We start from the raw sequence: 72089 nt of genomic DNA on the forward strand, positions 1-72089 counted from the left end.
CGACTCATTAAATAATATATATGTTATATTTCAAGATTCTTACTTTGTATTTCTATTTTTTTAAAAAAAAAGTTTAGCACATTTAAGGATATTTCAGTTATCTTACTGCCTAAAGAACATCTTAAAAAACGTACTATTACTACTATTTTGGTTAATGAAAATTCCAGCAGCGTGTTACTGTAGCTCTGCCAAGTGTAAATTTCTCTGTCGCGTACTATTAAATATAATTTTCGTCAGAAATTAATTATTATTGTAGGCTATTATATAAATATGATAATTTGCTGACGTTTCCTTGATGACTGTGTATCGATTTACATTGATATTTCAAACTTAAAGAACGATCTCATTCAAATCTCGCCCAGGACCTCGCGATATGTTGCTAAGCCACTGCACCTAAGATTTTGTAACTTCTCAAATTAGTGTCATTATTATGTCAAACCAACTACCACATATTTTCTAAATTTGTTTCGATGGTCTTGAAATAGGTTTGTGTGTCTTGTTCATTTTATGTCACCTTTCTGGTCTTGAAATCGTAAATCTTCTCTCGGTTTCATTTTTACGTTGTTTGTTTGTTGAAATGTGTAAATAGCATTGCCTGTTATTTTCACCCGTGTGAAAATACAAGCTAACAATTATATTTTGTATCGTATTACTATCAATGCGGTCTGAGAACAAGATAACTAGCAACAACATGAGCAAACGACGATTTGTTGAAAGAAATGACAATATTCAAAAACCTTTTATAATGCAAATTCTGATTTCATGTTCCATTTTATGGACCATCGTGCCTTAGTGTTCAGGGGGGGGGGGATCTTGAGCAACTAATTCGGATATTGAATTGGCAAAATTACACCAGAGAGAAAATCTGTTTGATTGATTGATTCATTTATTTGGTCAATTTATGCACAATAAGGCTAATCGGGACTGGACCTATAGTTTAAAGTGGGATCCGAACCATCATGTGCTTCCACCGGGTATCGAACCTGGTACCCTTTGATTACAAGGCGACGACACTACCACTGCGCCATAGGGGAGCACCCCCAAAAAAGTATAATGTAGAACAACCACCAGTCACCCAAAGTTCCAAAGTATTTACGATGGCACTTTTTGCGAAACTTGGTTCGTACTCCTGTACAGGTGTCAGCAGTGGCAGCAATTAGGGGCGGGGCCGAGAGAATGAAGTTCCCCTCCACTTTTTGCTACTTTTGCACCACGCTAACCTCATGTACCAAGGGAAATTAAATTATCCTTGCCCCCCCCCCCCCCCGGTACATTTCAACTTTGGCCCTCTAGTTTTGGAACCCAATCGCCGCCACTGGGTGTGAGCGATACAAATGTTTTCTAGCAGGGAATAAATGTCTGCAATTTCAAATTGATAAAAGTGATGAACATTTTAAGTGCTCCTAGAACAGTTTAGAATTTAAAAGTTGGCAACGGTGACTGCTTGACTCATGTATCTGGAGACGGTGCAAAACCGGAATGAGCGTTCGCTGAAGATAAGCAAGCTTCGTCTTGCAAGGCCTTCCAGTTACCTGTGGGCTTTCGATGCTTGACGGGTCAAAACCCAGGTATATAGTTTTACTCGACCGCCCGACCAGCCAGGCGGGCCTAGTAAGCGATTCTGGCCGTTTTGCAGCCCTCTGATTATGAATGTAAGAATTCCATGGATTATGCTAGCCTGGTCAAATTTATGGTTTGAAATGTGGAGACAACAGGCCCTCCATAGGCACAGAGGCATTGCCTTGCTACCATGCTGCTACCATCCAGTGTATTTATTTTAAATTGAAGCCCAAGGGCCACATCACCTTGTCATTCTAGTTAATGTAGGAACAACCTGAAATGTTGTCAACATGAGAAAATCGTTTTTTTGAAAAGAGTACAATAAATCATTTGTAAATTGCAAACTGTGTAAGAATGTTGTATTTTTTTCCAGAAAAAAGGGTAATGAACAGAGAACTAGATTTATTCCAGTGAAGCCGAAGAGCAGATGGAAGAACTATGTAACTTCTGCACAGTGCTGGATCTACAAGCCACAAAATCCCGCAGTGCGAGGATGACAAGTAAGCCTTTAGGGGGCCCTCAGCCATAGTAGAAGGTTTGTTTATGCATATGTAAAAGAAGAAGAAGAAAAATGTAGTAACTCAGCAGTACAGAAACGAATACAGTATGTACAAGTAAAGGTAAAATCAGTGACAGATCTACAAGGTGCAAAACCCTGCACTGTGGAGACAAGTAAGCCTTTAGCGGATCCTCAGCCATTGACATAGTTCATCTACGCATATGGAAAAACAAAACTTAGTTCCTCATGGGTACAGAATCAAATACATATTTACAGGTAAAGTTAAAGTTCCCTTTGCATATAGCATGAAGGCACATTTAGGGTATGTGCGGGTAGGGCCCCACACATTTTTGATGTTGGCCATCTTGGAGGTGATGCAATCAGCACCATGCTGCAGCTACCTTTACCCTTCCGAGTACCATTTGGTTTGAGGCTGGGTGGCCCTAGAGCCACATTATGCAAGCACAAAGCAGGAAAAATTCCAACCTTAGATAGCCCCCCCCCCCCCCGGCAGTCAGACTAAAATCAATCAAATCAGGCTAGAAATTCACGAGAAATGCAGTGGTGAAGGTTTCTTCTACCTCTCTTTAATCAGGGAAAAGGTTATGACTGCATGATTGTGACAAATGTATCATTTTCCAGGTGTGAGAAAACAGCATCATATATATGTATGTATGTATGTATGTATGTATGTATGTATGTATGTATGTGTGGGTGTGTATGTGTGTGTGTGTGTGTCAAGGTAGGTAGGTAGGTAATATCTTGGTAATATTTTGCGGGGAGGCCCACTGCTTCTGCAAATGTCATACAATAGTAAAAAGAGTCATTGTTATGAATGTAGGTTGTGGTATCACAAATGTTTTAATGTCTTTGGATGCAAATAGTTTGTGTGTGGAATATGTGAGTGCAAACAAAAAAAATAACTTTGTGATTTTAGACTTTATTTGCTCCAGTACTGATCAAATTTACCCCATATCTCTTGGGAAAATTGGATTACAACAGACTTTTGTTCAACATGTGTTATAATCATTAGAAACTAATTCAAGTTGTGTACTACATGTTGTTTGGATGCTTGAAAGTCTGCTTTTTGTATTGACTATGTAGTTTCTACAAGAAAATATATGTGACTTTTGTTGTGTACCATCCACATGTGTTTGTGATCGTCCCTTCATCTACTTTATCTCATCACCTTTCATCTTCATCTTTGCAATTAGCCCAAACTGGCAGAAACAGGAAGGAGAATAAATCAAAAGAATCAATGTATAAAGAAAATAATTGAATTAGTAACCTTTTTAAGAGTCACACTGCATGCCATTTACCAGGCTTTAGGAAGTTGAAAGCATTGTACAAGGAGAGCAGCTGGTCAGTCCTGTCCTCCCACTGTGCGCTATTTCAGGAGGACCAACACTGATGGGCTAGTGCTGGTCAGTTCAGTCCTTAGTGTTGGTTAACGAATGCTTGCAAATAGTTAATTAAAAATTTGAATTTAAATACACAAAATTAATCATTCTAAATTTTAGTTGGAGTTAGCACTGGTCAGTGTGACTCTACATAAATCCTGAAAGTTTGTTGTTAATCTTTAATACACTTTGAAAACAAAGTAATTGGAGTTTCTGAATTCTATATTTGTCTTATCATGTCTGAATTACATTTTGGATTTTACTATCTTTAAAGATTATTTTTTTTTTAAATATAGGATTGAACTCTTGTATAACACCAGCTACATTATCCTGGAACACTCCTAGTCAGGGGGTTCTGTAAATAATGCATGTCTTACAAGCTTAAAACCTCAATGCACACTTGTGGTTAGGAGATGCATTTTAAAAGAAAACATTACACTTTCTAAAATAAAATAAGGAAATTCATATTTATTAGAGCAATGCACTTATACTGTGAAAGAGAGTGTTCCTAAAGTATGGCTGTCATACAATAGATGAGTACGTGATCTGTACAGAACGTAGACAATTAGCATTTATAGAACATTGCATTCAACTAATTTTTCAGCAATACAAGGAGGAAGAAAAAGAATATCCCCACCCAATATATGTCATACATGAAAAGATGATTAGGATAAATTACATCATTTATGATTAATACTTACACAGAATCTGGGCTCATACCAAATTGAGAAAGGTTTCCAGTCTAGAGCAGTTATTGTCAGTTGTCTAACAAGCAGTACATGCAATTCAGTCTGATAGAAAGGAAGAAAAAAAATTACATTTATTAATAAGTATACACAATATTATTATCTAATAATTGCATATCAGTACACTACTTCTATTATCAAAATCACTGAAAAGTTAGCAAAACAATATATTTTCTCTAAATATTCTGGAATTTGCATCAACGATTTAGTCACAATACAGCTTTATTTTGTAAAATGCAAAACAACAGTTGCATGAACAGATTGAACAGCTGAATTTTGTCAGACTATAAGTGATATCAGTGAATTTTATGACATGTAGAATAACAATGAGCTCCTGCTGAACATAATGGTTAGCACTGTTGTACTTTGTGCAAGCAGTTCCAGGTTCGATTCCTGGGGGAAACTCCAAGATTTGGTGTTAGCCCAGAATATTGAAGACAATAGGAAGCTACTTGAAAGCAATGGTAATGGACACTGGTCTCGTAAGCTCAAAAATAGTGGTAATGGGACACAATATGCTGATCAGGCATCACCCAATGTAAAACTACTTATGTAACTTGGCCCTCAATGGACTACTTGCACAATTGACTTCAGAGTTGAGTAACGGCACATTGAAAATAAGGATCACTGCACTTTGCCTGGTTATGAAATGCATAAGTGCACATGTACCTTTATGAACAGTACATGTGTGGCATCACATAACAGCAATTCTTGAAAACAGTATCAAATGTATCCTGTGTGTATCAATATTGTTTGGAGGAAGCAAGCCAATGTCCTGTGGAAAGTGTGTTTCATGGTCAACAGCTGTCTTCAACCTTTCAATAGTACACAATGGATGAGCAAAATTTCTGTCCCTAATGTAGTAGTCTGGAGCTGTTAAATTTGGGGAGCACGAAGGCCAGGTCAAATCAATGAAGTTGGGGGAGCTGCCATTTGGGAAACCAATCAATCAATTCCAGTCACACTAGTGTGTGACTGAAACAAGCTGCTAGGTCCACATTTTTGGAACTACAAAGTTTTCAAATTTCTCAATGTAGCTCCCACAGTCGGTGGAGAACCAAGAAGTACAATCTAATAATTCCACATCACCACAACATTCTCATCTGTGTGTGGCTCTTAATGTACCATAGAATACAACGACTGTCATAGGATCAGTACAGAAACTTCTGTCTTCATAATAGACTATATTAAACAGCCCTCAAAGGGCCAGGGCATGTCTAACGATCACCAGCCTTACTCCCACATGCCTCAGCAGAGGAATGCAATCATCCAACCATTTATGTCAACATGATGAACCCCCCAGTCATTCTTGTAGGTTTTCATGACTGGATTATGCAACTAATTCGTAGCGCCCCAAATTCCTGACAATAGTGGGTGGCTACTGGCCCCACATGCTGGCTGAAATCTCAGGAATAAAGTTATTATGCTTTCCCCAGGAGCAGCAGCGTATACTCTGGGTCATCTAGGTAATTGGAGATGACACAACTATTTAAAAGATAGAAGTCCTTAATTTCTTCTCGATATTATTTGGAACCAATTTTCGATTCACATATTTATTTGCTTCCAGCATGCGGGAGGGGAGAGGGAGAGGAAACACTGCTTCTTAGGTCCGGTGATCCCATGGCCAGGGTAACCTCCTTCTCGTGAGAATCCACCAGTCGCACTCTCCGCCCCAGAGCCCTTGTGATTCCTTCGGCTGGCGACCATTCTTCCATTCTTCCCCGAAGGTCTTTGTATTGTAGGAGCTCTGTTGTTTACAGCAGGGAAATTTAACAGGAATGGGAATTATGGGAGAGGAAATTTTTTAGCATCCACAGAGAATTTCATTCTCAGCAAGGCAGGAACACAATAAAAGATTTTAGCGAGGAATTGAATGTGTGTGGTAGGTGGTGTTCCTATATTAGCGATTCGAAAATTCATTATTTGTTTAGTGGTTTAGTAGTCACGCAAGTGCTGTGTTTACTGAATTTACAGACAATGGATATAATAGAAGATTTGTATGTGAAACAATTTGGAATGAGATTTTTTCCAGAGGAATTGCAACAGGTCTTGAACTTATATTTCCGTGTCTAAAAACAAAAATTGGCCTTCCCGATGGTGCAGTGGTAGCGTCATCACCTTGTAATCAAAGGGTCCCAGGTTCAATATCCGGTGGAGGCACATAGTGGTTCAGATCCCACTGTAAACTGTAGGACTAGTCCCGATTAGCCTTACTGTGCATAAAGTGGACTTAAAACACCAAATCAATCAATTAAAAGAAAAATCGGCAATGCTCAACTCACTGGGTACTTGGGTAACTTAATGAGGGATTTTATTTCAGTTTTAATTTAAATTTTATATTTTCATAGCTTTGTCATACTTTCTTGTTTTCTTATATGAAATTCTACACAGAGATTAACTGCAATCAGAAGAGTTAATTGATAGTGGTCACAACAATAAGAAAACATTTTCCATACAATATTCATAAATCCTGTACGGATGCTGAGAAAAAATTGCAGGGAGACTTTGGGAGTGGGTGGATGAATCAAGGGTCAGAGATTACCCACTAGTTAAAACCAGCATATGCCACTTCCCAGGAGACTTGAACCAGTGTATGTCTCATAGTCCGAGCCCAATACCAAACTCTTTAGACTGCATGGCCACAGTGCAGGACAATTCTGTCTTCATGGTCTTCCTGGTCAGGTATACTAATCTTTTGCAAAGTAAATTTACCAATCAGAACATCATGACTTATGCATAGTATTAATATGAAAAATACTGAACACTAGATACTGCATAGCAAATATTGAACATAGTGAATACTCATTTAGTAAATTGTTTGCACTTTACGAAATTGCAAAATGTGTAATCTCAGAAATGCAATAAGTTAATGAAATAATGTATGAACACATACAGATGATGTCACTCATATAACATGAATTAACAGCTTTGAAAATGCATATATAAATGAAAAACTAATGTTATGTTACATGTACAGTTATGTTCTTGGTATTATACAAGGGTCGTTCAAGGTTGACCGGGACTTTTATTTCTGCAGAGGAAATAGGTAGCAGAAGAAACACCAAACTATGTCAGTTTTTCAAAGTATTCTCCGTGCGCTGCGAGGCACCGTTGCCATCGTTCTGGCAGCTCCTGAATTCCTTTGGTGTAGAAAGAACTTGGTTGTTGTCGTAGCCACTGGAGGACATCGCTCTGCAGTGCTTTGTCTGTCGTGAATTTCTTCCCTCCAGATGGTCTTTAAGGGGTGCAAACAAATGATAATCACTGGGGACTAAATCCGGACTGTAGGGGGGGATGGGGCAGAACTTCCCAGCGCATGTCGGCCAGAGTTGTTGTTGTCACATTGGCCGTGTGAGGGCGGGCATTGTCATGGAGAAGAATGACATTTCCAGACAACATCCCAGGTCTTTTCTTACGAATGGACTTTCGTACAGCACCACTCAACAATGTGGAGTAATACTGGGCATTAATTGTGCTCCCTTTGTCCAGAAAATCCACATGGATAACGCCCTTCATGTCCCAGAAGACACTTGCCATGATCTTTCCAGCAGACGGCTGCGTTTTGCTTTTCTTGGGGGGGGGGAACCTTTATGCCGCCACTCCATGCTCCGTCTTTTGATCTCTGGGGTTGAATTGTGCAACCATGTTTCATCACACGTAATGATGGATTGCAACAATTCATCACCTTCTGCTCGAAACTGATTCAGAAGCTGTTCACAGACCGTCCTGCGTGTCCACTTCTGATCGAATGTCAGCTGGCGGGGAACCCACCTTGCACAGATTTTGCGGAAGCGTAAGTGGTCGTGAATGATTGTCTCAACACTCCCGACACTGATATTCACCTCGGCAGCAATATCCCGCACTGTTACTCGCCGGTTCTCAAGAATCATTTGCTCAACACGTGCGATATTCACTGGTGTGACTGCAGTCGGGCGAATGTGTCCATACGCTTCATTTGTCACCAGCTCCCGTCCTTCGCGAAACTGCTCACACCATTCATACTCTCTTGTCCGCGATATCGTTTGTTCACCATACTGTGCTTGCAATCGTTTGAAAATCTCAGCTGGTTTCACTTTCTCCTTCACGAGAAATTTGATTACACACTGCTGCTCCACAGTCACAGACACACTGCTTGCCGCCATGTTCGCTGCAACTGCTGCACATGCGCGAAGCCCGACCCTGTGGCCGAGTGGTTAGCACATCGCGCTGCGACGCCAAGGGTCCCGGGTTCGAATCCCGGTCGGGCTTGGTTGTTTGTGAATGTCCATTCATCAATTTCATCATTTCATTACTCATCCCCATCTTCGCAAATTAGCCAAGAGGCACAAAACGCGAAGTAAAATAAACTAAATCAAATCAAATCAAATCAAAGCACATGCGCGAAATACGTCATGCCGGGCGCTAGTTACTCGCGAAGGAATACATTACGTCACCCGCAGGTTTCATCATGATCCGGCTATTTATTGATTTTTTATGTACGAAAATCCCGGTCAACCTTGAACGACCCTTGTAAATTAGAAAGCAGAATAACGTCATCTATTTGAATGTCTTCATTACTTCTAAAATATCCTCTATTATTGACAAATACTGGAGGAATGATATTTTTGCCATATAAGACTATAAAAAAATCTGCTTCCTTAGCACAGACTATTGAAAGGATGGGTCATTCATGCAAATACATATTAAAGACTTTTATTTTGTTCTGCACTCCCAAGTAACCACCACCGTTGGGCCAACATCAGTTTTTACGTGGAAAAGGTTGGCTTTACGTTGGTTGGCAAATTGACGTTCGTCTTACGTTGGGCCAATGGGGGTTGCCAACATTTCTCCAACCACAGAAACATGAGTCAAAATCAGTTTTAGAAACAACATTTTAATGCTAAGACAACTTTCAGGAGAACGCTGAAAATTCCAGAGTGTAAAATAAGTGACGTGGAACAGTGTTTCTTTTCGAATATTACAATCACAGCACATACTGGATATATAATATATTTTTAATGAAAGTTGAAGCTATTTGTAACTTGCAGTCACTCACCAGTCCATTGTAGCTGCCATGGATGAAGTATGTGTTGGGAATTGCTTATTGTTTGTCTCTTTTGCTGTAGTAGAACAAGAACATTCTTACAGGTATTATTGTGAAGGTGGTTAAGAAATGTTATGTACAGACTAAATTCCATGAAAGATGAAAGGTCAAAACGAAGTGAACTCTAGAAGGTTTTTGTGCTACCACTTGAAGGTATAGTGCCTTGAAAACAATGATACATTTGCAAGTGTATGTCCAAGAAATGATGAAGTAACATTAATATTAGTGTACAAAGCCTGCATCAGGTGACCAAGCAAATCAGCAAACACAGCATGTAGGGTGATTATATTTCCAAAGTCGACAATTTGGTGTATTCTCAGAAGCGACTCTCACTTGGACAGTACACATGGCAGATGGTGCAAACAAGCACTCTGACTCAATGTAATGTTGCAGGTTTGCAAAGTGCAAGAGGTGAAAGTTTTTCTCAGTGGGAATGTTCCATGTTGTTGGATCGACCATATTTCAGCCAAGATCTCCAGACTTCATATCAATCATTTCTTGCCTTTGTGAATGACTTGATGTTTGTACCACCCTTCAGTGCTACCTTAGAGGATGTAGAGCTGAAGCTGTCATACAAGTAGATAATGGAGAACGAACAATCTGAATTTGACTATCATGGCATGTGTAGTAATGCAATAGAATCAGCAGCTAAAGAAAGTATAGGATACCATAAACCGAGAAAAAGTAAGCCATGGTTTGATAATGAATGTCATAATCTGATAGAAATAAGAAATCAGGCTAGACTTAGGTGGTTAAATAACTCTGATTATACAAATCTAAACAATTATAATAGAATAAAGCGAGAAGTTAACAGCACGTTTAGAAGTAAAAAAAGAGATTACTTGAAAAGCAAAATTAACGAAATTGAAACAAACAGCAAAAATAAAAATATCAGAGATTCATATAAAGGTGTAAATGAGTTTAGAAAGGGATGGCAACCTAAAGTAAACTTGATAAAAGATAAAGACGGTGATTTTCTAGCTGACCCAAGCGATATTCTAAATAGATGGAAGAACTACTTTAATGACCTTTTAAATGTCCATGTAGGAGATAAATCAGAAGTAAATGAAGTCCACACAGCAGAACCTTTAGTTCCAGAACCTAACTTGACTGAAGTTAAAGATGCTATTAAAAGGCTAAAGAATAACAAAGCACCTGGCATTGATTTAATACCAGCTGAGTTAATTAAATATGGTGGAAATTCATTAATATGTCAAATTCATAAATTAATTTGTTTAATATGGAATAAAGATGAAATCCCTCAACAGTGGAAAGAATCCATAATTGTTCCCATGTTTAAAAAAGGTGATAAAATGAACTGCAATAATTACCGTGGAATTTCTCTACTCTCAACAACATATAAAATATTATCTAACATTCTTTTAACAAGACTAACCCCATATGCTAATGAAATTATATGTGATTATCAATGTGGATTTAAACGTAACAGATCAACTACAGATCAAATTTTTCACATCAGACAGACACTTGAAAAAAAATGGGAATATAATCAAAATGTCCATCAGCTATTCATTGATTTCAAAAAAGCATATGATTCGGTCAAAAGAGATAAATTATATAATATATTAGTAGAGTTTGGAATACCTAAGAAGCTTGTTAGTATGATAAAAATATGCACCAGTGAAACAGAAAGTAAAATTCGTGTGGGTATTAATATGTCTGACAAATTTACAATTCATGATGGGTTAAAACAAGGAGATGCATTATCTCCATTGCTCTTTAATTTTGCCTTAGAATATGCTGTTAGGAAGGTAAAAGAAACTAAAGAAGGACTAAAATTAAATGGTGTGACTCAGTTGTTAGCATATGCAGATGATGTAGACTTACTGGGGGATGATGTGAATACAATTAAAAATAATGCTAAAATATTTTTCAAAACTGCTAAAGAGATAAGTTTGGAAGTTAACAAAGAGAAAACTAAATATATGCTTACAGGCCGAAACCAAGTGTTAGGTAATAATCAAAATCTAATTATTGATAACAACTCGTTTGAACCAGTTTCCAAATTCAAATACTTAGGAGTAATATTAACAAATGAAAATTATATTAAAGAGGAAATAAAAAGTAGGCTTAATTCAGGCAATGCATGTTACTTCTCTCTTCATAAACTTTTGTCTTCTCGTTTAATATCTAAGAAACTAAAAGTTAAAATATACAAAACCGTAATTTTGCCTGTAGTATTATATGGGTGTGAAACTTGGTTCCTTTCATTGAAAGAGGAACATAAATTGAGAGTATTTGAAAATAGGATCCTTAGGAAAATATTTGGACCTAAAAGGGATGAGGAGACAGGCGAGTGGAAAAGGTTACATAATTTAGAACTACATAATTTGTATTCATGTCCAGATATTATTAGAATAATTAAATCAAGAAGACTTAGGTGGGCAGGCCATGTGGCACGAATGGGAGAGGAAAGAGGAGTTTACAGGATTCTTGTTGGGAAACCTGATGGTAAGAGACCAGTAGGAAGGCCAAGACAAAGATGGAGGCACAACGTTGAGATGGACCTAAGGGAAATCGGTAGGGATGGAAAAGAGTATATAGATCTTGCTCAAGATAGGGACAGATGGAAGGCCTGTGTTGCTGCAGCCATGAACCTTCGGGTTTAACAAGGCTAGAGAGTTAGTTAGTTAGTTAGTTGGCATGTGTAGTATTTTACCTGTGGAAACTTGTGATTGTCATGCAGAGTTTCATTTTGTACCTCTTTTCACTAAAATAATTACAAACTTCTAATAAGAAATGTTTAGAGTAACCCTACACTTAATGGAGTGCACATCGCTGCAAGTGTCAGATTTACAATTTCATTATAGGTTTCTACAATCACTACTTACGTCAGTGATGTCAGTTGGTTTATAGAGACCAACAAAAGGGTTATTTTCAACATTAGCTGGTAGGGGATCTTTGAAGAAATAGATGTCATCGAGTCTTCTCTTCATATATCCTGGACATGGATGAAACAATATGATCCGCATCTTGCTGAGCCGATTCCAGTCAGCTTTAGGATTTACATTCTGAAAGGAATGTCAAACTCAATATAAGACTATTCAACTTCTTGAATATTTTATATAACTAGCAAAGTGTTATTCAAATCAAGGGATCAAGTTAGAATTATTATTACAGCCTGGATTTTTAGGATAGGTACAAAAAAATAGAAAAAGAGCATATAATAGAAATGAACACTAAATACTGTGAATAATCAAATGTCGAAAATTCAAAATCTCTCATCCAAATTGAAAAGAAAATATAAAGAAAGGGGTACAATTTAACACTCTGTTAGTATACGTAGGAGCACAGCGCTCACCGTGGGATATAATTATAAGTTTCTTAGGACCAACTAATGATATCACTTTCTGGTCTTGTGTAGATGTGATTTGGAATGTCTGTGGCCAGATGATACCAGTTATATGTTGTGGCATTACTCTCAGTCTGCGCAGACACATCATTTTGATGACCTGCGCTCACACGTATACCAATCTCATAACAATTTTCTGAAACATATTTTATTTCTGTGCACACTAAATTTGTGTTGTGTCACTGGTTTCTGTTTTTATTCTTCAATAGTTATGTTATTTGACTCCAATCACTTATTACAGCTACTAATTCGTGCTCAATCAACTTTGGAATATGATATTCGTCATGAATGAAGAGCAGCATTTCCGAGCATGTTATTATAATAGGTAATTAGTAACTTTGCAATATAAAAATATAATTTTCTTAGCTATTATAGAATAAATAAGACAAATTTTATTTATAAGTGACATACAGGGTGTTATAAAGTCCCGGTACCATTACAAAGAAACAGCTAAGAAAATACATGCAATAGAGCACAATGCGCGCTCTGGTATGCTGAGTACAAATCACCTGTAACTGTTCAGCGAGAATTTTGCTGTCGATATGGAAGAGATCCTCCTTCTGAATGAAGCATTATGAGATGGCTGCAGAACTTAAGAGAGACTGGTAGTATTAAGGACTTTCCTCAAAGTGGACGACCAAGTGTATCTGATCAAACTGTTCACAAAATCCAAACTGCATTTCAACGCAACCCCCAGAAGTCAATTCAACGAGCCTCACAGGAATTACTGGTGCCACCAACATTCTCTGGGACAGCACTAAATCTATACTTGAGCATAGCAATGTGTAAGTAATGCCTTCGGGTACCCATCCTGGGCCTTCTTTTGGACTGTCGACCCATCATAGGTTTGAGCAATAATAAATTTATCCTCCAGTTTCTACTTATTGACAATTTTTAAATGAACAAATAACCCGTCAGATATACTATCGATACTCACATCAGTAAAACCAATAAACCCTCCTCCCAAGGTCCATTGACCTGTGTTTGCCACTTGCTTTGGAAGGTCCATTCATAACGCACCTTTTGAGCAAGCCGAGGTGGTTGTAAAACTATGATGTCATACACATGACAGATCGCTGGTGAAAGTTTAGTATCCACTAGTTTTAGCAGGGAAAACGTGTTTCTGTGTTCTTTCCTTGCTCTTGTATTTGTGTATTTGCATGTATTTTTAGTCATTTTGTTGTGTTTTTCATATTGTAGTGTGAGTGATAATAATAATGTCTAACTGTGCTGTGAGCACATGTCGAAACTATCTCAGGAAAACTAAAAATTTTGATATTGTTTACCATAAATTTCCTCCAAACGAGAAGTTCCGAAAAATCTGGGAGAGCAAATGTTATCGAAAATACAAATTTCAGGTTGGTAACTCTAGTATTTGTTCTTCACATTTTTCACCAGAATGTTACGAATGCGATTTAAAATCGAAATTATTAGGAATTACACCAAAGAAGAGACTGAAGAAAGATGCCATTCCTACATTGTTACTTCCAGTCACACATGTGCAGGTCAGTGACGACAACAGCGTTCGTGCAAGACGTGCAAAGGCAAGATGTGCTAGGAAAAGGGTTCTCTCTAAGGTAAGTGAACAATTATTTGTGAACAGCAGCGTGCTACCTCAAGAACAAAAGCCTTTATCTGTGTTGTCATTCATTTGTTCAATAGAAAGTGAAAAAATCGAAAACACAAAACAACTGGAAGTGCTTAGTGGGGAAAATGAAAATCTAAAGACAGATATAAATAATTGTCATGAGGAAATCAAAAACCTTAAAATCAATTTGCAAATATGGCAAGCAAGGTATAAGAAGGTTTTGCAGTCAAAAGTGGCTTTAAAAACAAGGGAGCGGAAGAAAGTGAAAACTATCGTGAACAAAAATTGAGACAAATTTTGAGCGAAACTTTTACTCCAGGGCAAATCAGCATGTTAATTAAGGGGAAAAGAAAGCAGAGGTGGAAACAGGAAGATATACAGTAATTCCTACATTAACACAAAGGGCAATCAGTGAATGATTGTATATCTACCCACATGAGATCAGAGGTCGGAATTCCATTACCCAGCATTGCAACACTTCGTCGCTGGGCATAGAAACTGAGACTCCCACCGGGAATTCTTGCACCAGTTTTGAATATTATGAAACAGCAGGGACAGTGTTTGACTGAAGTGGAAAAACTGAGTGTCCTGTTGTTTGATGAAATGAATGTTAACAGACGAGTGTGCTACGACAGTGAAAATGACAGAGTGTTGGGTCCCCATAGAAATGTTCAGGTTGCAATGCTTCGAGGATTGACAGGTGAGTGGAAACAGACAGTATACTATAACTTTGATACAGCTATGACCAAGGCTTTGTTGTTTGATATTATATCAATGGTTGGGGTAGCTGGGTATAAAATAGTTGCTATAGTTTCGGATCTAGGTGGAAGTAATAGAAAGCAAATGAAACAAAAACAATGGACCCAGAGCTGCTCTTCTTCCAGTTCTTTCCAGCACTAGCCGTGGGTAAGTTTATGCTTTTACATACTTATAATTCTTCTATACAAGATTACTTTAATGTATTCTGTGTAAGTTGTTTTGCTATGTTCTTCAGTATGTGTTTTTCCTCTTAAAAACAAGAGCGTTGCATGCTTTACAATGCTGAAAATAGCAGACACGCAGAGAGTATCATGCTGATGACGTCACAGAAACCTGCCGAGGTTGTAAACACGAGGATTGACAAAAAGGCTTGTTATGACCAGACCTTCTAGAGTGGGGAAAAGTGGGCTTCGACAGACCTTGCCCTCCTCCTTATGCACAGATCTCAAGACAGTTTACAATTGAGACATACTGTTAACATTAGATGGTTTGTCTAACATAATTAAAAGAAAGTCTGATTTTTCAGTTTATTTAAACATTTTTTCACTCACGACATCATTCATTGCATGTATTAGATCATTGCATTGCATGCTTTACAATGATGGAAGTAGCACTTTGAAAAATGTTAATCCTGATGATGTCAAAGAAACCCTGCCATAAATATGGCAGCTGAAAAAGAAAAAGCCTTTTATGACCAGACCTTCAAGCGGCCGTCGGGTGTCTTCCAAACAGGTAGAGAGATTTGCACATTTTCTGCAATGACCTGGATCAGCGAACACCGTTGCCTTCAATAGAAAATGTAGTGCGAGTGGGGAAGAGTACTGGGCTCTCATTCCGATGTGCTAAACTTAGCAAATTCCTTGCACATTTCTAGCCATTTCATGGTGTTGCTTGGCTTATTTCGCACAAATATGAGAATATTCTGACTTATTTTTTACTTCTTCTCTAAAATATTTAAAATGCAGTATTTATATTGCTAAGTCATTGCTGCATCTGCCGATGATTGGACGCATCGCCTCTGACATATTTATAAACTATCTTCAATGTGATTAACGTAAAAAGATATTCGACAAAATGACAATACACAATAAAATTCATGTGTAGCACCATGCTCGCCATATACCAACTGCGTTACTCTGGAACACATATACCAATGTAGGATTAAAGGGCAGCAGAATGTACTCTTCTATGGCAAAGATTCTTATGAGGAAAGGAGACTGGGACTACAATACCATACTTCTAATTTGATTACTCACCACTTCATTGACATTTAGTATAGTAAAAGGAATATTCTGTTTTAGTATAACTGCACAGCCTTTCAACCCTGAAAGAGGTTGCTCCCACCATATCATTTGGAGTCTGTGTTGGAAGTCTGTCTTCCATGAGAGAGGATATATTTATAATATACATTTTGGGGTCAGACTCATGGAGTTCCATATCAGAATAAACAGCACCACATGCAATTTCAGACATGGCTGCATATTATTATTACATTGTAAAAGAAAAAAACAAAACATTATGCTGTTATCAAGCTTAGATTTTATTCTAATAAGAATGGTTTATGATTAATGGAGTTCTATCATATTATTTTCTAATAATCATAGTGACGTGGATGAATCTTATTCTTCATTCTCAAAAGCATAATCAAAATGAGACCACAGACTCCACAGATCTAAAACTTGCAGGACATAAAGAATTCTTCACCATTGAAATAACAAAATTTCTGTTCACAGACTGTCATAATAGGTGGCATTGAGATTGGGGTTAAATGAAATCAAATCCTACTTAATGACATTCTGCAAACTACTTTGATTTCAACTCACATGCTACCTCATGTGCGAACTACTAAACGGTAGTGCATAATTTACTACTCTGTGGATTTCATAAGGAGGTAAAGATACAGGGTGTTCCATTTACAACGCAACCCGGAGTTGGGGATAGTACAAATTTTGAACCGGAAGTGGTACACATATAATCCATATACCAAATTGAAGCCTTGTTCATGCATATATTTTTAAATTGGGAACAATGATTGGATTTCATTAGTGTCCATGCAGTGTTGCCAGATGTAACGGGAAGTGTAAATTAAATTGTTTACAAAGCATGAAAAATGGCATATAACACACATGTACGGACATGCTGTCGGTGATTTTCAGTTTGGTTAGGTGGATTAGCTTGGCATCTATGGCAGTAAAAAAATAAATGTTCAATTCTACTGATAGCCAATCAGATCTTTAAATCTTTAAAGGGGAACTACGAAAATCGTTGTTTTTAGAAATTAAGACTGTGCATTGGCAACACTGCTGGTGTTTCAGTGCCACAAAAGGAGTGTTTCGAAACTGTATACATCATGCAATTACTGGAAACAATAAAAAAGAAACTTGGAAAAAAAACTGAAAATTACAAACGGCATGTCCATACATGTGTGTTATGTGCCATTTTTCATGCTTTGTAAAAAATTTAATTTACACTTCCCATTACATCTGGCAACACTATGTGAACATTAATGAAATCCAATCATTGTTCCCAGTTTAAAAATATATGCATGAACAAGGCTTCAATTTGTTATAAGGATTATATGTGTACCGCTTCCCGTTCAAAATTTGTACTATCCCCAACTCCGGGTTGCGTTGTAAATGGAACACCCAGTACTACAGTTTTCATTTGGTCTGTCAGTTCTTAATAGTTCAATCCCTTCAAGTATTCAATGCTCCTTCTTCTCTATTTTTTAAATAAAATTTTAGTGATTTTTCCTCATTTCCTCCAGGCATGTGGCAGCTTGGGCCTACTCTGCGAGACACCTATACTTCCTCTAATTTTATGAAAGTCAATTTACATGTCAATATTCATCATTAGGGCCTAGACTTTATGTCCTATAAAACTGTAAAATTTGTATGTAATTATGTCACAAAAATTGAAAATATGTCAGAAACATATATGAAACATATTGTGTTTGTAATATTTCAGTATTTTCCAGAGTTGATTCTCTGTACCCGCTAGGACACTGGCGATGCTGGTCAAGGTCTGTATCCAGGATTTATTGTTCAAGAAGTCTCTGAGTTTGTTTCTCACCAGTTCGGCAGTTTGCCCTTTGCTCTTGATAACTTAGTTTTCACTTCTCCGATGATTTCAAGAGAATCATGTACACTGAGACTATTTGTCTCCAATCGCTCAATACACAACACCAGGAACCCAAAATTTACAGATTGATGGATTGATATATTTTACTTCGCTTTTCTGTTACTTTTGGCTAATTGCAAAGATGAAGATGAGTGATGATATGGTGAAATTGATGAAGGGACACTCACAAACACCCATGCCCAGGCTGGGATTTGAACCTGGGACCCTTGGTGTCGTAGCATGCTGTGCTAAACATTCCACCACGGGGGCAGGCCAGAAATTTAGAGAAATGTAAAGTATATCTTCTTTAACTTTTTTATCTTGAACTAATAGCTGAACAACACTAACAGATATGGTACCCTCTGTTTCAAAACTACCAACTACATCAGCAAGAATGTGAAGATTGGAGGAGTATTACTGAATTGCTTGAAGCCATGTCCCCCCACTGTGCCACCGCCGGCTTTGGTGGCAATGGAATATCCAGTGCAGCCTTCTTTTTGGGCCTCACTTAGTGATGGACACTTCAAAAACACTTTTTTCATATTTGACATAAGGCAATCTATATACTTTGGGATATCTTGCTCAAATTTCTCACATAGCCTATGAAGTTCATGTGCCATATAGATGATATGAACAATTTTCGAATAGAGAACCTTTAAGGCTTTTACTGCCTTCAGCATAGACCTAGCCAGCATCTGTAACAAGTAGAAGAATTCTGTCATGCAGAACACCTTCTGGTAAATAGTAGCTGCATTGAGTTTTCAATATAGCCAGCGATTGTCGAGTGGTTTACATTCTAAATCTGTTCAACATGCACAAGGATTATTTATCCTGACTGTTCCACTTCCAGAATACCCAGCACGTCATTAACTATGTAATGCCCACAACAGTCTGTCATATCGTCAACTGATAACCACACGTTTTTGTCTTCATTTTATCTCGAATGTTATATGTAGTTTCTCTGTATGTATTTCTCACATAGACCTTGCTAACAGTTGGGCTGAAAAGTTCGTAGGCTAACATAGTAAAAAATATTTTTTTGACAAAATTCGATTTTATTATTCAATATAGTTGCCTTCGAGGGCGATACAACGATTATAGCGGTCATACAATTTTTCGATGCCATTTTTATAGTACGATTTCTCTTTAGCCTCAAAATAGGCCTCAGTTTCGGCAATTACCTCTTCATCAGTGCTAAATTTCTTTCCAGCGAGCATTCTTTTAAGGTCTGTAAACAGGAAAAAGTCACTGGGGGCCAGATCTGGAGAATATGGTGGATGGGGAAGCAATTTTATTACGGTTGAATATCGCTAAACATTGCTCCGAATCATCAAAACGTTGTTGCTTTTGATCGATTGTGAGCATGCGCGGCACCCATTTTGCACTCAGCTTTCGCATGTTCAAATATTCATGCACAATATGTCCAACACGTTCCTTTGATATTTTTAAAGTCTCAGCTATCTCGATCAACTTCACTTTACGATCATTTAAAATTATTTTGTGGACTTTTTTTATGTTTTCGTCGGTAACAGCCTCTTTGGGGCATCCACTGCGTGCATCGTCTTCGATGCTCATTTCGCCTCATTTAAATTTAGCAAACGGTTGATTTTCCTGGTGCAGAGTCCGAATAATGTTTATCAAGCCAAGCCTTGGCTTCAACAGTATTTTTTTTCGCCAAAAAGCAATGCTTTATTAACACACGAAATTCTTTTTTATCCATTTTTTCACAATAACAAAAGCTGCTTCACCCACAATGCTATATCTCACGAACTAATTATCCGGCAGATGTGAAATTTATACACGTATCTTTTGAAGGTTAGTACTAAGTAAAAATCACATGGATTTAATTCTAGTAATGCCATCTATGAGTCAGCCTACGAACTTTTCAGCCCAACTGTTAAGTATGCCCTTATGAGGGATTTCCTTGTCGCAGTACTTGTGTAAGAACTCATGAAGAGTATATTCTTCCAGCATCCACAGAGGGATACCAGACACGATAAATGCTTTACACAGATCCTTGGAGGAAGAGGACAGTCGATCACTCTGGCCCAGCTCCACATTTTAATGTAGTGCCTGAACTTTCTTTATTTCTGTTGACAAGTTTCTTTGTTGTTTTGCCATGTCCAAATGTTGCAATACTGAAAATCTCTTCGAATATCCTACCCTGGTTTCACACAACTTACAAAACAGAATCTTGTTGTCAGTGCAGATCATATCACTCCCAAACATAGGTGTGCGCACAGGGGGGGGGGACAATTGCCCCCCTAATCATGGAGAGTTCGCAGATTTTTTCCATGGAGGGACATCAAGGTAGTTTCCATGGGGCATATTACCCTGATGATAGTATTGCCCCTTCAAAAAATACCACTTGAATTTCAAATTATCGCATTAATGTAAATTACTATGATTGAAATCAAATTATACGTGTGAAATATATACTTTTAAGTTAACATTCGATTTCTAAGGGGGAGTTGTGGACATCCTTGCAAACCCCACCCCCTTTGCACATATCTATGACCTGACAATATTATACTTTCACCTAGAAATTTAGTGTAGAGGAATCTTATCCCCGTTATTAAACGATATTATACTCTAAAAGAAAATGAAGTATTTTCAACCAAGTAAAGGTCAAAGCAACTGTGGCGGAAGGGGGTGCAGTGGTGCAACCACAGGGGGAAAATGGGCTTTGCCCTTCCCCAACCTTGGAAGGAAATCAATTCTAGGAGGCGAGGGGGTGGGGCAAATATTGAGGTAAAAGAAAGCAAGAATAGCAGGACAAAAATATACTCAAGATGGAATTTGTTTTCACATCTTTCTTGCATTATTTCTTCCAGAAGGCCAAGAGCACCTGCAGGGGGCACATAAGGGCAATTGCCCACTCGATATAAAATTTTCTAAAAATAAAAAATAAATTTCATAAAATGTTGTTGCTTGCTTCGCTCGCAATAACTGCTTTACTTACAGTCTTGTGAACTTCAGAGCCATAGCTAGGGGGCAGTGGGAGTTGGCCCTGGCCACCAGAATGAAAAAAATTGGAAAACATGAAATTTTTTGTGTCATATTAAATTAATATTTCTTTCAGTTTGCAAAAATTTGGATCTAAAAATGTTCTTGCTCGCTTCGTTTGCAATTTTCATGTTTTCTGTAATACATTTTAAAATACTAGAGAGAGAGAGAGAGAGAAGTTATAACTACTAAATACTGCAGACTCTTGCTGCTAAACAGTTTTGTCTTAAATGCATGAACACAATTGTTTGGAGGAAGAGGAGCGCAGCACATTTCAGAGACAATTTTGGTAGTGTCGTTGCCTTGTAATCAAGGGGTCCCGGGTTTGATTCCCGGTGGAGGCACATAGTGATTCAGATCCCACTTTAAACTGCAGGTCAAGTCCCGATTAGCCTTAATGTGCATAATGTGGACTTAAAACACCAAATCAAACAATCAAACAAACAGAAACAATTTATTTATTCGTTATGGTGTCTCTATGTTGCTGCATTACACCCATCAATGCAATGAAACTAAAACAGTAAAATAAAGTGAGGTTTATCTTTCCTGACTGAACTTTCATCAAGCCCCCCCCCCCTAATCAGAGGGTCTGCGCATGCCTATGCTCCCAAACTCTGTAACATAGCACCTCAGTCTCACTGCAACAGATTCCTCTACAGGGGGCATTCTATTCACACTGTTACACACTGATACTTGTCTGGCTCAAACGACAAGTGATATTGAAATTCTCATACTCGATTGTCGATAGAGTAAGGGCTGTAATGTACCAAATGTTATCTGTACATTTCACTGATTGTTGGGAGAAGCAAAAAAAAAAAAGATGTAAACACATTAGAAGAATTGAAACTTGTTTATTTCCTACCTGGTGATTCTTGTTCCTGCACAACAGTGATTGAATACATTTTTTCATGATGTTCGCATGGCTATCAGTTGTCGGTGGGATAAAAAAAGGGGTATTCTTTGTTTTCACGTCTTTCTTGCATTATTTCTTCCAGACAGCCAAGAGCACCTGCAGGGGGCACATAGGAGCAATTGAACCCTCGATATACAATTTTGTACAAATAAAAATAAATTTTGTAAAATTTACTTTCTGTACTAGTTGGTAAGAAAATACTGCATCTGCTCTTATATTTTTTGTCCATAATTTCCTTATCCTGCTAGTGATAATATAAATTAGCCATTGCATTAAAGGTACAAGGAATAAATTAAAATATAATCGGTTATATGCAAGACAATTACCAAATTATACAGAAATATGTCTTATTGTGAGAAAGTTGAAGAAATATGATGTAAAAATGCGAAATTGGTAATATATGTCAAAATATGCCTTGTCGTTCATCTATTTCGGCTAATTTTCATTGGATATATAAAGATCTCACCCCAGTATTCGATCTGATGGCAAATAAAAAACATGTTACAACATCAAGTCCCAGCCCATCATTTCTCTGAAACACTTGTCCAATTGGGAGACTTTTACTATATGAGTCAAGTGACTCATATTCACACTAAGATCCTTGCTTGCAAGATTATTTTTCTTTCTGATAGTTAAAATTTAATTATGAAATGTACCTTTGCCACATAATACTGGTAAAGAATTTAATAAAGTTATTGGCATCATTTACATGTTTGTTAATCAAACTTTGCAAAAGTGTAATGCAAATTCTTGCAAACTCAAGATACCCAGTCTCCGAAAAAGTAATAGCTGGTAAGGGTGATTAAAATTGAATCAATACTTTGATAGTGATGACACTGATATCATCCAATTCCATTTAATCAGCATCGGTATTGGGTCAGCTTTAATGAGAATGTAGATAACTGTTAGAGGCTTTTAAAATCCAAACTCAGCTAGAAGATTCTCCCCACAATGTAAACATGTGTTGTTAAGTCTGCAGAATGCACTTCAAGTCATTTTAAATTTTTTGTGTAGTATGCCATGAAATAAAAAGAAGTGAAGCTGTGTATACATAAACTCACCTCAGATGCACTAACTTTGATACATTGACAACCATCCTGTTCATAAAATGGTGATTCCATGAGGACTTTCTTTGGAATGCTCAGTCTCCATCTGGATGGTCGAAATACATACATAGAGCTCACACCAGGATAGAGCTCATGATCCACATACACCTTCTGTGGCTCGTACACTTTCACAAACACCTTTATCCAATGTGTGAATCTGTTCCTGAAGACAAATTCTGAAATACGCTGTAAGAGTAATATGTACACAGTTTTTTTAAATCCAATATTATTTTATATGTATCTTCAAGTGTGTCAGATGACAAATATGTGTTGTTGTTACAATCATATATCATGTCAGGGATACAGGATGAAGGTATTAAAATATGCACAAACATAAAATGTGAGCGGAAAAGAAATGTCTTTCTTGTCAATATTCTACTCTTATAAGAAGCAAAGCTATTTTACATTCAAGTGTTGCTTACTTACAAATTGGTAAATTCACAACACTACAAACAAAAGAGAACTTGCACTTCAACCATGCATTCTTCTCATAACTATGAATGGAAGATCATTCCAGAAAGCTTCGAACTAACAGGAAAGTAATACCAACCTCATTGCACATATTATTGCTCATGTGGAAGTAAAGAAGTTTAAAATTAAATTTATAAATCTAGCTGGCATCACAGGTCATTACAATGGGAATAAAATGCACCTGTTCATTTACTAATAATGTATCATATTAATAAAAAATAGTATTTCCAGTTTGAAAGCTTTTAGGACTTAACCTTTATGCTTTTTGCAGATTTCAGAAGAGGGTTCCATTGCTTTCTTCACCTCCAAGTTCTATCCAAAAACCATCAGTTTATTGGATTTGTTTGTACGGCAAGTCTCAATAAATATCATGTAATAAATTATATATGTCAACATTGTGTTTTGAGATGGATAACAACCAGCTTTTCTTCAAATTTCAACACTCTCTGATGCCAACGATGTGATTCAAACAATTGTTCTTGGGTTACCAGCCAGCATAAATCACCATTAGCTTCCAATATTTCAAGCACATACTTTGCCCTCATCTCAGGGAAAATCAAATCGAGACCAAGGATGAGGTTAAATATGCATGTATTAAGATGGTAGCTTAGGCCCTGTCTTGTGATTGGTTTGCTCTGAATCCTGGTGTTCTATTGGCTGATGTCTAGCTTTTATGGAGAAATGGATTCCAGGCCAGGCTGAGTTGGAGTCCCATGTCCCCGTTCACATTCAGGTTTTCCCATGCAATGGCTATGAGTTCCTTTCCTCTTATGTTAGTACATTTGGTTATGATTTTGGTGTCTGAAAAAGTAATTCTGTGGCCTTCAGTAATGCTGTGTTCTGCTAGTTCTGACATTTCTGTTTGGAATAGTCTGATGGTGCATTGATGTTCATTGCATCACTACTTAATGGTGCATCCTCTTTCTAATATGGTGTACCACATTCACAGGATATGTGATATACCCCTGGAGTACAGAGTTCCAAGTCATCTTTCTTGCCTAGTAAGAAATCTTCTTAATTTCATGGTGCCATGCCAAATAAATGATAACAGTTGTAATGGGGTGTTCCTCTCCTGTGTTGTGCACTGAAGGATCCTTACTTGTAACTGGCACATTCCCACTTTTGGCTGTTCCAGGTTGTGACAAATCGGCTCTTCAAAGGGCCACATTGCCCATGGCTGGTCCCTGCTGGAATGCAACTGCCTTGGTAAGTAACCTGTTGATATCTATGATGTTGTATCCATTCTGTTATAGTGTGGGTGAATTCGGATTGTACATTTTCTTGGTCTGATATGGTTACTGCCCTGTGGGTCAGAGTGTTCAGGATGGCAAGACTTTGTGCCTTGTGATGAAAACTCTGGGCATTTAGGTACAGGTTGGCATGTGTGGGTTTTCTATACACACTATTTCCAAGTGTGCCATCTGGTATGTGGCAAAGTAGGATGTCCAGGAATGGACGGCAGCCATCTTCTTCTATCTCCATGGTAATTTTGATGATGGAGTGGTGGTTGTTGATGAAATCCAGAAGCTTTGTAGTGCCAGTATTCCATGTCGCCAAATAACAAAAGTGTCATCCACATTTCTGTAGAAGCAGGTTGGTGAGTGTGGGGCATCTGTCAGGGTTTGTTGTTAAAAAGTCCCATGTAGAAGTTAGCAACTGCCGGCGAGAGTGATAAGGTCATTGGTTTGTTCATAATATTTGCAATTGTAGAGAGAAATATATGTAATAGAGCATGTGGTGGAAGAGATCTACTATGGCTAGTGGAAAGTGGCTTCCCAGAAGTTCAAATGTGTCTTTCACCAGGACTCTGGTGAACATACACAAATACACAAAATGGGGGTCTCATTAACACCCATTGTCAGTGCTATAGCCAGACAGTCCAACCTACTACCCTGCCGAATGTTTCACATACCTGCTCCAACCTCTAGTTGGACAATGTGAGCACCATGTCAAGAACTCAGCTGTCAACTCAGAAACATCTTCAGTGTTCCCAAATGAACTCTAAATGTATTTTCCCTGAGATTTCCATGAGTTTTCCAGAATCCTCACATTTTTTCCATTTTGCTCAATACACAATGTTATTTTAAATACAGTTTACAGTGATCCTCCATTTTTCCTCATAGCCATACCATCCTCCCCTTCTTTATTATGATTAAACTGTGTTTTGCATAAGCTATCACTGTTCCCACGCTTGCTCAACATTAGCCTTCCTAGCAGAAGCCACATGATGTTGTCACTGTTTAATGTCAACGACTTCTGTTGAAGAAAGCGAATAAGCTATACAGGAATGCATTAACCACTACCACAATAATTGTGAGGGATAAACTAAGAACTGGCAACATCACATGCATAGGCACTGCTTCTCTGCTTACCATTCACTCCTTATCTATTGTCGTTTTCACATCGTGAAGGCACAATGGCTCTTATGGAGAAACCGCGCGGTGTTGCCATTTAAGGTGCCCTAGCTCTTATCGCCGGCCGGGATTACCGCTCTTGCTTCCTTTCACAATAAACATGTTGTATGTATTGTATATTGTTACAGTTGTTGTTACATTTGTTATAGTTGTTAATTGTCCATGATTATTATTATTGTTATTATGAACCGGAGTTGACAAAGTATGGGGAGAGACTTATGAAATGCAAGCATAATTAATCTATTTGTTAAAAATACTTGTTTCGCTCCCTGTACAAACCCCATCTTACCACCGGCATGCAACAAAACAAACCGTGGTCCCCGAGCGGTAGGGTCCTTCAGACCTGTAGACAACCCGGCCAGAAAAGCATCCTTGGGTGTTGCTATTGTTTTGTCCATCCAAACTTTAGACAAAGTATGCCCTACATTTACCCAACTTTCATCTAAGTAAACAATGTTCCGTCCCTCATTCCTAAATTGTCTCATTTTTCGTAAATATGAATGTCGCCAAAGTATAATATCGTTTCTTTCAATCAATAAAGCCTTATTTCCTCGCTTTTCGAATTCAAACCCCATTTCTTGCAGCAAACGGTAGAAAGTCGAATATGTCAAATTTGGCAAATCTTCATCGTCGTTAACTTCCTTCATCACAGACTGAATTGTTGCGGGAACATTTCTAAACAGAAATGCATGAAATTTGCGTCTTATAGCACTACGAATGAAATCATTATATTTCACTTCCCTGCTCGATTTGTATTTTAGTCCAGTTACTCTTTCTTTCCGGGGTGTAACGATTGAGCCTTTCTTACTTTCATTTCTTAATCTAAAGAATGTACGTCTACTGACACAAGCCACCTCACAAAGTTCACTAACAATGAACGATTGACTACGTCCAGGATTCTTTTCCTTTAAATATTCGAACATTCTTAAAATAGTTTTTCTGCGATCCATTGTGATGACTGAAGACTTACAGATTAGGACGCTATTAATCACTTCATGAACCACTTGTAAAAATCACCGAAATGTCTACACACACCACTTCACCAGACCAGCAAGAGTGTTAAAACGTCACTGAACTGTTGAGCACGTACGAACTCATAACACCTGAGTATGACTAAGACTCACGCCAGCGTGTCGCCTTACTTCGCGCCGACTTGAAAACAAACTGCATTTACATGAAGTAATGCCTCTGGGGACCTTTGAGTGAAGACAAAAAATAATTTCATTATTATCTTTACAACTTTGTCGCTGAGAGTTTTTACGTAGACTTATAAAACGAAATTTGGCCAGAGACGACATTTTCCACTGCGCCAATAAAAAATCCGCACATTTTATTCGACAATTTATTTTTTTAAGGACATATTTTTAAAAACATTGCCAAATTTTCAGCACCACAATCACCAGTGACAACTGCATAGTAGTGTCGATTTTTTTTTGTAACAAATCTTTCGATTTTACGGCATGATTTAACGTTTTGAATAGAAAAGATGTTCAAAATTTGGTTTCAATGAAAACTTGCATTTTAATTATTTTAAAATAATATGAAATAAAGTTAATAATTTTCATCTTCGCCATTATGTTCTACATAAAATTTTCTACCTTACTGTAATTTTTTTTTTGTACTTCACGTAAATTTCAAAATCGACATATTTGGCAATAGCGCGCTTTATTTTCCCATAAGAAAAGCATTGTCCATAAGAGCCCATTGTGCCTTCACGATGTGAAAACCACTTTAGCTCAAGACATTTTCCCTGGTTTCCGATTGGCACAGGGATTGTCGAGTGATCCTTAGCACAGGCAAGGTGAAAGGTTGGAACAAACATGGTTTAGTGATGGGACATATTATTTGATACTAGGTATTGGCCAACATAGTCATAGGCAAATGGTGTAACTGTTGTATCAGTAATATTACCGATATATTTATAAATAGTCTGTCCAATAGTAGTAGCAGTAGTGCAATATTCCTTCATGTTGTTATTATTTTTATGTATAAAAACGAATTCATGCCATGGTTTTGTAAAGTAAATGCCTAAATATGCAGTTCCTTTTCAATGGCAAAACCCATTCCAATTACTTGGCTATATACATTAATTAAGGAGGTGAATGAATTCATTCATGGAACATTCAAGGAAGACTTGCAATTTTATGTTGGATCAGTAGAATATTGATTATCAATAGGCCAATAAATAAATTTTCTACAGTAGTTTATCAAAAAGAATAAAACAACATCTTTAGGCACATAATTATGGACTAAGGTTTTTCTGGGTGTTTCACACTGTATTACAAGGAACAAAATGAATTTGAAACACATCATATCAGCAGTCTTACTATCAATACTGGTACAACTTTGGAATGTGATATGCAAAGTCATCAATTTAGCCCAGCAAGAATGAACACATAAGTCTTAAGTCATTGCTAGTTGCATTACAGAAGTGAAAGAATGTGCAGGTTTAGCTTCCATGATGGAACGGGGCAATTATGAAAATCATATGGCTGTTACAGCACTCCATGAAATGGAGAAGCCAGTGGGTGAAATTTTCAAGACCCCCCCAGAAGCTTTGAATCTTCAAAAGTTTCTTCTATCATAACACACAGTGTTCCATTGATACTGGAACAGTGACTTACAGGCCCAGGCTGGAACAGCCATGCATCTTAAGGACTGTGCCATTGGTGAAAACAGTGAAGAAATCCTGTACAGAATCAATCAGTGATGGCTCGTGACCTGAACATCTCCAAAATGTCAATGTCTCATGTGATATGAAGGGATCTAGGACTGAAAGCTTACAAACAATGTATAGGTCACTTTCTCCCAGCTGAGTTGAAGTGTCAGAGGGCAATAAAAGCAAAGCGCTTACTCAAGCTTTATGCAAACAGTGGTCACGTAAGTTCAAATATGAAAACATGTTTACTGTTGAGAAGAACTTGCAGAATGACAAGGTGTAGCCTATGCCACAAGTTCACAATAAGCTAGTGTGAGGGGCCACCATAGTGCTTCTATTTGATTTTATTTTTTTGTTATTTAGTGTCGCTTTTCTGCTACTTTTGGCTAATCGTGATGAGCCAGCCTGCTTTAATCATGATGTGGTTATGGTTAGTTATGATGACATCACTGAGCTGCATTTCTGCATGAGTTGCTGAGTTGCTGTTTTAAGTCCACTTTATGCACAGTAAGGCTAATCGGGACTGGACCTACAGTTTAAAGTGGGATCCGAACCACTTGTGCCTCCACCGGGTATCGAACCTGGGACCCCTTGATAACAAGGCAAAGACGCCACCACTGCGCCATGGGGGAGGCCCGCATTTCTGCATGAAACGGGGCGGGAGGGGGGGGGACATCAGCCAGAGTGTACCAGGAGACAGTCCTGGAGACAATGGTTAAGGATCTCTTTCATGATCATGATTGAATCTTTCAGTAGTATTCTTTCTACATCAGCTTATAGGGCTTGAGCTACCCAGGAGTGGCTTGAGACAAATGTGCCCAATTTAATTTCCTACTCACATTGGCCACCTGACAGTCCAAACCTGAAATATATGGACTTAAAGTTGTGTGGTCCATGGTTCAAGACATGGCTTGCAAAATGAGACACCCCAGTATTGCCCATTTGAAGCACTATCTCGTGAAGGTGATGGGAGATTTCCTTGTGGATTCAGTGAGTAATTCAATCGATGAGTAGCAACAGAGTTTTATAGCATGTGTGCAGGTCAATAGTGGTGTTTTTGAACAATGATTAGTGTTTTGTGTACACAATATATCAATGTAACACATATGCATGGTATATTACAATATCTTAAAGTACCTGCTGTTTTTTCATTCAAAACATTGTGACAGTAATTATGGTAAGACTGGATATATGTGGAACACTTTCAACAGAAGTTTATAATATCAAATATCAATTGATTGATTAATTTTGTTTATTTTACTTCAATTTCCTCACAATTTTGGATAATCATGAACATATAATATTAATTAATCTGTGATGCAAAGCAAGAAGCGAAGATAAAAACTTGAATTTCCTGCCCCTCCTTCCTACCACACACACCTTCCAATTGGTAAGGATATATTAAAACACCATTTACTATTCATGTCTACTGAGGTAAAAAAAATAACAATTTATAATTAATTAGTAATAAGCGCAATAATACTGCTAATTATATAATATTTCATTGCTCAATTAAAAATGTGTGAGAAAACAACTGAAAAATTGCTTAATCCACCTCCAAGTTACTTGTTTCCATATCTGCAACAATGTAATGAATTTCTTTCATTTACATTATTATTATTATTATTAGTAGTAGTAGTAGTAGTATTAAAAGTAGAAAAAGCACATACCTGGCATTGGCTGTCAAATTCAATATCAATGTACCTCAAAGGCCTGTCATTCTTGCGTTTTGATTTCAAACCAAAATTGAAGGGGCCTTTCATGCTGTACTTCACATGCTCCACTGAAGGTTGCTGTAGGTCTTCCTGAACATCTGCATACAGAGTATGTCTATTTTCAAAACCTTCAACAAATCTATTTTTGGCCCTGAAACAGAAAGCAACTATTTGTATTAAAACATGCACACACTTTTCTATCTTCTCCACATTCACTCTATTGCTCCACCATGCTACCCATAGAATACAACATGCTATAAAACATTAAAACACACATGTTAAATGATTATTATTACTTCATATTGAATGGCACTCACAAGACTGCACTGCAGTGATGGAAAATGCATTACATCAAATTTTCTGAATATCACCTTGTGAAAGTGATAGTTTCCTTATCAACAAAGAGTCCCAAATTCAATGCACAATAGAGGCATATCTCACTTTAAACTGCAGGTCTAATCCCAATTAGCCTACTTCATGGACGTCTGCAGGATTTTTGCTAGGGTGGGGCAAGCAAGGTAATTTTTTTCTGGGGGGTGGCAAAGGAGGTATATGGTGAATGGTTTGGTTTGAGTTGGTGTTTTAAGTCCACTTTGTGCACAGTAAGGCTAATCGGGACTGGATATACAGTTTAAAGTGGGATCCGAACCACTTGAGGCTCCACCGGGTATCAAACCCAGAACAACCCGATTACAAGGCAATGACGGCATATGGTGATGCCCCTAAAAATACAACACTATTTCTGTCTGAAATTATCATGTTCCTTCAATGTATTTATAATAATTAACATAAATTAGTGTGGCTGAAATTAAATTATGTGTGAATTATATAATTTTGAGGTGGACATTCATTTCCCACGGGGATGGGGCATGGCCTCCCCTTGCCCCTTTCCTGACGTCCATGGCCTACCTGTGCATAAAGTGGACATAAAAAAAATTCAAACCTGACTTGTGAAGTGTTCTATTAAGGTAAATTTCTGTAAATTGGCTGATGCCAATACATCAAAATGGAGATATATCAGGCTGCATGAAAAAAAAATGCCAAAAAAACAGGGTGAAGGTTAAAAGTCAATTTAATGATACAGATGACAGCTTTACTATTATGCCATTGGAAAGGGCCAAATTTAAGGGTAAAGGGTGGCTCATAAATAAATCAGTGCAAAAGCTGTGTAATGGTACCAAAACATATAGAATAACAACAGACAAACTAGAGAAGCCTCACCATAGGACTTTTTCGTGTGTCTGACCACTGTACATAAATATGTTATATTGAATGTTTGTGTTTGGGAGGATATGATATATTCAGTTTTCAGTAAAAATTGAATATTTGCATGGTTTCTACGCACACACACACACACACACACACACACACACACACATACATTACTAGCATCATATGTGTAATGAATGACCATCCATGCTAATGCACTTTTACTTTGGAAGCAAATTCAGGGTGCCAGCAATGTACTATGGTGCAACAGGCAGACATTGACATGGAACCCCTGCTGATCAACATCTATTTGCACGGCACACAGTAAAGGCTGAATCTCGCTCTGTAGTAAATAAACAGACTTTTCAATTCAATTCAATTCAAATTTACAGCAATGTAAACAAATATTTGGTACTGTCACTCATAACACTTTATTATCCTTTTCACATCCTACATCTTGACCAAAATGTTCAACATCACCTAAAACCCACCCTCTGGACAGGGGTAACATTCACAACCCCTGAGAATATGGCATGTTCACCACTGATAATACTCACAGCTCTGTCAAAATGTATCTTTTGTGAAATTGACATTTATTTCAATGTTATGACTTGTAACAATCTATCCTTAAAATATAAGGCATTGCTTCATTTCTACCACACATGTGTGTGTGTGGGGGTGGGGGGGGGTTGTGTGTGTATGCATGTGAATACATCCTATTTAGAAATGAGATATTTTCATCCTAACACAGAAGATGAAATTATATAAATGTCTATATCCACTTTGATTTATGAAAGAACCAATATTGGTTCCACTACAAAACCATCAATAATCCAAACACACATACTGTTAATGAATAACTGAAAATACAATTTTATGGTTTCCACATGAAAACATTCTAGAGAGAATTTTATGTTTCTAATAGACTCCAATGTACTCTCAGACATTCTTGGCTGACATATAATGAAAAAAAACTGAATACACATTTGATATCCACACACATATAAATACACACCAAATTACATCACGTCTTATTCATGTTAATCATGCTACTAAATTTCACAATTTCATTTCAACTTTTAATATGCTACTAAAGTAAAATATTTTTATACGGTTTTACCACTTGCTGTATCACCTCCAAAATAGCACAAGCAGCGACATGCACTGAGGAGTAGCAAGTTTAGCAGTGATAGATCAATCAATTTCATATGTCTAATTATTTTCAAATCACAATACGTATTGTCTTCTCGAAGCCACAGTTCATATGCAACACTATTTTTCAAGTGCTTTTTAGGGCCTCCCCGATGGCCTAGTGGTTGCGCCGTCACCTTGTAATCAAGGGGTCCTGGGTTTGATACCCAGTAGAGGCACATAGTGGTTCGGATCCCACTTTAAACTGTAGGTCCAGTCCCAATTAGCCTTACTGTGCATAAAGTGGACTTAAAACACTAACTTAACTCAACTCAACCTCAAGTGCTTTTTAACCCTCAGTACAGATAAAACCAGAAGAGAGGCCTCTCCTATTACAGAAGGGAGTTAGAAATACTTCATTACTCCAGTATTGTGATTAGAGCATGAAGGAAGGAAGGTTGTTTCAGACAAGGCCATCACTATCCTGAAGCATGGAGCCTTAGGTGTAGGCAGGCATTACATGCATACTTGCTTCCGTGAGTTTTCTCTTGGAATCTTGTCAGACATTAACTGGGTAATTACGGAAGAATTTTATGTGTTACTCCCTATGTGTCTGTGTGTGTACATGGGCTGTTTTTAAATTGGATGTATTTTTATTGCTCCCATCAATTAAATGCTGTCATTGGAATGAACCAGGTTAACAATGAATAAATGGAAGAATCATCAAAATTCCAGACATGACTAGCTTCTCTACTCTTGTCACTGCACATATATTCTTTGGATATTGCATCTCTTTAAAAATGTATCAATAGTTTCTTTCCTAAACAAACAAACTTAAGATTTATTGTGTTTCCTTGTTTGACTTGTTGATTTAAGTACACTTTATGCACAGATATTCTGATCAGGATTGGACCTACAGTTTAAAGTGGGATCCAAACCACTGTGCAATGTGCCTCCACCGGGTATAGAACCTAGACCCCTTGATTACAAGATGATGAAGTTACCACTATGACATCGGGAGGAAAGATTTTTTGTGTAAAAAAATATAAAATAAATATGTAAGAAATATGGTAGTTGCATCTCAATTGTATTTGAATTTTTTGTTATTTACAAAACTTTTGGCTAGTCACAACAATGAGGGTGAGTGAAGAATGAATGAAACTGATGAAAGGATGCTCATATGGAACACCCATGCCTAGGCCATGAATCAAACTCTGGAACTTTAGTGGCAATATTAAAAATCGACTGCACAACGAGCGTCACATTACACATGGCTATGTGCAACTATGATGACAAGATATATTAATGAGGCCAGGAACACATTCAATTGTCAGGTCAGAACCATGTGTCATACAATACAGGTGGAATTGTTGTTGATTGACATGGATTGTTAATCTACCTAAACTCTTAAAATGTTCTAATCTCAGGTTATCTGTTGAAATCATTATTTCACTATTGCTGGCCTCCATGACGGAGTGATTGACATACTGCTCGATGGACACACAGGGACCCTATGTTCGAACCTTGGGTAATACTTGAAGATCTTATTGTGTTATTCATCTATTTCATCATTCTATCATTCATATTCATCATTGAAATTAACCAAGAAAAGTAGAGAATGGTCATAAAAATAACAAAGATAATACATCACTATCACTTGCCGAATACAATGACATTCTTTGCTGTTTCTATACTTGTTTTAGAGCTAATGACAACCACAATAACAAAATAACGAAGAAACAAACAGCCAATATGCATCAACGGAGTACGTAAATACCTAGGTATATATCTTTGGAATAAATCGTCAGCTCAGAAGCTGGTTTCTTTTGAGCTCAAAATGACAAAAAAGAAAAAAATAATTTTCCTAAGACCAAATGTCCTCAGAACGAAACACTGTGTTACTTCCTTGAAGACTCGTGGCTAACATTGCTTGTTCTCTATGGTTGCTGATGACCTTGAGGGCTGTGCAGCTCTCTCCCCCAGTCTTGCATGCACTTTGGGTATTTACAGTGCAGTGTTTCCAATTAAATATTCTGTTCCTTTCTTCTTTGGGTGTAATAAGAGGTGAGGCCTTTCATTTGATTTTGAATATACAATCAGCAGCCAGGCTGGAAGGAGGTTTTTTGACTGCCTGACCAGTTTCAGGGCAGTGGAAAGGAAAGGGGAAGATTTCTGTTTTAATTCCCCCTCTCCCTTGCCTTCAACCGGCCAGCCAGTTCAATGGTTGAAAGCTCATGGTTTGAGCTAAACCAATCTATCACCATCTATTGCTTCCCCCCAATTCCCTTTCATTTCATCCGATAAACTCAGGGGAGTACTTCCAATATTTACACCACAAATTTTACACATTGTGTATATGCATAATAGCACGTGGTTTCAAGTGTTATTTTCATGAAATGAGATATTAAGAAATTTTTGTGCAAACAAATTACTGAAAACAGTTCCTTTATCTCCAAATAGGAATGTAATTATAAAAAGTAACAAGTGACAAAAAACCTCTATTGTTCATTTTAGTTGTATTATCTTTAAATACACAAATTTCTTGCTCACAAGTACGAGAGCTGATCAATACATTTTGATAAGCCTAAGAATCTGAAATATGGGTATGTGTAGTGGTGAGGGGATGGTGTATTGTACATGGTCTGTGATAAATAATGGAATAACTTTCCAGTGAAAAACTGCAAAAGGAGCAAATTTCACAAAACCTCCTCTGTTTTCTTGCTGTGCTAATTTACATTTTTGCCATTTCACATCAGATTTCTGGTTTTCGAATTTCAAATGCAATGCGAGAATAAAAATGGCTAACAAACTCATGGTAGTGATGAGGGCAGTCATTAACATGCATACTCAACTTGGAATTTGAACTCAAGGTCTTTCTTCAATGTGCACGTTGTTTTCAAAGAGCACTTTCTCAAAATAACTTTCTTGTCTCTTTCTGTCTGTGGGCTTCCATGCATAGGCTCAACCAGAAAGTTTTTAAAGAATGTCAGGCTGCTGAATAAGTATTTTGAATGTCAACATTAGTAGAAAATGGGGCAAAATAATTACAATTAGTTTTCTTTTGTAAGAAAATTAAGTCCAAAGGAGGATTTATAACCACCATAACACCCGTTTCCAGTTTGTTTGTTTATTTAGCATCTCTGTTACATATACACTGCTCGCCATTAGAATTGCAACACCCAGAAGGAAATGAGATAGAAACACGAAACTTGGCAAATATGTAGTGCATAATAAGATAAGAAAATGATTACAGTTAGAGCTTGGTGGTGTGACATGTGACATTTAGAACATGGTTGCATAACCCCAAGGAGCTAGTAGCGTGTACAGCCTCCACGGGCGGCAATAACTGCTGCAACATGGCGAGGCATGGCAGAATGAGTCTATTGATGTCTGCTTGCGGTATGGCGTCCCAAGCGGCTTCCACATGGTGCCAGAGGTCTTCAACATTACGTGCCGGAAACCTGAGTTGGGCCAGCCGGCGACCCACCATGGACCAGACATGTTCAATTGGCGACATATCCGGTGAACATGCTGGCCAAGGAAGCAGGGGCACGTGGTTAGCTTCCATAAATGCGAGGACATTCCTTGCAACATGGGGGCACGTGTTATCTTGTTGAAAAGTGGCATTATGCAGTGCATGGATTAATGGGACAGCAACAGGGGTGAGAACCTGTGTGACGTACCGTTGGCTGTTCAATGTCCCTTGAATGCATACGAGACACGAACAAACACCTATGGCGATGGCACCCCATACCATGATACCCAATGAAGGCCCTGTGTTGCATGATGCAGGCGTCATGAAGCCTAGTGCCACGGTGCCGCCACACGCGTGTACGTCCATCATGATGTTGTATACAGAAGCGGGATTCATCAGAGAACACTACAGCATTCCACTCCGCCATCCATGCACGACGGTCTTGGCACCATCTCAGATGAAAACGCCTATGCTCTAGCGTCAGAGGAATCCGCAACAGTGGGCGCCAGGAAAAAAATTCCCTGGTTCGCCAAACGACGAAGCACGGTTCGTGGGGACACTGGATGTTGTAAAACATCCCGTACTCCACGCGCAATCCTCGTTGACGTGGCCGTTCTGTCTGTAAGGGCCATGCATATCAGACGTCTGTCCTCTCGTTCCATCGTCCGATGCGGACGTTGTGAACCTCTACGTCGCTCTACAGTGCCTTCCTGGACCCAGTGGTTCCATACGCGGATCACTGTGGATGCATTTCGTCCTACACGGGCACCGATCTCACGGTAGGATAATCCGCATTCACGGTATGCAACAATTCGGCCGTGATCAAACTGGGAAACCTGCTGGAATTGCTGCCGTATTCGACGACGTGGCATTGCTGACCGATTTTAACACACTACACTCACGACCATGCACTTTCACTGCTCTTCTGCACCTATCTGACCTGCTACAGGTACCACTTACCAGATGGCGTGGCAGGCGCACATGACGCATGACGGCCTTGAACACCTAATCATTTCCTTCTGCACCTCTCCTCTACACACTGTGCACATTTTGTCCGATTCCGATTACTCCTTCTGGGTGTTGCATTTTTAATGGCGAGCAGTTTATTTAATTGTGACAGTAAGGTCTTATCTGCTACAACATTAGATGCAAAGCATGTTTAACTCTCATAATTAATTAATACGTGAAACTTCATAGGGGATTCACATATTTGCAGATACATCAAATTCAGATTTCGTGCTAAATTATCACTTCCTCAAAGTAGCTAAATTCTTTCTTTTGTATCTAAGCAACACTGCAATCTATGCATTTGGGTGTGTGGGCAGAGGGGAAGGGTGTGTGTGATGATTTAAAGATTACCCCTAATCAGTTGCTACCTCAAGTACCTATGTCACCGCACATCACAAAGCACAAGTGTTCAAGATAGAATATGCATGTCATTCCTTAGCCAGTCATTCTTTTAGTTCATTCTTTTGAACAAGAATGTAAGTATAGCAATAATATATCTCAAATAGAGGGGCTCAGGGGAAGAGTAGAGGACACTGCAGTATGAGAAATCCCATGATAGCAGTACATAATTTAAGCATAAGGAACATATGTGAAAAATGAGACAGCATTACCTCCTACTCAATTGCAACAGAAATATACAGCTCCTTCTACTGCTACACCGATGCATTTAGCGACTACAATAGTGAGCCAAATTACAAAAGGATTAGAATTACTAACCATGAATCATAATCCTCGTAGTACTCTGTAAGGTAAGTGATCTTTGGTTCTTTGGGCTTCAACTCTTTAAAGACGTATCCTCCTACCCATTCTTCACCATAGCTGAAAATAAAAGTATCACTGTTCACAAATTCTTCTAGCAGAATTCAATTGATACACAAACATGAAATATATATATATAGAAAATAGAACATGTCCATAAACATGAAAAAGAGTACTTGTAGGTGGTAGAATTATAGATTTTCCTTCCAATGTTTCCAGTTCCTTCTTCAGAAATGTACAGGAATTAAGACATCAAAATATTAAAATTGTTCAAAATGGGTAAAAAGAGAAAACAGAATCATTCTGGCCCCACAATAAAAGTCAGACTGATAAGACAAGTCAAAGGTCCTATCAGCAGTGTCCAGATTTCCTGCTTCAAATGGGAAGTAAAATTACCTGAGCAACATAGAACCAGAACTTCTGCTTTCCCCTCTCCTCTGCTCTTCTCTCATTTCCTCTACCTCAAGGGAGTGTGGAAAGGTTGGGAAATTGTATTGCTGCATGGAGGATTATTACTTTTTTTTACATCAAACCATATCTGTCCTAAAACACCACAATTGCAATACATTTTTCAATTTTCTTTGGTTCCATGCCCATCCAGGATCTGGGATCTGCCTTTTAATTAATTTCTCCTATAAAGCCTTTAATGCCATATTGAATGCTCAAAGCCATATACTTCCAGAGTCTCAGTCCTTGAATTGCCTTCCAAAGTGCATATCCACAAAATATTCCTTCAAAACTCCTGCATCTGATACAGATTTTTCAAATAAAACAATGTTTCAGACCAAAGTGACAAGTAATAAGTATTTATGGCAAACAAAATGTCAAAAATTTGGTACAAAAACTGGGCACATTTCTGGAGTAAAAGCATTATAAATAATGGCATTTTGGTGTTAAAATTATGAATAAACTCCAAAATTTGATTTAAAAACTACACTTATTACACAAAACAAACATTTCCCTTCTAATAGTATATTTATGTAGTAATCACATAATTAAGTTCATTCCAGTGCAAAGGATTCCATTTCGGCTTCTCAAATATTTACAGCAGAATTAATTAATTTTCTGGGATTCCCATAACTCAAAGGATAACTCAGACTTCGGAAAGCATCATGTTAGTAAATAAACTGTAAATTTGATGTTTAAGAGTTTATTTCTCATTTTGCAGCTCATTTTGCATCATTTAATGACAATACATGGTAGGAAAATGCACCTCACATATTTCAAAAACATGAAAAAGGAATATTACAATGTGTCATTTCACATTTTCATCAGAAACTATATATTCATGCCTCTGGTAATAAGCGATACAAGACGTGGCTGTTATAAATAAAGTGACAAGTGACAAAACCACCAATTGCATGCTCAGTAATTGGCACTATCCTTCCAGTCTATAAAAAAGCATTCACTGGATATGTGTGACTGACATAAATAGATGACTCAAATCCCACTATTAAGGAAGCTGGCCAGTTTAAGTGACAGGTGCAGCTTATGTCACTTAGTATGAAAGGTTGCATTTATTTCTTATGGTTTGTTTGATATAATTGCAGCACAACCAGATGCTCACATAATATGGATAGATTGGATCAGAGAAAACACAACAGATTTCAGCTCCAAGATCAAATGTATTTGATAATTTCTGGCATCAATGTGGGTAAGAGCATGTTGGACTTTGATCAATGATGAGTGTTTTCTCTGTGTGACCACGGCAGTGTAAATAAGGAATCAGAAAGTTATTTAAAATCAAGTTGTATGTAAGTTATTCTTCAGTTTATATCATTTTAGTTAATATTATAAAAGTATTATCACAAGCATTGGGTGTTGACAGTGGAAATGCTGTTGACCCTAGCAATTCTGTATTGGAACAAATTATGCTGCTGGTGCCATTATCCCAGCAGGTGAAACAATGTATGCTTGTAGTGGAGAATTAGGACATGGGAGATGTGAGTGACCATGAAGTTCTTGGATTGTTCTGATATTTTTTTTAAATTTATGAAATCTTCAATGCATATTTTCAATGGAGCTGTTCACAGCCAAAATTTTCCGGTGGCAGTGCCAGCATATTTGTGTCCTTAGAGAAATTAGTTTGTCATTTTGTTGCCCTAAGCTTTACTCTGGACCAAGATTGAGTGGCTATTCAAACCTTACTTTCACAAAAGTTAAGAGTTTCTGATTTAAATCCCTATTAAAACTGCTGATCTCCATGGAAAAGTAGTTAGCCCAGCATGTTACATTGCCAGGGGTCCAATGTTTGGATCCTGGACCAGGCATGGGTGTTCTTTGTTGTCCCTTCATCAATTTCATCATATCATAATTCATCCTCACCTTTGCAATTAGCCAGAAGTGGCAGGTAAGTAAAATAGACCAAATCAATCCCATTTAAAACTATGTTTCATAAAACTTCCAGATAACATAATAAGTCATAAGTTTCTGAAAATAGCAGTTTTGTGTAGCTAATAATTAATATATTGTCCCACACTGTGGCTGTCCAATCTAAGGTGTCAGGCACTGGGCTTGGGCTATAGGATGCATGTCAAGTTTCGGGGGAAGCACCACAAATTTTCTCGAGATTTTGCCCAGTGTATGGGAGTGGTGACCAGTCACCATCACGAGGAAACTGAGGAGCTACAAATGAGTAGTGAAACCTGGTCATGAAAACCTAAAACAACTGGGAATTCATCGTCCTGACTACTGGTCAACCTGTAACTGAGTAGATGATCCCCCACCTCTGCTGTGGCATGTGGGAATGAGGCGGGCAGTCAGTAGGTAGGCCTTGGCCCTGATGGGCTGTTGCATCATGGGCTCAAAAGAATTAATAATGTTAAAGTGTAATGACAGGGTAGCTCAAACGGACTAAAGGCATCTGTTTATGCATAAATAACACTAAGCTTGGTGTCATTTGTGTTGTTCCCAGCTGCCGTGGGTTCACAATATAAAATTTAAAGTGCACTGCACCTTATGTTCTATCTAGTTGCAAGTATGCATAAATCAAAGGCAAGTGTCAGATTTGGAGTATCTCTTGAAATAATTCAGAAAAAATGTATTAAGTGTTGCATACATATTACACTTATTATTATACCCTGTGTCTCCCCAATAATTAAATGTTCAGGTATTTTTTCCTATTTATATTTGCTTTGCATAATCAGATCCATTATACCAGGCATTTCATAAATAATTGAGAGGTTACAAAAATTTATTGCAAGTAAACTATTGAACTTTCGTTAATGAAACCAGTCCAGAAGAAACGAGGAACTCAAACACTTACGCACATGTAGTGACAAAGAATTTCTACAAATAGATCATGAGAATTGGTAACTTCAGCATGGTTGTGAATAACAATGTGGAGTGTGATGTCTCCTTTATCGAAGCAATTTCTGAGGCTACCACAAGTGACGAGGAGCTGAAGTGGTGTTTTGTTCAAGTAGTTCAGGAACGTCAAAGTGCACAAAGATTGTAAGAAATGTACCCTTAAGAAATAATTTCAGAACTGAGGAGTGTGCTGTTATGTGCTTAATGCACTTTATTTATCTTTCATGCTTCTCCTGTAACAAATATAAATATGATTATATAAATATCCAACAATAAATATAAATATTTTGTGTATTTATGGACATGAAAAAGATGAAAAGCAACTGTATTATTCATTATGCATCTTCCCCATTTTAATACACGTTACGAAATTTTAATGTGGCTGCTTGACCTCAAAATATAAACCTATGTTACCGAAAATATACACAAATTACTTTTACATGTATTGTCACGAAATGAGGAAGTGAGATAAAAAAAATGCAAAGTTCATTTTTTTCATGCCATTTTGAAGCACCCTAATGTATATGATGATTTACTTTAAGAAGTGATCACTTTTGCTACATTAGAGAGGTTAGGTATAAGGCTTTTAACGTCTTCATAATTTTTGGACTTGTGTGTGTGTGCGTGTGTGCATACAATGGTATTTAATGATGAAAGAAACTAATCCAGGATGTCAACCATCTCATGGATGCAGCTATTTTTCAGAGCCAATCGTTTCATCTACCCATTGAAAGAAACATGATACTGCATTAAAAAATCTAAATGGATGTATTAATAAAAAGTAAATCAATGTAATTTTCACAGAGGTACACTTTGTCACCAGTGTGTTATGTCTGGTACTCAGTATCACCATCTATACGTATGCTACATACCGATATGTATTTTATGTAAAGGAGTGATAAACTTAACTTTGCCATGATCACAAAAATTCAATGAATGGCAGAAAGTCTCATGCCAAAACTCAGGTGTATGGTTCTTCCTACAACCACCCAACAAATGATAATATTATCCATATATATGATACTTTGTAAAATCCCCTTCTTTTTAAACTATGCTTGCCTAACCTAGCCAAACCTTATCGGAAATCGTTCGTGGGGCTATCCATCAGCTACCCGTGCATAATGTACAATTCGCACATGTGACGAACACGATGGTAGGTATTTTTCAGTGAAGAAGGTTGGAAACACTGCATACCTACAACAGTAGTCAACCTGTGCACGCCATATTGTGTGTTACGGATGCGAAAAAAGGAATAACAAAAACTACTCTTTATGTGAAAAATTGTATTTGTTTTCGTGTAAAAAGCATAATGGCACCTTGAACTATGTTCCGCAATACACAATTGGTAAGTACGAACCATGCAAAACACAAAATATTCAATTTTGATGTGTCTCCGATATAACAAACAGGTACCTTTATATTCATCTATGCCCATTGCAAATTCAAGAACATTAAAGTGTCACATGAAATGGCTTTTCCAAACATTTACATTTTGTATATGTGACACAATTGCAAAGCATGCACTGTTTTCTTTCAAAACTCTGAATGCGATATGTTTGTTCCAAAAGCAACCTCAAATGCTTTTGGAAGTATTTCATACTCTATTTGTTCATGTATTGCACACAATTTTTCAAACTTTGTAGCAAGGTTATATTATTTGATAATCATTTTAACACATAAGTCACTAAAAACAATAACTATACCACAATATGGAATAATTCATTTTTTGTACATCATTGCATATCATAAAAACTATCGGCCGTTGCCACTTGAAAAATGAAAACAGCACTAGTATCTCAATGTAAACATTTTATAACACAATGTAGCTACTGTTTTATCTTTATATTTTAAAGCTAAGCACTAAAATGTTGACTCTCAACTTACATGATGATGAAGTGTAGGCAGCTGCAGTATTAGTCTAGTACTACAGCATAAAATGATATATGAAATGAAACTGTTAACCTTGAGAACCGACTGCATGTTCTATGACTCACAAGAGGTTTCAACATGTTATCTGGTGTTTTCATTAAATGGCCAAGTTTGAGGATCTCATAATTAAAAAAAAAAAAAATCATAAGCATGGTCAGTCATGATGAAGGCACACATATTTTAATATAACACAACTAACAATGCATTAGCGTACAGTGTGTGAATCCAATTTGCGTTCATGACTTTCTTCTATTTAAACTTTAGGTATCAGTTTCATAGATCGGAGACACATTAAAATCGCATATTTTGTGTTTCGCATGGTTCGCACTTACCAATTGTGTATTGCGGAACATAATTCAAGGTGCCATTATGCTTTTTACACGAAAAGAAACGCAAGTTTTCACATTCTGAATGTTTTTTTTTATTTCTTTCTTTGCTTCTGGAACACACAATATGGCGGGCACATCTTGACTCATGTTGTGTGTATGCAGTGTTTCAAACTTCTTCACCGAAAAATACCTACTATCGTGTTTGTCACCGGTGGAAATTATACATTATGCACGGGTAGCTGATGGATAGCCCCATGAACCATACATGGATAGCCCCACAAACCATTCACGGATAGCCCTATGAACCATTCACGGATAGCCCCATGAACCATTATGCATGGTAGCTGACCGATAGCCCCATGCACCATTTCTGATAAGGTTAGGTTAGGTTTGGTTATGTTAGGCAAGCATAGTAAAAAAAGGGGGGTTGAAACACAGACAGGGGCTTACGTCATCTAACGTATGCAGCATCCAGTTGTCGTAGGGTAAGGAAATGAAAGCAATTGCAATTGTGCATCGGTGAGATATCTCTCTTGAAAAATACATGATTTCCAGGTCAAATATATTCCACGATGAAAGAAAATACCTCGACGAATGTTGTAAACCTTGGAGAAACTCATTTCCGTAGGTAGTTTCTTGTGTGAAATTGAAGAAATGTGCCTCCGATGTATGAAACTGTTACCAAACTTTATGTTTTCTATTATTAGTATGTTACTTTACAACCTTATTTGCACTACAAACTCTTGTGTGGTCATTTGCTACCTACAACAAGCCACGTGTTACCACTAATATTCTTGGTATCAAACATGTTTCTTGAACTTGAAAATAGGTAGAAATTAGATTCAATAAAGAATCATAAATTCACTCTGACACCCTACCTTGAATATCATATTTGTAGAACCAAGAACTGTTTTCTCACACGTTCTTAAAATTTCTTTTTTTTAAAAAAAGAAATAATTCCAGGCTTGTCTTGGAAAATGCATTTATACGATCATGTGATTTTAATGCTACAACTATTAAAACAAATAAAGACAGATTCAAGGAGAGGATAATTGAGTGGTTCAGGAGTGAAATTTGACAAAGACAAAAGCATGAAACAGAAAAACCCAGGTGAAAGTGCGTTCATTACATTGTAACTTATGGGTTAACCAGATGTTCTCATGCATATCTGGCTATAACTGGCTAGTGAAGGAACTTCATTCACTATCGTACAGTAACTTTAGACTAGTCATCAACTGAATCCTGTTAACTCACATTTGAACCGAATGTGGATTATCAAGTTTTACTCCCTTATCCCTCAAATGTTCAAACACTTTCTAACATACTTACTAAGGTAATGGAGGAAGTGAGCTTTTTGGAGAAATTACTTCTGAAGACGTTTTCTTTGAAGACTTTCTTATTGAACATTTTGGACACTTCTTTTTTGGACACTTTCTTTCTGGCGATTTTGGACTCTCTCTTTTTAAACATTTTGGACACTTTCTTTCTGGAGATTTTGGCCTCTTTGTTTTGAAACATTTTGGACACTTTCTTTCTGGCGATTTTGGACGCTTTCTTTCTGGCGATTTTGATCTCTCTGTTTCTGAACATTTTTGACAAATTCTTTCTGGCGAATTTGGATACTTTTTTTCTGGAGATTCTGGAAGCTTCCTTTCTGGCGATTGTCGACAATTCCTTTTTGAACATTTTGGACACTTTCTTTTTGCACATTTTGTACACTTCCTTTTTGAAGGCATTCTTGTTGAAAATTACAAATTTCCCTTTTTCTGAAGTTGATCAAAAAATTTAGATATGGCTCCTTGTCAATCGCCGACGAAGAGTTTATTGATTTCGATATTCCACTGTTACCATGGAAACGATATATCGATGAGCATTTATGACGGATGTTTCCGTGTTGATCGAGTCTAAATAAATCAGAAATACAATTTTTCAGGTTCCCTGAATATTATCAGAACACGAAGTAGCACAATTTTAATTAAATTAGCTTCTCTTAAAAATTTCTTGAAAATATTTTGCGGACTGTTGTTTCTGTTTGGTGAACCAAACGGAAGTGACGTAATGACATCTGAATTGTGCGTGTTTGAGAAAATCAAACTTAAAATTCGTAACCAACATTCATGCATTATTCACACAATTACAATTCTAGTAATGCCTACGTTGTTAGATTAGGAAGACAGATTTATGGCTGTAACCAACCTATTTTCGATACATGTTTGCAGCTGGGCGTGCCTCTGGTCGAGTGATTTGTGTTTGTGTTTATCATGACTTGTGTTGTGAGAATGAATTATAAATGCTGAAAATGTGAAGCTAGGACTCGAACTTGGTACCGTCGATGACGAGATTCAAGGCGCAAAGGGATCGAGGTTTTTATTTGTGTACGTAGTATCTGTCTTTAGAGAATTCGGTAAAATTTTCGTATCCCCAAAACGTATTTCTTCAATTTTACAGGAGAAAGTACTTACCGAAATGGGTTTATTTATACTTTAGGAAGGTCTTGGAAGTTTGTTTTCACCTCGTTGAAATTTTTTTGCCGATAAATCATGTAATTTTCGACATTAATGTCACTCCGATGCACGAAAGCTGTTCTCTTGATGTCCGTCTACTACGTGAACCAAATATTTGCGAGCGTTTCATGACGTAACAACCGGTCAGTGTTTCCAAATACGCGGTTTTGTAACTGTGTAACAGTTCTAGAACGTAAATAAACGTGAGTTACTGTTCATCATTTCTGATTACGAACTTGCGACAACATGACGTGCACAGGATCAGTGGCGTGCTCAATGTGAGGTTGATGGGGGTTATAACCCCCCTTTCGCCCAGTATCTCAAAGGATATTTATGAATGGTTCGTGGGGCTATTTATGAATGGTTCGTGGGGCTATTTATGAATGGTTCGTGGGGCTATCCGTCAATGGTTCATGGGGCTATTTATGAATGGTTCGTGGGGCTATATATGAATGGTTCGTGGGGCTATCCGTGAATGGTTCGTGGGGCTATCCGTGAATGGTTCGTGGGGCTATCCGTGAATGGTTCGTGGGGCTATTTATGAATGGTTCGTGGGGCTATCCGTGAATGGTTCCTGGGGCTATTTATGAATGGTTCGTGGGGCTATCCGTGAATAGTTCATAGGGCTATGTATGAATGGTTTGTGGGGCTATCCGTGAATGGTTCGTGGGGCTATCCGTGAATGGTTCGTGGGGCTATTTATGAATGGTTCGTGGGGCTATCCGTGAATGGTTTGTGGGGCTATTTATGAATGGTTCGTGGGGCTATCCGTGCATGGTTCGTGGGGTTTTCGAACCCGAAAAAAATTTCTAATTTTGAAAAACAAATTTAACTATCTTGCCTAACCTAACAGAACCTAACCTAACCTTGCCGTGCATGGTTCGTGGGGCTATTTATGAATGGTTCGTGGGGCTATCCGTGAATGGTTTGTGGGGCTATTTATGAATGGTTCGTGGGGCTATCGAACCCGAATTTTTTTTTAAATTTTGAAAAACAAATTTAACTATGTTTCCTAACCTAACAGAACCTAACCTAACCTTGCCGTGCATGGTTCGTGGAATTTTCGAACCTGGAAAAAAATACAAAATCAGTAACACGAAAGTAGGTATTTTTCTATGAAGAAGATTGCAACACTGCATAACCACTGATCATGGACTACGCTAGTCAAGATTTCTCCGCCATATCGCGTGTAAGGCAAGCGAAAGCGAACAAAATAAAAATACTCGATATTTCGAAAATTGAGATTATTTGCGTGCAAAAAACGAAACGCGAACTTGAAGAACCCTTACGAATGCAGAATATGTAAGTATCAATGTGAAAAATACGAAAATAAGGGAATTAGAGACGTTTGGTGGTTACCGAAATTTTAATGAGAATTCATTACATTAAAAAAATTGCTTCTAGTCCACCTTATGATCACAAGGAACCTCGGGTTCGTATCGCCATGATCTAAACTTTGAATGATTTTATGGTGTTTGTGATGGGTATTTAATTTGTCATTGTTATGGCTCATCAAAATGTTATCGTGGGTAGGTTACGTCAGTTTAGTGTGAGAAAGCTTGTTCTGAGTCCACTTGATATTCTACTGTTAACTGAGCATGATGCAACCCAGCCAGAAAGCTTTACACAAGTAAATATAGCACCTGAATGACAATCCAAAGCATGACAGATGGGAAGGTGCCTATCATTGCATACACACAAATGGAAATAGCTGCCTAGTCCACTTTTTGGCATCCAAGGACGGTCCAGGTTCCGATAGTTTAATTCCGATTTCATCATGGTAGGCAGGCATTTTTTTCGTAGTTCGATTTCTAATTATGTCTGTTAACACATACTTCGAAATTTTAGCGATTACTTACTGTGTATTTCCTTAAGAATGGTTGGTAAATGTCTGTTATATCGGAGACACATTTCTATCGGACATTTTCAGTTTTAAATGATTCGTACTTACCAATTGTGTATTGCGGAATATAGTTGAAGGTACCATTATGCTTTATACACGAAAATAACTTCAATTTTTCACATTACGAGTAATTCTTTTGGTTCCTTTCTTCCATTGCGGAACTTACAATATGGCACGCACAGCTGTGGATCATTGCGCGTCGTGCTTGTGTTTTGTCAATTTGGAGTGGGGTATGAAGTGTTTCAATCTTCTTAACCAAAAAATACCTACTTTCATGTTCATTATGTCATCACAAACCATTGACGGATAGCCCCAAAAACCATTCACGATAGCCCCACGAACCATTTCTGGCAAGGTTAGGTTAGGTAAGCATAGTTAAAAAAATATAAATAATAAAATTCTGGTAAAGAAAATCACGTTTGGAAACACTGGCGAGACCGCGTGACTTTCGACGCTCATGCCAACTGCAGGTACATAATTGGAACAACGGCATAATGTTGTCGCTGTGCACATAATGCAAGTTATTATATCAAAATTGCTTATTTCTTGTTGTACAGCATTCTACGGTGAGAAAATACCTCCACGAACTTTCAAAATACTACAGAAACTCATTTCCGTAAGTAATTTCTTCTGTAAAAATGAAGAAATGTGTCTCCGATATAACAGACATTTACCCAACCTACTTTCGTGTTCATTATGTCATCATAAACCATTCACGATAGCCCCACAATCCATTGACAGATAGCACCAAAAAACATTCATGATAGTCCCAAAAACCATTCACGATAGCCTCACGAAACATTTATGGATAGCCCCAAAAACCATTCACCATAGCCTCATAAACCATTGATGGATTGCCACAAAAAACATTCATGATAGCCCTACGGATCATTGCCGGCAAGGTTAGGTAAGCATAGTTAAAAAAAAATTCTCGTAAAAAGAGGCATGTTTGGAAACACTGGCGAGACTGCGTGACTTTCGACGCTCGCGCCATGTGCAGGTACATAATGGAAACAACAATGGCATAATGTTGTTGTTCTGCACAAAATGCAAGTTTATTATATCCAAAGTGCTTATTTATTGTTGAGCAGCATTCTACGGTAAGAAAATACCTCAACGAACTTTCAAAATGCTACAGAAACTCATTTCCGTAAGTAGTTTTTTCTGTAAAAATAAAAAAATGTGTCTCCAATATAACAGTAGGTTGAAACACTGCATACCCACTCCAAATCGACAAAACACAAGCACGACACGCGGTGATCCAAAGCGGTGCGCGCCATATTGTATGTTCCGCAACGGAAGAAAGGAACCAAAAGAATTACTCGTAATGTGAAAAATCGAAGTTATTTTTGTGTAAAAAGTATAATGGCACCTTCAGATATGTTCCACAATACACAATTGGTAATTACGAACTATCCGAAACTCAAAATATCTGATTTTAATGTGTCTCCGATATAACAGATATTTACCCTATTCTTCTCTTGCAACCAGCCATTTGTTTACTCTCTTCTTTGTTATGGACTGCTGTTGCCATCTAGGTAATATTTGTGTGGTGTAAAATGGTTTTATAGTTGGGTTAAGCAAGTCATGTTTAGAGCTCCTAGTATTCAAATAACTTCTGTAAATACTTTTGTGGTTAAGTTTGGTTGTCCAAGTATATCCCTCTTACCTTACAATAAAGACCGAAATGCATTCAACACATCATCTTGTTAGTGCCTGTCTCAAGCACTTACACCTCTAGGAGCCTCTTTTTGGCAGTAGCCTTGTTGATTGTAAGTGGGCACCTTATCCATCTTCTCTTCACCAATAAGTAGGAATTTTTCAGACATGCAAAGAAACCTAATTACTGTAACGGTTCCGAGTGTGTTATGCTCTTTGTCAAAATCTTGTAGCAGAAACACTAACTATCATAGGACTTTGGCAATCATTGTCACACGAAACCTATGTATTTAGCAGTGTTTCGATTTTGGAAAAGTACTTGTTAGTGTTGAAAAAAATACTTTAAAAATACCTTACACAACAATGTCTCCTCCTGATATGCAAGGCATTCTACGTTAATGGAAGCGAAAGGAAGCATCGTGAAGTACTGCTGAGGTACCAAAAACTCACCATTTCACAAACTTCATGCATGACACAGACTACAACCGCTAGCTGTTCCTCTCTCCCCGGATGTTCGCAGGAGGTCCGAAAAGGTTTCATGTTTGAGAGAAGCAGTAGCAACGTCTAGTAGTAATTAGGGATGTGCAGGATGGGAAATTTTTAAAATCCCGACATTTGGAATGGGAAAAATTTGCAATTTCGCGACAAAGCCAGGAAATTTTTGATACGGGAAATGTTGAAAATTTCCCAGCAGCCACCCCCACCAGTACCGATGGATATATAACAGCCTATTTTTCAGGACTAAACAAAAAAAAAAAATCATAATATTGACCAAAATTGTCCACCGATTCTGCGCTCTGCCCCTGGATTAATTGACCTACCGCTACCACACCCCTGCCTTTTTCTATAGATTCCCTTTAAAGGCATGTTAGAACCTGGTCTTTGGGCTTCCCAAATAGGAATTTCGTAGCACTCATCATTCGCTAAACTATACATCAGACTAAACACAGTTGTTTAATCACATTTTTGAGCCATGTTCCCTTGGCCCTGGAAAAGTATCTGTAGCCCCCACCTGGATGTTTCCTTTGGCATACAAATTTTCCGAATCTTCGATTCGATATGGGACTGTATAACTTCATCGGTGTTCCTGTTGTGCAGGAAACCATTTTTGACACACCACTGATAAGCTGTAGAGTTGTTTGAAAAAGTTTCGTGAAGCTTGTATTGGTTCCTTGTATCTCCGAACATTTTTCCTGCCAGACGAAAGTACACATTCAAACACTGTACGTGAACGACTAGAATCAGTGAACCAATGCCGATGTGTCCTCACGGATGTGACCCACAGAGAAGCTGAAGTTCATCCGAAAGACGATAGTAAACAAATCTCTGTTATCAATGGTAGGATTACATAGGAGTGTATGGAAGTGGAAAACCTGTGTCAACAAAACACCCAGTAAATTATCGTTAATACTCCGCAGCATGTGTTAACAGAAGTAAATCAAAATCGAACCATGTAAAAATTGCATTCATAGCATGATGAAATTGCAATAAAACTAAAGGAACTTGGGCCCTAATTACTTTCAGAAAGCTTTCAATTTATATTGAAAATAATTTCTGCAATACTTTCTCTTTCCTTATGAATGAAAAATGCATTGTCCATGGGATGCATGGATGCTTGCGTATGGCAGTTTTTAATATTTTTTTCCACTGATAAGTTGCACTTTAATGAAACTCCAAGGAGCGGTAATTACTTTCACCAAGGTTTGACTTTACTGTAACAATGTTTTGTACAATTCTGGAATACTTCGTCTTTCTCTTATGAAACTGAAAAAAAAAATCATTAAACATTCAGAACTGTTACCCAGTACTTTTTCATGTTTGTGTTCTGTAATTTTAGTGCCTTCCTGTGTATTTCAGTATTTTTTTTTCACAAAAGTGGTAAGAATTGTGTTTCATGGTCAGAAATGTGGGACATGTTTTTGCAGTGAAATTCTTTTGAGTGTACACTTAAGCAGGTCCGTAGACTGATAATGTTTGCATGAGCACGTGGAAACTCATGTACATTTTAAATTACGAACATATTAAATACACATACAGATATATTTATTTGAAAACATGCTTTGTTTGATGTACGAGTATATACACACAATTTGGGGTGTAAGGGGTACCTTCCACATAGGTGCCTAAAAGACAACCTCACTTCCACATAGTGCACCCTGGTCTAAAGACTAACGAGGCTCTGGCGACTGGCACTATGGCCAGTATAATTTTGTGTGTGTTGTCCTGTTTTTTGTCCTTGTGTGTGCTGAGCACCCATTTACAGCCTCAGCTTTTAACAGAAGTCAGAAGATTTTAAGATTTTTAGTTATGCAACGTTAGAGTTGTTATTTGTAATGGTAAGGGGCTGGCCCCCGTATAATGTGACGGGAGCAAAATAGCCTCAGTGCTGACGCTCCCAAAATTTTAAATTCAAATTCAAAAAAAGAAATATGCACACAATTTACTCTGACACGACATGACGACTTTCACGTCTGATAACTTTTCTAGATAGTTGGTTCCAGTGACTCCCACAGTGTTCATCGGAGGGCTTTGAACACAATTGATGTGTGTGTTGCAAAAAAAGGGATTGATGGCCACTATACCCCAAAGATGTTCACTTCACTGTACGAACACTGACGCAAGTGGCAATAATTCTTTTATTCGGCACCAGAGTGCAGCATATGCAAACATGTCTAGGGGGACTTGGAAAGGTCTGCGCTACATAGATGCAAACTTTAGCAAGAAGTCTTTAAACCTGGCAGATTTTGAGCAAATGAAAGCACATGTCTAGTGTGTGTTTTTTAGTTACTTATTCGGGCAAATCAGCAAGTAGTCTTGTTCTCAATAGATACATTTAAAAAAAATATATAAATATATCTAAAAGAGAATCGTTACAGTTAATATTTTTTCATCCCACAGTACTTGTAGTAATTGAGTGATTGATTGAGTGGGAGTTTTAAGTCCACTTTACAGTAAGGCTAATTGGGATGGATCTAGAGCTTAAAGTGGGATCCGAGCCACTATGTACCTCCAACTTGTAGTAATTGAAGGTCTCGGGTGTAAGAAAACATGGTAAGTGACATTTTCATCATTTCTAAGTTCATTGAGAGAAGAAAGTTATTAGAAGCTGTACTATAGATCAATTGTTTTCATGTTGTGTTTACCAATTTCACAAGGCTTCAGTGAGTCCAATGCAAATTGTATGACATGGCAATTTCACTCAAAAATTGAAGGATGGCACATTTTACTTTGTAACTCAGATAACTTTGTACCAAAATTTTGCTTACCATGTTTTACAAGTACAACCGAGCCCTTCAATTGATCAATTCACCCCTATGCATGGATGGGCAAAGGACACATCCTGGGCGTTGGTTACCATTTGCACATATACAAGGGACTCGCTTCCAAAAGACTGCTTCTGGAACGATTCATTTTGTGCAGGGGCGGCGCCAGAAATTTTCGACCGGGTGGGCAGAAGCTCCTTATTGATAGATTAGGGTGGGCAGTATAAATGTAAGACCATAGATAGTATATATGTGTATGTATACTATGTCCCAGCTATCTGTGGAGCAGGCAAACGAGAACAAGTTTCTGCACAAGTAGTGACGCGAGACGTCTCCACCAATGAACAGTGAGAGAAGTGAGAGATACAGTATTGCGTAATGGTGGAGGAGGGGAGCGACTGGTGTAACCCGCTTTCATTGCTTCGCTCTCTCGATTTCCCTCCTCCTTCTCTGTTGCTATGCACGGCCCTGCTCCACAGTTAGCTAGGACAGGGTATAAGACGTATGTATCCCCTTCTCTCTTACACTCCCGATTCTCCTCTTACTTCTTTCCCCTTTCCTTATCCTGTTTCATTCTTTATTCTTTTCTAATCTATCCTCCCATCTTGTTCCATTTCCATTCGCTTTGTCTCTGATGGACACAATTATTTCAAGGAAGAGTTTACCCATGGGCAGCCATACCCCAGCCATACATTCTAATCACATTCTTTCATGCATGTTAATACAGTGAAATAAATGTGAATTAGGTTTAAGCTTGTGTTGCAAATACAAGGCATATATTTGATTTTATGTTTGATTGATTTGTTGTTGTAAGTCCACTTTATGCACAGTAAGGCTAATCGGGATTGGACCTACAGTTTAAAGTGGGATCCGAACCACTTGTGCCTCCACCGGGTATCGAACCCAGGACCCCTTGATTACAAGGCGATGACAATACCACTGCGCCATCGGGGAGGCCTCTTGATTTTATGTATTCTGCGACAATGATAGAAAGTGCGATTGGTAGACAATCGTGAAGTTTCTCGTAATTTAAATGCATGTTCCTGAGCATAGTATTTTCATCTTATGAGTTTTTGACTGAAAGAGTTTTCTTACTCCTTGGGGGTCACTTTTCTTAGCTTACAAGCTTTGTACAACTGAGAAATCTATCTGAATGTTTGTAGTAGCAGCGATTGGGTGCCAACATTTGAGGTGCAAGGATAATATAGCCTACTTCTTCTTGGTAGAAAATGCTTAGCATAAAGAGGTCACAGTGCGGGGGCAAAATGTGGCGGGGGAACTGCATCCCCCCATTCCCGGTCCTCCTAATCGCCGCCACTGAATGTTTGGATTAAAATGAACTTCTTATTAGGAATGATTTAAAACACACACATAAAACAAATTCTTTGTTCATTGTCCATGAAGTATTCCTAGGTTAATGAAAAGCTATTTTCACAAAATATCACTCATAAGTAATAAACAAGTAAGATTGAAGAATCTGTTCACAATTGAAGAGATTTTTAGCTAAGTTGCTATTCGTTTTCTAACTGTCATGTTACTATTGCGGGATAAGCAATTCACGTATGGTTAAATGAACATATTTTTTGAGGTAACAAAATTATTTAGGACACAAGGAATTCATCGAAGTTGATCACCGTACCAGCAATAATCCATCTATTTTTCATAGATGACTTGGGTTGCATGGCGTGGCCATTTCGAGCACACTAGAATGTCAACCTCTATCCTGTGCAGCCTACCCTGGAAACTTTATTCTTTCAGGGCAACGGGTTCCTGGCGCTTGGAACCACTGTCAAGTAATAATTTATGAGGGTTTGTATTTTGAGATTCAACATGTGTTTGTTTTCACCCCTTCGTTCCTTCATCTAATCACCATTGAACCTTATCATCGTCATTATCAAAATTATCAGAAAAATGACTTTAAATAAAACAAATCAACCACAACTTACTCTTCCAAAAATGGAGTTTCATTAGTCCATAGCTCTTAGAAAGTTGAGGTGGTAGTTTCAATTGCACAGCGTTTCATTAGTGGATCAAGACAGCTAATTGCATGAACAATGACGTTGTTTTCCGAAAGTCTCAACTTTTTGTCTCAGGCAATCACCCTTTTAAAATGGACGCATCTTCTGTCCTGTGTTAGACTCCCCCCTCCTCTGATGGAAACACAATGCACACTGGTTCGGACTACACGTTAAACTGGAGGTTTAGTCCCGATTAGCCTATCTGAGCATAAAAATAGACTTAAAAACAAACTAACAAAATCGTCTTCTGGATACTTCGTGACATAACTTTTTTCTTCTTTACTTCAGCTGCATCTACAGATTCTGTTGATATTTTCAGTTGATTAATGTGGCAAAATTTATGTGTGGAACGACGATTTCTAAATAGGATAAGCCAATCATTAGCAATTGAATAATTCTGTAGCTATTTCCATACATAACTGGTTTACTAAAATTTATTCACTTCGGTATTGTAATGATTATTGTGATTCCTTCTTATTAGTAGAATGAATATAAAGTTGATATTTCGCATAACATATTGATATTTGAAGATAACAGGTATATAAAAATTGTAATGAAATTAAAAAAGGGACACTTCTGGAATTTCAATGCAGATCTAATTAAAACTATATTATACTCTCTAGCATACTCAAACCCGAAGGTTTATGGCTGCAGCAACAGACGCCTTCCATCTGTCCCTATTCGGGGCAAGATCAATCTAATTTTTCCCATCCTTGCCGATTTATTTTAGGTCCATCTCAACGTTATCCCTCCATTCTCGTCTTGGCCTTCCTACTGGACTCTTACCATCAGGTTTCCCAACAAGAATCTTGTAAATTATTCTTTCCTCTGCCATTCGTGTCACATGGCCTGCCCATCTAAGACTTCTTGATTAAATTATTCTAATAATAATTAAAAAGTCGAAATAATGTATTGTGTTGCCGGAGGAAGTAACGCTAAGATGAGGTTTTTATTTGTTTATTTCGAGATTATTTTAACCATACCCAGACCCGGATTTATATACTATGTGGAGGCCCGGAGCTGCAGCCCTCAAGTTCAACCTAAATTCTGATCTAACCTTGATCATACCCTGCATAATTTTGAGCCTCGTAAGCCTACTAACTGCTTTTAATCATGGAAGTATTCATTTGATCACAGTTTTTGTTTCTATAGCTCTAGTAATTACTTTCACTTTCTAATGACAAAATTGGCTTTTTATGCGTTGATAATATGTGAACATTTCTAGCATACATAATATTCACAAGTAAAATATACATGTTATGAACACCAGAATACACTTATTTATCGAATCATTCATGTATCTCCAAGTATATGTACTTTTTTGAATTTGATTGGGTGGGCAATCGGGTGGGCACAGGATTTTTTGGGTGGGCGCTTGCCCACCCGTGCCCACCCCTGTCGCCGTCCCTGATTTTGTGCTATGTACAAGATCAAGGATGGTAAGTATGTTAATGATGACTGCTTACATATACATAATACATTTTTTCTGGACTCTTGGGAGGACGCGTCCCGCAAACAATGCATGTGCTTTCAATGCTGAGTGAATGCCGTTGGTCTGTGTAATAAGAAGTAGATTGCAAAGTATAGTAGTCTTACATTGTACATACCTGAGATTGCATGTTATACTAATTACTTTGGACTAGCCATTACTAATTATAAATAACATAATTAAAGGGGTGTTAGTTGAATTAAAAAAAACTTGCATTACTTCAAATATAGCGTTATTTTTGTAGAGAACTTGTTGAAAATAAGTTGAACTGTTGTTCTCAGTTTTTCAACTGAAGATGAAGCTACAAGGGAGAGGAGTAAATCTGCTTTCAGTATAAAAATTTTATTGTGAACATCCGTATGTAAACCTCACATGACACCACTTCACTAAACACTAGAACCATGGCCTTTTTTTTATAAGTTGAACCGTGATAGCGGTCAAATTTACTGCCATGGAAAAAGTGGGTTATATTTATAGTTTTGTTTGTTAATATTTTTTTTAATTGTTTGAGTACACATCTTTAATTTCACAGAAATGAATACATGACCTCGTTCTTGTTTTCACAAACATTATTACAAATAAAAAGTAAAATTTTTTCATGCAATAACATTAAATTTACTTAATTGGCAGAATCTGCAATGCAATTGGTGCAGTATTTTTTAACAATTTTTACACATTTTCCACATAATGCTTTTCCACACTGCTTACATAAGTCTCCTATCTTGTTTCTGCATTTGGATGTTTGGCACTGTCGACGCTGTCGTTTTCATGGAGGCTCATAGGAGACAATCTTTAGAATGGGCTGTGGGATTCTGTTGCTTCCTTCTCGGAGTTCTTCAGAAAGTTTCATCAGGAACAAGTGATGACCAAAATTTTTGCCAATTGTACTCTTGTACAAAATATATGCATTGAGAGTGGCTAGGTCCAAAATGTTGTAGAATACATGAACTGGCCATCTTCACGATGCTGGTTTTACAGAAGATGCTCCTTTTACGGATGATCGACTACATCCACACCAAAGTTTGTGCTGTTGTAAAAGCTGACAGTTTCAGTGAGTTTCTTTACACTACCACCAATACACATTTTTAAATCATCTCATTCACAAAAGATGCCATGCACTTGAAACCTTTCCTTCAAGGATATTTCATTTAGCAAATCCTGATGGGCCAGGCTTTTCTTGTAAAACATTATGTGCCGGATGCCTACCAGCAACATTTACATCAATTACAGTCCATTCGCTTCCATTTCTAGCACTGTATTTCATACCAGATAGAAAAGGGGACTCACCTGGAGACACTGTGGTTTTTCTTTTTGCTGCCCGTTGAACTGTAGAAGCAGGTGCTGCTTCGTTTTCTTCATCTTCTGATTTATGGTTCAATTCAATGTCTTGTTCTAGTGGAACAAAATCAGGATTCTCTTCACTTTCACCTCCATTGGAATTGTCAGTATCTATGTCCTGAATTGAGTCTAAATACTTTGATATATCTTCAGCTGATTGTCCACGTTCAGCCATTTCTAGAGCACAATAATCACTCACATGTGCGAGAAACAAATATCAAGAATAGACGACAAAGGCAGTGCTTGCAAAGTTTTGCAACTCCCTATTCGGCTCAAACAAAGAGATTGAACATTCACCTGCAAGCTGCTGCCACCTAGTCATAAATCTAATAAGTGACACACCAGCTGGCAGTAGCTTAAAGGCGAATTTTGTAATACATCTCCCGAAAGGAGGTTTGCATTTTTCTGTTTACCTTTGCATAAAAAATGGAGGGTAATGAACAGCTGTCATTTTGACAGCTCCCGCGGTTGGAGGTATTTTGATAAATAACTACATAATAGCCTACATTTTTTTAAAAAAAAATTTAAATCAAAAATATATTCTCAATGTAAAAAGAACAAAAGTCAAGATGATTCGAAGAGATATTAACGTCTTAACAGCAATTTAAAATTCAACAGCGGTCAAAATGACCACTTCCGTGGTTCTAGTGTTAACATGTGGTCTTTGAGGAAAAGAGTGTTTTTTTTTTTCCTTTGGATGAAAATTGTTTCTTGTTGTTTCATGGTGCATTTCTGTCCTGTATTTTCTCATACACGAATGATTGCAAATTTACAAATACATCATACAACGTAATATTTAACAAAGATGTAAATATATAAAATGAAACAAAGAATGAATGAAATTCTACATCTTAAAACTAAAAACACTGTTCCTTGTCATTTTAGTTACCTTGGAGCGAAAGAATAGCAAGTTGAAAATATGTACAAATACAATTATTAAAATAATGCTCATTGGCTGGTTTGGTTATACTCTGCTGTTCACTATTCTCTGCCTTTTGCAGTAAAAATAAGTCACTACATTATCGGCATGATGTGTGAAATGATACCACTGGTATGAGTGATATATGATTTAGTATCCCTCTCTTTTAATATGTGGCTGAAAATGTGAGATAACCTACCTGATAGCAGGAAAAAAATTCCACAAAATGTACTTCAAGCAGTGATCAGAACGCTACATTTTAAAATTAGCTTCGCTACAACTACAGCTATACTTCCAAAATGTAGTTTCGCTACAGCTACAGCTACATTTACCTAAAAGTAGCTCGCTATGCTACTCATATTTGCTACCTGCTACTTTTGCGCTACTTCTGCATGAAAATCTTAAAACAACCACATGGATATTCAAGAGAAGCCCCTAGTATAATAGTTATACAGTTATACGAACAGGAAAATAGATTCTGTGATTTATTATTATGATTTCAGTATTTCAATAATTTTGATAGCAGTGTTATCTGTTACTTATTTTTACTGTAGTGTTTGAGAATAATGTACCTATGTGAGTGACATATTAATTCAAATTTGATATTTGATTATTGCAATTAGGTACTTACCCAAATTAATGATTATAACTATATACAAATAAAATTTGTTAGGATTATTTATGTTTACATATCAACATATTTTTTCTTGAGAATAAATATTTCATTTTTAATAGACTGATATGAAGCCAGTATTTTGAAAGAAGAATATATTGCACTCACTCTTTCGAGGATGCTAATTGTTTTGAACATGATGGATAACCATATTTTCCGATTACCTACATAATTTTGACTGATATCCATAATTAAGATAAAATAATTCTTCTATAACTGACATTTCCACTAAAAGTTTATGTACACCAATTTTAAAAACTACACCATAAAAAACATGACCCCTGCATGTACTCGCATTTCTGCCTGTTCAACTTAAGGTAAAAAACGAGACATCCAAAGTTGCGAGACCAGTGGGGCACCCAAAACACGATCCACCATGTTGATATGTCACTGGTCCTTGGCTGTTTTGTCATCTGCTCTTCGAGAGCCCATTTTACTATGTCTATGGAGAGACAATGTGTGCGGCAGTTTTACCTTTTGTGCAGGTTTAAATGATGAAATAATGGAAGAAAGAGCAATAATTGGTGGGTAAACTATGCTTTGTAATGATAATCTTTCTTATTAAAATATTCCTGCTGCCCACGTGGAAGATTAATGAAATAAGGTCTTACACGTGTGCGTGTTCTCAAAAATGTTTGTCACTGATTACTTTTTAAAACTTAATTGGAATTTATCATATGTATCGAAATTTACTATAACGTGTTGCACAAAAGGGGAATAACATAAAAGTGTGATATTTATTAATTTTATCTTCTTAGCCTTACATTGAATGTTAGTTGGGAGAGGTTGGATGTTTGCTCGGACAATGGGGATAGCTTCTATGGTACGTAGAAATGGAGCGATGCTTTAAGTAAGTTTTCCTGTTTGGAATGCTTCCCTGAAGACACAATGGAATTTTCGTCACCTTGTAATCAAAGGGCCTCAGGTTCGATACCTGGCGGAGACACACAGTGATTTGAATCCAGTCTCGATTAGCTTATCTACAATTAGCTAAAAGTGGCAAAAAGCGACTCTAGATAAGAGAGTTAGTAACTAAATCATTCATCCTCATTGTCATGATTAGCAAAAGTTACAGAAAAGGAACGTAAAAGTAGAAGAAAATACATAAATTTGGAATAACAACAGAAAATCGTAATTTCTGCAGGAAAGTCAATAACTCGTATGTAATTTTTACAATATCATAAAATATATCGAGGAAACTGACATGTAAACCTGAGCATTCTAAACATATTGTAATTTTAAAATTTGTGAACAAATATGACAAAAATAATTGTAATTCCAGAAAGTGTATGTCTATCGTTCTTGTCACAATAATTTCTTGCTGGTGAGATCCTATAAACTGACAATGATCAATGCTCGTAATGTACTGATTGCTGGCACTATTGCTTTGTCACTGTAGTGGAAAATGGATCACTCGCTTTAACACTGCAAGTTGTGTTTTACACAGTAATTAATGACATTGTCTTGTCTCTTACACCATGGATATCCACAGGATTTGTTTCGGGGGTGGCACAAACGAGGCATGTTTTTTTCAGAGGTGCCGCAAACAAGGTATGTTTCTCCCCCAAAATCGTGATATAGCTCAAAAAACGTAGATGTTAGCCGGAATATATTAATATATGTCAGTTAGTTATCTGGATATTAGTATTATTCAGTTACTAATGAAATAAATTACGCAGATATCTATAATCTGCGATATCAAGATATTTATAATCTAGATTATCTGTATTTCCATGAAATATGTTATGTATACTTTGTCACTGTGAACCTCCTGCTAAAGTATGTGTTATTGTCGATTTTTGTTTACACTGTTTCCACATTCAAAATTTACCTCAAAATGCTCAGAAGAAATGTAGCTGTAGCGATATTTTCGCTACAACTACAGGAATATTGTAGCTTTGCTACAGCTACAGGTACAATGTTCAAAATGTAGTGCCGCAACAGCTACAGCTACAAATTTTGTAGCTAGCTACAGTAGCGACGCTACATGTACCGCGCTACTTACGACCACTGACTTCAAGTGAGTCTACACATGTCAGACAACACTATGATTGCTAAGAAGTACATTAAATAAGTTATATGCACATAAGCTTATGTTTAAGAAACATGGATCATCTATCAAACACATCATCCTATACTAACCCATTCACCTACAAATTTACAAAATTGAAATTTTTCCTGAATCCGGATTTATATGGCTGCTGCTTGCCATTTTTTGAACTCTTTTTAATATATTAATTTACTGAAATAAATAAATCTTAAATACATCTACTCTTTCCATTGATGTGAATGTTTTTATTTATGAGGTATGAAGTAAGAAATATGCTTTTATTTCATCTTCATTCACATCAAACCACTTTGTCACATTGTTTCTTTGTAGCTGCATTACATATATTCTTGCTTGCATATTTGTTTGTTTCTTTCATGAAAACGTCTCAGAGGAGGTCCATGAATTCCAATGACATGTCAAGTTCACTGGGGCTGTTACCTTGAAATTTCTGCAAAATTTCATGAGAAACACCACAGCCCCCGTGTTGAAGTGATTAACACAAAACACTACGATGCCAGGGATCCCAGGTTCGAATCTCAGCCTGGGCATGGATGTTTGGAATCAACCCCCCCCCCCCACAAATAATAATATTGATTGATTAATTGAGTTTGTGTTTAAGTCCACTTTATGCACAACAAGGCTGGACCTACAGTTTTGTTGAACGTTGTACAAAAGACACACTTTCCCAACATGGTCAAATTGACTTATCATTTGTTTTTGCTCTGTAGTGAGTAGTCTGTGGAGAATGCTCTCCAAGAAAGTTGTGTTGTACCAAGAATGTAGCAATGTACATCGCGTCGCGGCCGGTCGCCTTAGACACTAATAAAGTGTTAATTAACTGTTAGCACGTGTTGTTACTCCTTGTACCAAGTTACGGAAATATCTGCGTTGAAGTTCAACAGGTTATGGGCCCAGCACGCTTCCACTGCGCCCGTGAAATTTGGTAGTTTGTCGGAGTGCAACAGTAAGTGTCGTCGTGGTTTGGAGTACAACAGGAAGTGTCCTTTGTCTTCCTAACCGGACTGGTGAGAGTTTTACACTTTCGGAAGAAGCGTGTTTCGTTTGCTGCTGAAGATGGAGTTCAAGACAACAGTAGACAAGCTAGAAGGTGCAAAGAACTGGCCGAGATGGAAACGACAAGTGGAGCTGCTGTTACGACACCACGATGTCCTAAAAGTTGTGGATGGCACGTGTACTTCTCCACAGGAACTTGGTGCTGAGTGTACTACGGAAGATCGACGTAAGTACGAAGCAGAGTGTAAAACATTCCAGAAGGCGGACATTATGGCACAAATGATATTGGTGAATAGTATGGATGATGCAAATTCGGAACTTACCAGCACGTGTGATACGTCTAAGGAAATTTGGAACAAACTAATGTCAGTATATGAACAAAGTTCAGCACAGCGTTTGGATCGATTGTCAGAGCAGTTCTTCAATCAATCCAAAGATGCAGCGGAAGACATTGCAACATACGTGTCCAAATTACAGAGAAATTTTCGTGAAATGAATGACGAAATGGAACGTCTCACGAAGTCCAAGGTTCCAGAACTGCTTCTAATGAGTCGAATCATGTCTACCTTACCTACTGAATATTTTGAATTCAAAAGTGTATGGGAATCAGTTCCAGTGGAAGAGCGTACTGTAGACAGGCTAACTGAACGACTTAGGCTAATTGAAATGAGACTTCCCAACAAGAGTAGTGACACAACAGCTTTTGTGGTAAAAAGTGATGATCCGAAGAAACACAAGAAACGTCCAGAAAAAGCGAAGAAGTGTTTTAAATGTCACAAGGTAGGCCATTTTGCCAAACAATGCAAGTTGGTGTTAAATAGATCTTCAACCAGTGGAAGTGACCGTGTTACAGAAGGAGGAGCATTTGTGAGTTTTGAATCGAACTGTCCTGTTTCGGAAGTTTGGATTGCAGATACTGGAAGCACAGCACACATGACTAACCGGAAGGACTACTTTCTACAGTACCAAAAATTCCCAACACCAAAGGAATTACAGGTGGGAAATAAAGCCATCATATTAGCACATGGCAGTGGTATAGTGAATGTGGAAATGTTGGTCAATGGTAGGTGGGTGAAAAATCATCTTCGTGATGTGTGGTATGTGCCAAATATCAGTAAGAATTTATTTTCTGTGAACTCCACTACAAAAAGAGGTTTTCTATTCTGTGCAGACTCCATGAAGTGTTTACTAAAAAAGAATGGTAAGGTACATGCATTGGGAAGTGTTACTTTAAGTGGTTTGTACCAAATGCACATGCGTGCATTACCCCCCAAAAATCCTGCTGAAGTGTGCTTAGTGTCAGCTTCCGATACATTGCAGCTGTGGCATGAAAGGTTGGTACACCAAGGTAAGCAACATGTTCGGAAGTTTCTAGTGCAGCACGGAATTGATGTAAAAACTGATGATCAGTTTTGTGAAGGCTGTGTGGTTGGCAAGCAACATCGTAAAAGTTTTGGACAGCGGGTTACTCGTGCAGAAAAACCAGGTGAAAGAATCCATGCTGACGTGTGTGGACCAATGCAAACAAAATCATTGGGTGGTGCACTATATTTTGTTTGTTTCAAAGATGACTTTTCGAAATTCCGACGCGTGTTTTTTCTGAAACAAAAATCGGAAGTTGCTGCAAGACTAAAACAGTTTTTAGCTGAAGTCAGTGTTGCAGGTCATGTAGTGAAAGAATTGCTCACTGACTGTGGGAAGGAATTTGATAATGCGGAAGTGAAGGCTTTGTTGAAAGAAAAGGGGATCAATTTCAGAACCACCATGCCTTATACACCTGAACAGAATGGAGCTGCAGAACGTGAGAACAGAACATTGGTTGAATCTGGACGCTCAATGTTGCATTCAAAAGGTCTTCCAGTGAAACTTTGGACTGAAGCAGTGAATACTGCAACGTATGTTCTGAACAGAACTGGACCAACCACTGTAGAGAAGAAGACACCATATGAACTTTGGTATGGAAAAGACTTACCAAGTGTAGATCATTTGAAAGTGTTCGGAACAGAGTGTTTTGTTCATGTACCAAAGCAAAAGCGACAGAAATGGGACAAAAAGAGCATTAAGGGTCTTCTGATTGGTTACTGTGATGAAAAAGATGGTTACCGCATCTGGAATCAGAAAACTGATAAAGTGTTGCTCCGTCGTGATGTTATTTTTTGCACGGAAACAATTTTGCCAGTAAAAGAGTCTTTTGAAATTGTTTCACCAGAAAAATCAGTAATGTTTGAATCTACTGTGGAAGAACCTGATAGCCCTGGTAGTGAGTCTGCAAACCACGATGATACAGGAGATGTAACTGGGGGAAGTGAACCACGTTATGAATTGCGAGATCGTCAAAGGGTGCAGAAACCAGTGTGGCAAGATGGTTATGTGTTACAGGTAGATTGCTTAGAACCGAGCTCATATAAAGATGCCATGTCATCAAGAAATGCTGCAGAGTGGAAATTAGCAATGGAAGATGAAATGCAGTCTTTGGCTAAGAACCATACTTGGATACTAGTTGAACCTCCAAGCAATAAGAAAGTTATTGATAATCGGTGGGTTCTAAAAGTAAAGACCAAAGCAGATGGCAGTATCTACAGATTTAAAGCAAGACTGGTAGCAAAGGGTTATCTACAGAAGAGTGGGATTGATTACGATGAAACCTTTAGTCCAGTGGCTCGATTTGATACTGTACGAACTGTGCTGAGTGTTGCAGCTTGTGAAGGGTTGAAGTTAGCTCAATTTGATGTGAAAACAGCTTTTCTTTATGGTGAACTTGATGAGGAAATCTATATGTGTCAACCTGAAGGGTTTGATGACGGGACTGGTCGTGTGTGTAAACTAAAAAGGAGTCTTTATGGACTGAAGCAAGCACCTCGTTGCTGGAATAGACGATTTGTGAATTTCATGTCGAAGCATGGTTTTACATGCAGCAAAGCTGATCCCAGTATGTTCATTCGTAAGAAAAATGGAAAGAAAATGATCGTAGCCATCTATGTGGATGATGGTTTGGTTGCTGGCAATGATATTGAAGATATCAACAGTTTTCTCGGAACTCTAAAAGAAGAATTTGAAATTGTGGTTGGGTCATTAGATTGTTTCTTGGGCATACAAATAACACAAAAGGAAGATGGTTCTATTTTTGTATGTCAAGAAAACTATACAAAGAAAATTCTTGAGAAATTTCGCATGAGTGAAGCAAATGCTGTGTCAACACCTGCTGAAAAGGGAAGTGTAAATGCAGGGGAAGAAAACACACAGCAGTTAGTAGACACTAGTGTGCCTTACAGAGAAGCAGTTGGCAGCTTGATGTATCTGGCTACAGTCACTAGGCCAGATATCTCCTATGCTGTTGGATTAGTGTCGCAAGCATTGGACAGTCCAAGATTATCTGATTGGCAAGCAGTGAAACGAATTTTCAAGTATCTACGAGGAACCACTGCTTATGGAATATGCTACAATTCAAATCATAATCCTGGGATCCTGGAAGCCTTCAGTGATGCAGATTATGGTGGAGATCCAACAACAAGACGCTCAACAACTGGAGTTCTATGCAAGTATGCAGGTGGAGCGATATCCTGGATGAGCCGGAAGCAGAAGTCGGTTGCTCTATCAACAACAGAGGCTGAATTTGTGGCAGCCAGCGAGGGAGCGAAGGAAGTGATATGGCTAACAAGACTATTGGATGAGATCACTCATCTGACAGGAATGCCCACACTGCTGGTGGACAATGCTAGTGCTATTAAGTTAGTAAAAAATCCTGAATTTCATAAACGCTCAAAACATATTGCAGTGCGTTATTATTTTGTAAGAGAAAAGTTTCAGGAAAAAATGTTAAATGTGGAACACATTGATGCTGAAAGTCAGGTAGCAGACATTCTCACGAAACCATTAGCAAAAGTTAGGTTTGCTAAATTATGTGGCTTAATGGGAGTGGGAAATTAAAAGTAGTGTACTTATTGTTATGTTAAAGTGTAACAATGTTTTTTTGTAAAGGGAAGCTTGTGAAAGTTGTTTTTGAGGGGAAGTGTTGAACGTTGTACAAAAGACACACTTTCCCAACATGGTCAAATTGACTTATCATTTGTTTTTGCTCTGTAGTGAGTAGTCTGTGGAGAATGCTCTCCAAGAAAGTTGTGTTGTACCAAGAATGTAGCAATGTACATCGCGTCGCGGCCGGTCGCCTTAGACACTAATAAAGTGTTAATTAACTGTTAGCACGTGTTGTTACTCCTTGTACCAAGTTACGGAAATATCTGCGTTGAAGTTCAACAAGTTTAAAGTGTGATCCGAACCACTATGTGCCTCCATTGGAAATCGAACCTTTCACCCCTTGATTACAAGGTGACTGTGCTACCACAGTACCATCCATGGACGCCCGCAGGATTTTTTCCAGGGAGGGGCAAGGAAGGTATTTTTTTCCAAGGGGGGGCAAACAAGGCACATTTTCCCCCAAAATAGTGTTGTTCCCTAAAAAAAAAAACATTGCTTAAATTTGAATTTATGGTGTTCATGCAATAATTAACACATATTATTGTGGCTAAAATGAAATTATATGTGTGAAATACATATTTTTTGGTTGACTTTCATTTTCCGGACGTCCATGATACCATCGAGGAGGCATGGATATTCAAGAGAAGCCCTTAGTAATTATTCTTATGTGTATTTTCATGATATCCATCACTCGATACATTTTGATAGTAGTATTTTTTACCTCTTTGACTTAGTATTTGAGAAGGTGACATGCGTACATAGAGACATATCAATTCAAATGTTTTGTCTGAGTATTGGAATTAGGAGCCTCCCAAGTTAATAATGTTTCCTTTGAGGAACTTGTGGAGCCATAGTTTTATCATCTGTAAATTTTTAAATAATGAAATAATGTAAGAAGGAGCAGTGGTATATATATATATATATATATATATATACACAGGGTGTCATTTTAATGGCGCCCACAGACCACGGAAACGTATAGATGACATCAAAACAAACAACTTTTCTCAGTAACATTTTTCTCGTTGGTGCGTCATTTCGGCGCTACAGTCGTTCAAAAAAGTCCGTTTTGCCGCCTGAATGCTGGCAACCACACACAACATTTGATTGCATTTGTGACGCCATATCCCGTCGTGAAGCGATGCGTTCCAGGATTGCCAGGAACACACATACTCTGTGAAAAATGACATAGCTACAATCAGCCACATTATGTACCGTAACACAAAACGAGAAAACACGTTCTGTAACCTAACAGGAAGTAAACAAACGATACGAAAAATGGTAGAAAGAAAATAGAATTCAAGTGGAAGTGATCATATCGAATTTTGTCTCAGCTTACATGTCAAATATTTGTAAATCTAGTTACCAAGTTGTCATCTTCAATTTAGTCTATCCACTTCGTCCTTCTGATGCTAATTGTCTGTGACACACTGAACAGATGACAAAATGAAAATGAAAGAACTCAAAATTCCAAAGGTAAGCAACACATAGGTTAATATAATGTATATTCAGAGCATTATGAGGCAAATGGCAAAAATGATTGAAAATACAGGGATATAAGTAGTAGTAATACAAGCTCTAAGACGACTATGTGTTTATCTATGCACCGGATACACATGTAATAGTTTGCATCTGTGAACAGGCCAGTATATTCGGTACTGATTCATCATTAGATTGTTACTGTGGTTGTACTTGTTTTAACCGTAATGTAACAACGTGAACCTCGGATACTTCCGTTATCAACACAAAAGTACCGCATGCCATCTGGACACAAACCTGTAGATATCAACCTTGCAACGAGATTTGCAAACATTTGACATGTAGTTGGGCGTAAACAGCCACGTGTAAGTTGTAAGTGCAATAAAATTTATTGTTGTTGATATTTTAGATGTAGGCTGAGACAAAATCCGACATTGACATTTCATTTTGAATAATTTTTTACCATTTCTCATAGCCTTAGTTCACTTCCCCCTTCCCCTGAAATGACTGCTGATCTTCTGGCTGGTAGGCTATGATGTTCGGTCTGCTGGACGCGTTTCTCGCTTCGTTTTACAGCTAATAATGTGGTTGGTAGTTTGTCATTTTTCACAAAATTTGTTTGTTCCTTGCAACTCTGCCATGCGCAGTTTCGCCCTAGGATATGACGTCAGAGGTACGATCAAATGTTGTGTTGGGTTGCCAGCATTCAGGCGGCAAAACGGTCTTTTTTTTAACGGCTATAGCGTCGAATTGACTCACCACCTTGGAAAATGTTACTGGGAAAAGTGGTTTGTTTTGATGTCCTCTATACGAATCTGTGGTCCGTGGGCGCCATTAAAATGACACCCTGTATATATATATATATATATATATATATATATAACTTATCATCAGAATTAACTTAACCTGTTGTGCAAATAAGAATGAGATAATAGTGTGATATTCATTAATTTCATCCTTGGGTCTATCCGATGGCGCAGTGGTAGCGTTGTTGCCTTGTAATCAAGGGGTCCCGGGTTCGATACCCGGTGGAGGCAGAAGTGGTTCGGATCCCACTTTAAACTGTAGGTCCAGTCCCGATTAGCCTTACTGTGCATAAAGTGGACTTAAAAGACCAAATCAATCCAATCCAATTAATTTCATCCTATGAGCCCTTGAAGGGATTGCTTAGATGGGGGATGCTTCTTGTTTAACCCTCCATTGGTATACATGTTTTGGAGTAACGGGGTTAGTATATGTGTGAGCATGGCACTCACATATCAGTTTCATGTTCTTTGCCATTTTTTCAAATATGATTTTACATTTATGACATTAAAAATAGTTTATAATAGATATTGCCTAACATATATCACTTGCATGTTAAAATTTATCTTATTTATTACATAATAACAAAATTATATCCTTTTATTGCAATATTACTGATTACCTAATGGGAGAGACAAATTATTATGGAAAGCACAACAATGTTTATGACTTTATTTGGAATTTACTTTTAATGTTAACTAATTTGTACAACATTAGTAATATATTCAATAATTTATTATGTGTTGAGAGAGATGTTCATTCTACTTCGTAGTTTCATCCCACCCAATATATTGATGGAAAGGAACATGTAAAAATAGTCTCATCTTCACAAGGAGTTTGATCTGCATTGCTATCATTTCCGTTTTTTAATAACTCCTCAACATCATTATCGTCTGTGCTCTGTGAATCAAACACCCTGCCCAGGTTTTCTCTTTTTGTCATCACTCAGTTCGGCAAGCAATGCTCAGAACTGCTGTTGTTTATTCGTAATGAAAATCAGGTTTCAAAGTTAATTTAGACAGATATAATGACAGTAATAAGTAAATTAAGTCAAATAAAATAATTACCTAAGAATCAAAAGAGAAAACAGTGATACAACATTAATTCAGTGCACACAGAGAAAAAGTATATGGGAAAACAATGGTTACATGCTTGGTGTACTTGTGAGACCGGCACTCACAAAACACGGACTGCCATGAAAATGACATGTCTGTGCAGACAGAGAACAATGCCACAACATTTAACTGGCCAGAAAGTAGGCCTCCCCAATGGCACAATGGTGGCATTGTCACCTTGTAATTAAGGAGTTCCAGGTTCAATACCCAGTAGAGGCACATAGTGGTTCAGATCCCACTTTAAACTGTAGGTCCTGTCCCGATTAGCATTACTGTGCATAAAGTTGACTTAAAACAACAAATCAATCAATACAATTAAATTATTAAAATAATGTACCAGGACACTAAGTGGATACCCTCGAATGTATGAAGGTAGAGGCAGGCTTACTTCAGGGGTTCCCACTCTTTTATTCTTTTCAGTTGTATTTGTAAAGAAAAAATGAAAAAAAGAAACAAAAAACAGGCCACTTACTTCTAACTTTTGTGGCGACCTCTTGTCACCGGGAAGTTGTCTGGTGTTTGTTCATTTAGCACTTACATTCTGGCTTGTGACACTTGAATGGCTAATATCATTGTATGTAATGAGTTAGCATATGCATAAATGTTAATAAATTTATGTAGGATGTTCAGGTGCTGATAGAGATAGACCATGAATTAAGTCATATTATTTGCACCCATCAGATGTTGATTACAGAACGTGTTTTGCTGACCTCCATGGCAGAGTGGTTATCACAGTATACAATAATTGATTGAGTTGGTGTTTTAAGTCTACTTTGTGTACATTAAGGCTAATTGGGACTGAACCTATAGTTTAAAGTGGGATCCGAACCAATGGGAATTGAACCCTACACCCCTTGATTACAAGGCGATGACGCAACCACTGTTTCATTGGGGAGGCCAGCATGTAATGATGCCGGGGGTTCTCGTTTTGAATTCCAGCCTGGGCATTGGTGTTTTTGTGAGTGTTTCACTTCTATTTACAAAAAACTGAGTGTCTACATCACAAAATTTGTGCTCTCACTACTGATCAAACCTGTAGACCTTGAGTACATATCATGCCCATAACTATTGATTAGGATTTTTTTTATTTCACTTCAATCTTCTGCCAATTTTGGCTAATCCCCAAGATGAATCTTAGTGATTAGGTTATATGAAATTGTTTTTAAGAGGATAAATACATATTGAATGATATGAAATCTGCTTTTTATTATCAAAACCAACATAAAATCTTGACTTAACATGGTTTGAGATTTCTTAGTATCGATTATGCTCCATGTGAAAGTCTCAATGATGTTCTTATTTCTCAACAATTGGCACTTACCTTTAAATGTGGAAATTTTCAAACACTTGGAGAAAGATAAGGAAATGAGAATTGTTGCTTTTTCGTATTGATCAATGTGAGTAGTGTGGTCTCCAAAGTATTTCCTCCAGGTTCATCATTTTTAGTGTTGGTTAGCAGTTTTTTAAAAGTTATTAACACTATATAAACTGACAATTTACAAAAGCAATATCAACCAGAAAATAAAATGCAAAAACATGCTATACTGTAGCCTTTATATTTATTTTGTAATTCCTACATGTCAATTTGTTATATATTTAATAACAGGAAGAGTATCAATTACTGGTAATTAGATATCATAATTCACATCATATGAAAGAGCATAAATTGTCTTTAATAGTGAACTTTTACAATGAATAGGCAATGAACTTGGTGTTTACCATGGAGAAAAATTGCCCCCATCCTAGTTGAAAGATTGACCCTGACATTTGGCAACTAGCCATGACTACGTAAAAATGTCACCATGCTCCACTCTCGTCACTGTGAAGGACGTTTCATTCAATGGAAGCTGTCTCAGATCATAATTGATATGTTTGTCATTTTTATCAATAGATGTCAGGGGAATTCAGTTTTGCATTCCTATGCATACTCTCGAACACAGGAGAGTGAAACTCATTCAGTATGTAGAGACAAGATGGCGGAGCATATACAGTGCTTCATTCCATCCATCACTTTGCATTACCTCAAATTTGTATAAACATGTAATCTTTATTTTAATCAACGTTTCTTATCAGTGAGTGTCATTCCGCAAACATCTGAGTTGAATCAACACAATGGAACACAACATATGTTCCTCCAATTTAGAGGCAAGGGTTTGTACTAAACGCGACGTGCAGAAAGTAATCTCATTTTCTTTCGCGTGTACCATGCAAAATTAGACATACTCAGCTCAGTCCAACAGTCATACACATTTAGTCTATCAGTGCTTTACCCACATTTTGGTCCACAGTGCTGAAACATAGTTTGGTCCTACCTGCACTACTACG

The 72089-nt window shown here is 37.6% G+C and overlaps 1 protein-coding gene across 1 annotated transcript; it reads right to left on the reverse strand.

Annotated features, from left to right (window-relative positions):
* Positions 1-2251: 2251 nt before the first annotated feature.
* LOC145983069 (uncharacterized) lies at positions 2252-57910 on the reverse strand. Its single transcript, XM_083116344.1, has 8 exons — positions 57685-57910; positions 44891-44999; positions 37953-38054; positions 30368-30563; positions 23109-23339; positions 12141-12320; positions 4161-4250; positions 2252-2272 (listed from the first exon to the last, which is right to left on the reverse strand). Exons 1-8 carry the CDS (start codon positions 57908-57910, stop codon positions 2252-2254), a joined length of 1155 nt encoding a protein of 384 aa, XP_082972470.1.
* Between the last annotated feature and the right edge of the window lie 14179 nt (positions 57911-72089).

This window comes from Lepisma saccharinum, unplaced genomic scaffold, assembly GCF_977018435.1.
Source record: "Lepisma saccharinum unplaced genomic scaffold, izLepSacc3.1 HAP1_SCAFFOLD_622, whole genome shotgun sequence".
NCBI lineage: Eukaryota > Metazoa > Arthropoda > Insecta > Zygentoma > Lepismatidae > Lepisma > Lepisma saccharinum.

Excerpts from the sequence above, each read along its gene's own strand:
- LOC145983069 (XM_083116344.1), bottom strand. The coding sequence starts at position 57,910 with ATGGCTGAACGTGGACAATCAGCTGAAGATATATCAAAGTATTTAGAC. Across the intron at positions 45,000-57,684 it reads AAAAACCACAGTGTCTCCAG|AAAGAAAGTGTCCAAAAAAG; the intron begins GTGAGTCCCCTT and ends CAAAATCGCCAG. Across the intron at positions 2,273-4,160 it reads GGTATGAGCCCAGATTCTGT|ATGAACTATGTCAATGGCTG; the intron begins GTAAGTATTAAT and ends CCATATGCGTAG.